The following is a 69671-nucleotide window of genomic DNA, read 5'->3' as shown; positions in this document are numbered from 1 at the left end:
CAGCAGGGCTGACGAACGTTTTCTCTACAGGGCCAGATGGTTTTCAGCTTTGCTAGCCATACAGTCTGTTGCTACCATTCAACTCTACCACTGGAGCATGAGAGCAGCCTGAGATGTGTACATAGATGTGTGTGCCTGTGTTACAATAAATAAATAAAACTTTATTTACAAAGACAGGCAGTGGGCCAGATTTGGCTCATGGGTCATAGTTTGCTGCCACTGTTCTAGAGTGTTCATGTAAGCTCATGAAGTCTCTGACTTAATGCTTAGTGCAGAAGCAGCCTGGAATGTCTCTCGGAACAGTGCTTAGCAGGAGTGCTTTACTAAGAACTTTCCCCAGACAGTGTAAGTGCCACTCACAGAGCACCCTCACCCATGTGCAATGAGAGCTTTGAGGAAGGATGGGTGGCGGGTGGCGAATGAGTACCTGAGTGAATGGATGACTATCCTTCAGTGAAGAACAGCCGAGGACACAGGGCAGGGGGAACTGGGGGGCTTGCAAAGGCTGTTCCACCAGGACATCACTTCCTCTCCCTCTTCCTCTGTCTCGAGGAGTAACACCATCAAACCCCCTGCTGCTCCAGCAGGATAAGAGCTAGCTAACCTGTCACCCTCCTCCTCCTGGAGCCCCACATCCGGGTGATCCCATCTCAGAGGATGTCTCTACCTGGGTTCTCTCCATCCTCACCGCCATTCTCCCAAGCCAGGCTCTTATCCTGTCCCACCTGGACATCAGCCTGGCTTCCGGTCTCCAGCCTCTTGTCCGATTCTCTATAGCATCCTCTGGGGTAATCTTTCCTGAAGGCAAACAGCATCGTCAGTTCTCTGCTCAAAAGCCTTCAATGGCTCTCAGCTGTTTCTAGATTAAGTCTCCACTTAGAGGAAGAAGGAAGAAAATAAGGCAAGAAGGAGGGAGAGGAGGAAGGAAGGGAGGGAGGGAGGACAAGCGTTCAGGAGAGCCCATCCTGGGGCAGCACTGCGCCAGCAGCATCCCTGAATTGTCTCACTCTCCCCTCACCCCTCACGCCTGCCCCCATGACACACAAAGCCCTCACAGCCCTGCCTCTCCCAGCCAGGTGTGCCCTTCACCTGCCCTCTTTTTTTTTTTTAACATCTTTATTGGAGTACAATTGCTTTACAATGTTGTGTTGGTTTCTGCTGTATAACAAAGTGAATCAGCTATACTTATACCTATATCCCCATATCTCCTCCCTCTTGCGTCTCCCTCCCTCCCACCCTCCCTATCCCACCCCTCTAGGTGGTCACAAAGCACCGAGCGGATCTCCCTGTGCGATGCGGCTGCTTCCCACTAGCTATCTATTTTGCATTTGGGAGTGTATATATGTCCATGCCACTCTCTCACTTCGTCCCAGTTTACCCTTCCCCCTCCCCGTGTCCCTGTGCTCTCTTCACCTGATAGCTTCCTACTCATTGTTTTAGGATTTGCCTCCAATCCAAATTTTTCCAACATAGCCTTCAGGGACAGCTTCAGGCAAGTTCCGTTTCCCCCTGGAGTCAAGAATGCTCCATTCCCATGCCTGGGGCCAGGCCCAGAGTGGACACCTAGCCAACAGAGTGTAATAGATCAATGCAATCAGCTTCTACTTTGGAGAACTGATACTGATCAGGGTTTAATGGTAATTATTTGTTTGTTTGCTTGACCCTTCAAAATTAACCCTTGAGTAAGCCCATCCCTACCTAATGCCCAGTGAAGAGACTGAAAGTGAAACAGCACCTCACCATGCCATTTAGTAACCTGACTTCCAGGTTTCCTGCTCACTTCCCAACAGAGAAAAGCGACCTTTGAATACCTCTCTGTGCAAGTGCTTTCAGTGTTGTCTCATTTACCCTGATGACACAGCAGCACTGTCATTCCCATGTTATGGCTGAGCGACCTGACTCAGAGAAGTCAAGTAACTTGTCTTAGGTCACACAGCCAGGAATTGGACTGATTGCCCTCAATCTTTCCCCACACCAGGCTGCTCCCAGATCCAAGCCGTTGTGGTGCTCTCTCTCCATCAATGTGGTAACACTACAGAGCCACACTTCCCTCTGAATTTTATAGGAGCAGGGGACAGGGGAGGTCTCCTAAACCAGCTGCTGCCTGTTGGCTTTCTGGCCTTTTAGAGGGTCTTGTGCTGGAAGAATCTGGAGAGGAAGAACATGATGTCCAGCATCAGAAACCCTGAGATGGATTGGTTTGGAGTCTCCTGAAAGCATTGTGAGCAAGAGGCTTCTTGATGTACAGTATCCGGTGGCCGCTGATCTAGCCACAGACAAATCTCAGTTCAGTATGGCCTTTACAGCGGCTAAATAGATTTCAGGTCGTCCTACCTTTGTGGCTTGAGTGGGAGGGAGCTGAAGTCCCTCCTCGAAGACAGGGCTTAGGAGTGAAACCCTGACTTCATGGCATCATGGACCCAGGTTTTCGACACAGACCCCTTGTGTCCTATAGCATTGAAGCACCACCTACGATGATGATCTCTCCCTTTGGGGGTTGGGGGTGTCAGCCCCTCAGATCCTCTGCTTCTCACTGTGACTATTAGTTGTTGGCTTTCCAACATCCTAAGAGAAGATGGGAAAGGTCTGTAAGGTTGTGGTTTGTGGCTTGTTAAATGTGGGGAAAATGGCGATTTTGGAGTAGCTCCTTTACGGGAATCATCCTATCAGAATGGAGGACTGTGAAACAATGGAAGATGTGTATATGGCTTCAGTGGAAACAGATCAGGGAGTCAAGGAACAGGTACATCTTTACAACACCAGGGGCCTACAGGAAGGTGTGGAGCTGCCAAAGCATTATTTTTCATTTGCCGGTGGCTTCGTTTTTGTGTACAGTGTGAATAACTTTGAATCCTTTCAAAGAGTGGAGCTTCTGAAGAAAGAAATTGATCGGTTCAAAGACAAAAAAGAGGTGGCAATTGTTGTGTTAGGAAACAAAACTGACCTTTCTGAGCAGAAACAAGTGGACGCCGAAGTGGCACAGCAGTGGGCCAGGAGCGAGAAGGTGCCTCTGTGGGAGGTGACGGTCACAGACCTCAAGACCCTGATCGAGCCCTTAACCCTGCTAGCCCGCAAACTCTCCCAGCCCCAGAACAAAGCGAGCTTCCCTCTGCCTGGGAGGAGAAGCAAAGGCAACTACAGCTCTGAGAACTAAACCCTAGGGTGCACAACTGTCGCTTGAAATAGTGACTGCCTGGAGGTGTCCATGAACTCATGTAAAACAGGCCATTTCTATCTAGCTTTGGTCCTTAGAAAACCCCTAGGGAAGTAAATTAATGCACTTTTAGTTATAATTCAGTTACTATTGCCTGACATGAAGTAATATATTTGCATTCTCCTTGTTTCAAACTTGTCCCTGAAATTAGCACCTTTGTTATCTATATTATGTTGGATTTATCAAGAGAATAAAATAAAGTTTGGGTGGTATGCACATGTAAAAAAAAAAAAAAGCACCAAGGCAAAAATCAACAGATCCACTTCTTCCAGCCCTGGTATTAGGTGAAATGCCCACCAGGGCTTTTATTAGAATAGAAAATCAGACTAACTGTTCCAAATACAGGCCTTCTCTTTTCTTGGCTCCCAAGGAAGCCATAAAAGAGAAAGAGAAACCCAGCCGATGCAGGCTGATGGGAAAGGGGGGCATCCCAGAAGACTGTAGAGTTTTCAGATGTATGAATAATTTGAATAAAAATCGTTAGCAACATGCCATTTCTTCTGTGCCAAGAACAGAGTTCTCCCTTTATAAATCTCCTCAGGGGAGCGACTGTGATGGATAGATGCTGGGGTTTGCAAAGGTGGATCCATTTTATCAGTGGGTGCCAAGGCGCTTGATAAATAAACCGACGATTATAAACCATCCCTTAAAAAGTCAGGAAGGAAACACAGGAAAACATTCACAGTAGTTTCCAGGAATGTGCTAGTTTTGTTTCCTTCTCCCGTTCTTTTTTTTTTTTAATTTTTGTAATCATGAAAACACGTTAAAGTGAGAATTAAACTTTATTTTAAAATAAGTGCTTACAATGACTTGCAGCTTTTGAGTTGCCTCCCAATGTGATGCGAAGCAGCCTATACGATTTGCCAGGCAATCCTCTGGAGACCATACCGTAGTGTCATTCGATGTCACGCGTTCCGATCCGCTCTGCTAATATGTAATTTGAAATACTTTTATTTAATTAAATACTTTAAATACTTTTCCATACTAAGTAATCAAATCAGCTTATTTTAAAAATAGATACACCCTTTTATAAGATAGTTATCCAAAAAGACAAACTCAGCTCAGCCTCTGGGCAGGAGTATCACAGAGTCCTGGTGGGGAGGTTTGAATGGAGAAAGCTCAGTGTCAGCACTGTGACATGCTTTCACGTTTCAGTAATTATTAACACACCCCGTGTTGCTGGCTCCCAGAATGGTATTTACTCTATGGCTCAGAAGACTTGAGCTCGTGGCTTCCATTTCATTTGCCTTTTGACCTACTTCAAATAGGGAAAGGTTGATATCTCAGAATCTTCCAGTTCAAAGTGGTTCCACCCCGAACCTGCCTCGTGACCCCCATCTGATTTTCCTGTCAGCCCAGCACAAGCAAGTGACCCATCCAGGGTAGGGAGCAGTAACTTCCATGATTTTTTTCTTTTAACCATATGTTTTCGTGCATCCTATTATTTAATATTCGGAGCAACATGGTGAGCTATTAAGTTCAGGATTTATGCTTTTATGAGTTGAATTGTGTCTGCCCAGAAAGATATATTGAAGTCCTAAGCCCTGGTTACCTATGAATGTGACCTTAATTGAAAATAAATTCTTTGCGTACGTAATCAGGTTAAGATAAGGTCATTAAGTGGCCCTAAACCAAGATGGCAGGTGTCCTTATGAGAAGAGACAGACACACACAGGGAGAAGGCATGTGACAAAAGAGATGGAGATGAAAGTGATGCAGCTGCAAGTCAATGTCAAGGATCTACAGCCACCACCAGCAGCTGAAGAGGCAAGGAAGGATTCTATCCAGAGTCTCTATCCATAGGGAATGTGTCCCTGCCAACAACTTGATCTCAGACTCTAGCCTCCAGAGCTGTGAGAGAATAAATTTCTGTTGTTTGTGGCGCTTTGTTACAGCAGCCCTGGGATACCATCCAATCCCCTTTCAGCTTGTTCTATTTATGACAATCACGGTCCACTGGTCACTTCATCTCTTCTCTAGTCCACCAGACCTTCTCTTCTTCACAGTCTCCTCATCTAAGTCAGATTCCAGATTTTAACTTAATAGCACAATGATATTCTAAACTCTTCCTTCCTTCTTCACAGTTTTGGGCCAGCATGGCCAGTGGATCCCATCACCAACACATGGCGTCATATGCAAACGGGGGGCCATGCTGCCAGCATCTCACAGTCCACACAGTGTTTTTCAAGCATCCTTTGTCTTCCTGAGTCCTCTCACCACCCCATCTACCCCTCACTCCCAGGAGCTGGCTGCGCTGGATGCATTGATGTCCCACCTGTAGCCCCTTCATTAGCCTGTGCGCCCATCCTCCAGCTGCTGTCAATGTTGCTGATAAAATCCCACCACTGCTCCTTTCTCTGAAGAACTTTCCTCAGCCAGCAGGAGCACCCTGTTTGTTGGCCACCAACCGCAGACCCACCGATGACTGTCTGATCCAGGGGTACAAACAGCAGGTCCCCTTGCCTTAAGGCAGAACAGCAGGTAGATATGCTCATTTAATCCCCCAAAGATTTTGTGGCCATTTAGTCAAGTAACCATACCCTGAGCGGAAATAACAATAGACATTTCAAGGGCTGTTTGATACAGGGTCAAGATTGACGCCAATATCCAAGGACCCAAAGCATCACCATGCCACCCCCCTCCCCACCATTGGCAAAGGCCATACAAGAATCATATAGTCACTATTTACAATAGCCAGGACATGGAAGCAACCTAAATGCCCATCGACAGACCAATGGATAAAGAAGATGTGGCACATAGATACGATGGAATATTACTCAGCCATAAAAAGGAATGAAATTGAGTCATTTGTAGAGACGTGGATGGATCTAGAGACTGTCATACAGAGTGAAGTGAGTCAGAAAGAGAAAAACAAATACCGTATATTAACACATATATGTGGAACCTAGAAAAATGGTACAAGTGAACTGGTTTTCAGGGCAGAAATTGAGACACAGATGTAGAGAACAAACGTATGGACACCAAGGGGGGAAAGTGGCCGGGGTGGTGGTGGTGGTATGAATTGGAAGAGTGGGATTGACATGTATACACTAATATGTATAAAATGGATAACTACTAAGAACGTCCTGTAGAAAAAAAATACACAAAATAAAATTCAAAAATTCAAAAAAAAGAATCGGGCTTCCCTGGTGGAGCAGTGGTTGGGGGTCTGCCTGTCGATGTAGGGGACGTGGGTTCGTGCCCCAGTCCGGGAGGATCCCGCGTGCCACGGAGCGGCTGGGCCTGTGAGCCATGGCCGCTGAGCCTGCACATGCGGAGCCTGTGCTCCGCAACGGGAGAGGCCACAACAGTGAGAGGCCCGCGTACTGCAAAAAAAACCAAACAACAACAACAACAACAAAAATAGAATCGTATAGTCAATATAGTTCTGGCCCAGGTATGCTGCACGGTGGGTGCAGTGAATCAACAGACCCACCCGTGGTAATTTCCTTGGCCCTCAATATTTTTAGGAGAGATACACTGAACCACTGGACAAAATCTCACGTTGGTTTCTTGACCTGTAAAGTGACAGTTGTTACATAAGAAATGCCAACTGGCAGGCCTAGAACTTTCACCCCCTGACAGGACAGCAAATGAGAAACAATATTGCATCCAGGGAGAATGACAGAGGGGAGTGCCACCCTCTGTGTCTTGAAACATCCAGGAGAGGTGGTCCCTGTCATGTCCCCTACACAAACTGTATGGGTCACAGCAGAACTTGGAACCTTAGAAACGTAAAAAAACAGTAGTTCCAATTGCAGTTTTGCCCGACGTGGCATCACATCAGGTTAATGCAGCCTTGGGTATGCTGAGTGCAGCTATTGATGGGAAACGGGAGCCCCAGGGAGGATGGGCAGGGGAGATCGCCTCATCAGCCCATCTGGTTCATGTCTGACAATCATTCATTAAAGATGTCTCCCCGTCCCAGTCCACCAGTCCAACTGTCCTCCCACGATGTTTCACAATCACTCCTTTTCTTGTTTTGTTTTTTTTTCTTTCGGTGGTGGGGCAAGGCAGGAACACAGAGAAACAAAGAAATAAAATTTTAGAGCCTTCCCCTCTTTTATCTGGCGTTATTTTCTTTCAATTTCAAATTTTGACATTTCATTTAAAAATTCATTTTGATCTTCTAGGAATCAAGTTAAAAAAGAGTGTGGCTTTATTATGAAAAATAACAGCATAGACTGAAACCCATGTGGGAGACTTTGCCAAGTGACATCATCAGTTTTCCTTCCTGTTTTTGGAAAGAAGAAATAAGGAAACTGAGGCAAGGAAGTCCGTTTCATTGTGTGTGGTCATAGGGGAAGATCTGGTCCAAGCCCAACTGGACTCAGACCCCTATGTCCCTGGGTCCACAGAGGGAGGGGAGATCCAGCTACTCACCTGAGCTCATCTCACCGAGTCCCCAGCCAGCCTGCAGGGCACCACTGAGATCCCCATCTGAGCAAGGGGAGCTTGAGCAATCCACCAGGGTCACATGGTGAGGACAGAGATGAGGTGAGGCTGGAACTCAGATCTGTCCAGTAACACAGCCTAGGGGTCTCCCCTGTGCCTTTCCTTCCTGCAATCCAAGCATCCAGATTCTCGTGTTTGCTTTACCTGCGAGGCTCCTGGATGGATTCCCAGGCACACATCAGCCGATTGAGCTCACTTTGTCCTTTTGCCGAGGGCCTGGATCTCAGTCCACCCTCCTGTTCTTTTCTCTTCAAATGCAGTCACCCGCCAGCATCCACTCCCTCGGGCTCCTCTGGCCACCCCAAAGGGCCCATGCACCAACCATAGCATCCCAGGTTCACCCACTCCTGCTTGAGGGCAAGAGGTCCCTCACATGAGAGGTCCCTCGTGTTCTGGGGCATTTAGCACTGATCCCTAGAGGGAATAGATGTACATTTCAATGATTATGAAATTTTAATGACTAACTTATTGATTATTTTGCAGATATTATGCCTCACAACAACCTTAGGAGGGGAATGCTATTTTTACTCACATTTTATAATGAGAAAACCGAGGCCAAGAATGGTTGAACGATTCATCCAAAATGCAGTTATCAGGGAGCCAAACCAGGCTAGCAGCCCCGGGTCACTGCACAGCCTCCCAGACAAAGTTCAGGTGGCTAGAAGTGTGGCGCCCAGATTCAGGCAGCCTGGGTTTATAGCCCGGCTGTGTGACCTTGGGCAAGTTACTGAACCTCTCTGGTTTTGTAAAGTGGAGACGATAAACATCCCACCTGCTTCACGGGGTCACCATGAGGATGCACTGACACACACATGTAAAGTCCTTAGAACAGAGCCTGGTACGTGGGCTTAATATATGTTAGTCGTTATTTTTCTTTTAAGAATTTTTGTTACTTGAAGCATCATAGGAGGTTGGGTAAGAATCTTAACTGAAGTCAGAATTCTAGGAGGTCAAAGTGACTCCTTCACCCTAACTTCCAGCAGAGCTCTTTTTCTACAATGCCTATGTTTTCTCTTGCTTTTATCTAGAAAGGAAGAAGGAAAGGATACAAGATGGAAGGAACAGCAATGGTGACGGGAAAGAAGGATTTTCAGTTCCACCTCTTATTTCTTGTCGGGAAGGGGGTGGTCTAGTGGACAAATATACTGATTTAGGGGTCTGACAGAATTGGAATTGGAACCTCAGTATGACCTGACCAGGTTACTTAATCTCACAACCTTCAGTCCATTCATCTGTAAAACGGGGAAAATAGTACCAGTTTCCCTGGACTGATGGGAAATTAATGACATATATAAAGCATTACCCAAGGGATGGAGACCCAGATGGCCTTCAGCTCTTCCAGCACAGCAGCCAGGGTTCACATACGTGTCCTCTCATGGACCTGTGTGAGTTTGTCCTAGATAATGAGTGTACTTAATTTGAGAACGTTTGCACCAGAAGTTTCCCCCAGCCACATCCCCACCTCCAGTGGGGTTGGTCCCCAGGCCTGCACCCGCACCAACATGGGGCATCACCTGCTGAATTGTCATTGCCACAAGAGCTGGGACAACTCTACCCCAAACACCTAGAGCCGTGCTTCATGCACGAGAGCCTCCACTTGGTGAGTGAATCACCAGCTCTCTGGATGCAGCCCATCTAACAGGCATGTTGGTTTCACGGGCGAGCCTCTGGAAATCAGCGTCACTGGAATCTCTCCAAAGACTTGCTCAGGCTTCCCATTTCTGCATTTGCGATTTGCTGGTTAATATCCTTCGCCATAGGTCCATTGACTTCTTGGTGATTTTCAGAACTCCCTTTGCATCCTAGATTTAATCCCATGTCAGGTTTTTTTGGTGTGTGTGTGATACGCGGGCCTCTCACTGTTGTGGCCTCTCCCGTTGCAGAGCACAGGCTCCCGACGCGCAGGCTCAGCGGCCATGGCTCACGGGCCCAGCCGCTCCGTGGCATGTGGGATCTTCCCGGACCGGGGCACGAACCCGTGTCCCCTGCATCGGCAGGCGGACTCTCAACCACTGCGCCACCAGGGAAGCCCCCATGTCAGTTTTAGACATTACAAGCACTTTCTTCCGATCTGTCATCCATGAATTTGCCCTGCATGTCCTTTCATTCAAAAGACATCCTCCATTTTGACGTGATCAAATTTATCAGATCACTGAATGGATTACAGCTCCTCTGAGTGAGTTTCAGCTTTTCAGGTTGCCTCTCATCAGAGAAGCCCTCGGAATGGAACAAAACATTCCACATGTGGTCTGAGAGAATCTGTGGACTGATTCTAAAATCTAAATGCATGGACTTCCCTGGTGATTCAGCAGTTAACAATCCACCTTCCAGACCTCCCTGTGGCCCAATGGTTAAGAATCCGCCTGCCAATGCAGGGGACACAGGCTTGATCCCTGGTCCGGGAAGATCCCACATGCTGTGGAGCAACTAAGCCCATGCACCACAACTACTGAGCCTGCGCTCTAGAGCCCTCGAGCCACAACTACTGAGCCCGCATGCCACAACTACTAATGGCCTTGCGCCTAGAGCCTGTGCTCCACAACAAGAGAAGCCACTGAAATGAGAAGCTCGCACACCACAAGAAGATTAGCCCCTGCGCGCTGCAACTAGATAAAGCCCGCACGCAGCAACGAAGACCCAATGCAGCCAAAAGTAAAGAAAGAAAGAAAGAAAGAAAGAAAGAAAGAAAGAAAGAAAGAAAGAAAGAAAGAAAGAAAGAAAGAAAGAAAGAAAGAAAGAAATAATCCACCTTCCAATGCAGAGGACGCAGGTTCCCTGGTCGGGGAACTAAGATCCCACATGCCTGGGAGCAACTAAGCCCGTGTGCCACAACTAGAGAGAAGCCTATGTGCCTCAATGAAAGATCCCGCGTGCCGCAGCTAAGACCTGACACAGCCAAAAATAATAGATAAATAAATAAATATAAAATCTAAATGCAGAACTGCTTTGCCACTGATTCTCGTTATACACTGACTTGTTAGTTTCCATCCACAATTTCAGACGGTTGGGATCATGTTGAAATTGGATCCTAAAACTGCATGGCATTGCACCACCCCCAAAACAATTAAAAATCATACATGCTGTGTTTTGGTGAACATTTTTGATAGGTCTTGGTAATGATAGGCATATTCCATTCTGTATCTTGTAGAAATTGTACAGTGTACCATGACGTATCCCTTACTTGCTCTGTGACCCTGAGCTAGTAATTCAGCTTCTGGAGGCTCCTCTGCAACAACAGCAGCATCTCGGTCATCAGGCTGCTGTGAGGGGCAAATGAGTTGATACCTGGGAAGCTGTTAGAATAGGGCCTTCCGTGGTAAAACTCGGTGTAAGCGTTTGCTATGATTGTTAGTGTTAAAGCAGCATTACCACTACCTTTTAAGAGATATTAAAATGGAGTCTCAAGCAGTTTAAATAACTTGTCCCAATTGCACTGCTAGTGACAGCAGAGTCAGGGCTGTGTGCTCGTCCCTCGGATCCTACAGCTTGTACCACGTCCGTGATGAGATGTCCAGGTGAGCTGAAATCTGCTTCTCTAGCTGTCCTTCACTGGGCTTGGTCTTTGGCACCTAAGGGCATAGAGAATCAAGGCAACCTCTAATCCCCATGACAGGCATTCAAGCGTTTGAAGAGAGCGCTATGAACCCCTGACCCAAAGGACTTCTTCACCCAGCTAACTAGACCCTTCCTTTAAGGAGGCCTTGTGGCCAAAAAACAAGTCATTAGTTTTTCTCACCCCAGACCCGTTCTCCTTCCAGCCTCACCATCAATCACAGTCAGTGGTGCATACAGACACCCAGTGGCTCAGGCCAAAAGTCTAACCCTCTTGATCCCTTGTTAACGCTCTCACCTGACACCTGATCTATCCTACACGCTCTACTATGAAAACAGACCCCACAGCTGCCTGTTTTCATCACTCCACCCCCGGCCGGCCATCGCCACCTCTGGCCCGCATCTCTGCAATATCTCCCCAGCAGCTCTCTGTGCCTCACCCTTCCTCCTCTGCAATCCAGTTGCACTTAACAATAAGATTGATCATTGTAAATGTCAATCAGAGCGTGCTGTTACTCTTCCTAAAAGCCTCCGGTGGTTTCCCATTTTCCTTAGAATTAAACCCAGACATCTACAATGTTCCAATGATGCGACCCCTGCCACTGTCATCACCCTAATCTTCCTCTGCTCTTCCCATTTCTGTCTTGCTCCAGCAGCACCGCTGGCTTCTCCCAATTCCTAGAACGTGCCTCAGGGCTTTGGCATCTGCTTTTCCCTCTGCCTGAAACTTGGCCCCAGATTGGAGCTTCCTCCTCAACACTCAGGTCTTCAGATGTTTCCTTTTCAGAGAAGCTCTCTGTGACATGCCAGTGGAAACTGTGGCACTATGCTCATTAATTCTCCATCCCTGGGCCACACTATGTTTTCTTTACCACTTACTGCTACTGGCATGTATTACTACTTTTTTTATATCTGTCTTCCTCTCTAGGATGTACACTGCCTATGAAGAAAGAGAACATCTCTGATTTATCCCAGTTTTACTTAGCAGAGTACCAAGCCCAGCATAGCAACTTGTGGGACGCACCATAATTCTCTCCCCACCAGTGATATCCACTTGTGAATCCCGGGAATCTGGGACTATGTTAGGTCACGTGGCGCAGGGGATTTAAGGTTGCAGATGGAATTAAGGTTGCTAATAAACTGACCTTAAAATAAGAAGAGGGCTTCCCTGGTGGCGCAGTTGTTGAAAGTCTGACTGCCCATGCAGGGGACACTGGTTCGAGCCCTGGTCCAGGAAGATCCCACATGCTGCAGAGAAACTAAGCCTGTGCACCGCAACTACTGAGCCTGCGCTCTAGAGCCCGTGCTCCACAACAAGAGAAGCCACTGCAATGAGAAGCCCGCGCATCGCAACAAAGAGAAGCCCCTGCTCACCGCAACTAGAGAAAAACCGGCATGCAGCAACAAAGACCCAACACGGCCAAAAATAAATAAATAAAAATAAATAAGTTAAAAAAGAATCAGTTGGTGTTTAAGCCACTGAGTTCATGGTAATTTGTTACAGCAGCCAGAGGAAATAGAGAACTCATAGCTATTTGCTGAATGAGTTAATGAAGAAATGAATAAGTGAACAGGATCAGAAGTCCCTCTACTGAGACGGGTCCCTGTAATTTCTCTGGGTCTGTTTTAGGATTGGGTGCCCAGGGCTGACCCAGATCCACCAACGCTGTCTGATGGAACAGAGCAGCTCTCACCCTCTCTTCTGTGTCCTCCTCTATTCATATACTCAGGGGATTCATGTGTTTGATTAAAGGTAGCCGCGTGGCACTTGCCTTGTGGGGAACTGGGCGTAAATTCAAATGCTTAACTGGATATTCACATGCCCTTAACCATGCTTCTATGTCTTCAGTCACATGTGTGTTTCTTTCCCTGAGGTTAATATACATTCATCTCAGTGCAGCCCTACCTTTCTGTTTTTCTTTGTTTTTCAACGTCATCCTGGAAACATCCTCTGGGATGTAACACACACAAGAGAGTAGAACATCTGGAGTTTTTAAAGGACACTTAACCTTTTGCAATGACGTTACCGTGTCATCCATGTTACTGGATTCCCACAGCTACCTTCAATGTTTTAACATCCCCGTTTTATAGATGAGGGAACCAAAATGCCATTTATTCGTTACCACCTCATTCGCTTTTTCCACTTATTCATGAGCTCTTTATAAGCCCTTACGGAGGGCTGACTGCGTTTGGCGTTGTGTCGAGCGTCACACACAGCTGCTGCCACCTGGATGTATTCCAAGTTCTGAGAAGTTAAAATATGAGGTCATGCGCATCTTCGAGTCAATACAAAAGGTCATTCTTGGCAGAGAGAAGACCAGAAGTCTGGCATCCTAGCTCTCCCCACTGAGCTCCCCCAGAAAGTGTGTCAGGTTGCTTCTGATACTTAGAACAGCAACAGCAGTTACAAAGACAGCTACTCACCACCTCTAGTCTCGCGCTTAGACCCGGTTCCAGAACTCCCCAAAATGAGACCTGAGTTCACGGCCACTTAGGAACATAATTCAAGCCACACATCATGCCCAGGAAGTTCCCCCTGGCTGGCCTCTCCATCCTACCTCCCAGGTAGAGCTGACCTTTTCAGAATTGCCCTGATGTGCTGTAGGCTTTTCAGTAATAATTCCCCCAGCCTGTTTTTCCAGTCTGTCAATCAGATTAGGGCTCCTTCCTGATTTGAGTGCAACCCTCCTCCTTCCACAGGGTGAAAAGTGAATCTCCTTAATGACTAAGTGTTTCGCCATTCTAACCCAGGGTTTCTCAACCTTGGTGCCATTGTCTTTCAGGCTGGATAATCCTGTGCATTGTAGGATGTTTAGCAGTATCCCTGTCCCTCTGCTCACTCGATGCCAATAGCAACCTTGCACCCCCATCTCCAATCCCTCACTCCCACCCCACTGTGACCACCAAAAATGTCTTCAGACAATCCTAAATGTCTCTTGAGGAACAAAACCACCCCAGGGCTATTTCCATCTCTGTGCCTCTATTTCAGTTGGACCAAGCAATCTGTATTATTCTCCCTTAGACTGAAAATCCTGTGCTTCCATAACACTCATTCTCTAGTCATGGTTTTACAAAGAAGAGTGGGAATGGGGTACTTTATTTATGATTGTGTTGAACAGGAGGCCAGTTTTCATTATGGCAGTGTATCAGCGTTCTCCAGTAAAACAGAACCATTAGGATGTGTGTGTCTATAGCAGGACCTGACCCATGTAATTCATGGAGGTGTAAGTCCAAATCCAAAGGGCAGGCTGGAGACCCGGGCAGATTTGCAGTCTAAGTCCAAAGGCAGTCTGCTTCAGAATTCCCTCTGGCTCAGAGGAGGTCAGTCTTTTTTTTCTTAAGGTCCACTCACATTATAGAGAGTAATGCTTTACTTGAAGTCCAGTGATTTAAATGTTAGTCTCACCCAAAAAAGCACCTTCACAGAAACATCCAGAATGATGTTTGACCAAATACCTGGGCACTGTGGTCCAGCCAAGTTGACACCTAAAATTAATCATAACAGGCATCAGTGGACGAATTAATTCACAGCGAAGCGGGGGAGGATGCACTAAAGTGCACCTGGAATTTGGGGCCAGGCTTCCATGATTACCTCCTGAAAGGTCAATGTTATAGATGCCATACTGGGGCCATCAGTGGTTTTCAGACCTGGCCATTACAGTCACCTGCCGAGCCTTGAAAAATGCCGATGTCAGAGCTACCCTTGGAAAGTCCAATGCACTTGGTCTGAGACGGGGCTCAGGCGTTCATGTGTTGTTAGAGATGCTTAGATATTCCTAGTGTGCAGCCAGGGCTGGGAGCCTCTGGGCTGAATGTACATTTGATCCCCCACCTCACCCCCTGCTGGATCGCCCGGTGGAGATGAGCACGGGCTTTGCAGCAAAGTGTGTTGAGTTTGAGTTCCGCTTCCTTTCAAGGGAGTTACGAGCCGCTGGGATGGTCGTTTTACCTGAGGCTGTTGGTTAAGAAGATGCTTGGAAAGCACGTCGCTCAGTCCCTGGAGACATAACATCTGCCATATGTCAATATATGTCTGCTCCACCACCAAGCTTGGGATTAACAACCGGGGTGTCCCCTCCCTGTCATTTTAATGTTCCTGTTACAATATAATAATAATCACACTTTGTCTAACATGTATCAAGCTTTGAGACAGATGCTGTGCTACAAGTAAGCATTATGAATCTTCACAATAGTCCTATGAAGAAGATTCTTATAAATGAGAAAAAGTGAGGTACAGAGAGGTTAGGCAGCTTCTCCAGCGCAGGAGCAAACCATCTGAGAGTTATCTGACTCAGAAGGTTAAAGTTTTAAGGAACTCGCTTCAGGAGATGTAAATCAGGGTTACGGCCTCAGGGAAGAAGGAAACAAAAAATGGCATCGTTCCTACATGTCACCATTGTGTACCTAGAAAATCTAAGAAAATAGAAATAAAAATTCTTAGAATTCATATGGGAGTTTAGCAAAAACTTGGTGCATATCCAAAACCCAGATACGTTCCTGGTGATTGTCAACATTCGGTGGAAATCATATGTGAAAATAAAGAGCTCATTCAGACACAGCCACCTAAGCAGTGAGATGCTTTTTGCCTGACTGTGCCTGGGCACACTCGGATCCAAACTAATTTATTTTAAAAAAGCTGCTTCAGAGTTAAAAAAAAAATTTTAATTGTGAAACAAAGGTTTAATTGTGAAAAAATCTCATATACATATTTATATATATCTTATGTATAATATATACATACACACACGCGCACACATATATATATATACACAATGGTATCTATATACATACAATTTTAAAAATAATTGAATGAACACCCATATGACCACCTGGGCAGACACACTCTTAAGGAATCCCCATGATCTGGCTTTCGTGTGCTTATGGGACTCCTTCCCTTGAGCGTGGATAGAACCTGTGACCTGCTTCTAAACATATGGAATATGGCAAAATATAAAACAGACTAAGAAATTCATATCTGGAAAAACAAAAATAATAAATAGATTAAAAATGATCAGCTTCACAGAGGCCAGTTGAATTGCGGTGCCGTATTGGCCATGTTGGTTTTGGAGTTAGGCTGAGTTATGATACCCAAAGTTGGCCAGCACAGAATAACACAGGCCCTTGCTCACTGTGGAGAGGAACACAAATGAGTAGAACGTTGCCGGAGAGTAGTTTGGCAAAATAGTTCCCGTGTCTTAAAAGTGTGCATAGTCTTTGTTTTAGTTATTCATTTTTAACATCTTTTTAAAAAAATTTTTTTGTGGTACGCAAGCCTCTCACTGTTATGGCCTCTCCCGTTGCGGAGCACAGGCTCTGGTCACGCAGGCTCAGCGGCCGTGGCTCACGGACCCAGCTGCTCCGTGGCATGTGGGATCCTCCCGGACCGGGGCACGAACCTGTGTCCCCTGCATCGGCAGGCAGACTCTCAACCACTGCGCCACCAGGGAAGCCCTAGTTATTTGTTTTTAATAATCTATCCAAAGGCAACAATCCTCAATGCAATGACTGATGTGAACACACATTGATCAAGACATTTGCTCTGGCAAAAAATGGGAATCTGAAACCAGCCCCAAATGTGGAGGGCAGGGAAAGACCCAAGAACAAAGCAGACCACTCAGATTGGTAGGTGTCAGGCTTGATGACCGAGAAAACTTACCAGGATTGTCTCGGGCAGCTGCAAGACCAGTAGATTTCTGCACCCACCAGCCAGAATCTTACAAGTTTACAAAGATGCCTTAACTGGAGTCAGTCACATACCCAGTTAGGGTAGCCTCAACTCCACATTTCTATTTCAAGGCTGTAGCCTTAGAGCACTTTTGGGAGCAGGGAAGGCAAGTGAAACACACATTCCAAGGACGGGAGAAGGGCGCAGTGGTGGGGGACAGCCTCCAAGTGCCTGGGTCCTGCTCACGGGTCAGCTGGTGGTCATGTCTTCTTGATGACCTTATCCAACAAATATTAGTGGAATGATTACATATATTGTGCTCTAACCATCCACTTGTTGGATAATGTGCAGATATTAAGATGACGTTTGCTTATAACTTTTAATGACAAGGATAAATTCTTATGGCTGAAAGTTAAAACAAACTAAAACAAGACAGGAATCCTTAGTAGACTCTTCCCACCAAAGCAACAGCAATTTTTCAGTGGGGTTGGACAGATCAGGGTCAAATCCCAGCTGTACCACCTATTTGCCGTGTACTTCTAGGGCGTTGCTGGATCCTTTCAAGCCTTGGGTGTGCTCCTAGGTTTGTTTTAGGGATCCAATGACATCACATTAAGCAAAATAGCCTTACGTATTCTAGACACTTGGCGAATGTCACCCACCTGTTTTTGTTAATTATGCTGAACATGGGGATTATGACACATGGAGAGAAGAGGACAGAATCAAAAATCATACACAGACTGATTATGCGTTTAAAATACATATGTGCCCACTCAGAAGTAGAAGGATGGAAACAGCTGGGGGTTTTTTTAAATTAATTTATTTATGGTTGTGTTGGGTCTTTGTTTCTGTGCGAGGGCTTTCTCTAGTTGTGGCGAGCGGGGGCCACTCTTCGTTGCGGTGCGCGGGCCTCTCACTATCGCGGCCTCCCTTGTTGTGGAGCACAGGCTCCAGATGCGCAGGCTCAGTAATTGTGGCTCACGGGCCTAGTTGGTACGCAGCATGTGGGATCTTCCCAGACCAGGGCTCGAACCCGTGTCCCCTGCATTGGCAGGCAGATTCTCAACCACTGCGCCACCAGTTGAGCCCCAAAACAGCTGGTTTTAATTGTTAATTTTAAAAAAAAGCAGAGAAGAGTTCCTAGTCTGTATTTCCCTGAGAGTGTGGCTTCTGCCTGGGGTACAGACCGTGACACTCTTGTTCACAGGATCCTAGTACCCGACCTTAAGAAGGGAGAAATCTCATGCCAACCTTATTCCCTAGTGAGAGCAGAAGTCTTGTAATATTCCAAGCCAGATGGGAAATGGAGTGTGGTGTGCTCTGGGGGACAAAGCACCATCTGTGGACCATCTATACAGCCCACATCACTGGCAGTCAACCTTCAATGGGCATTCACACCACCAGGGATACAAAATGCAGATTCCCACGTACCCATACTGAGAGATTCTGATTTGGTAAGTCTGGAATGAGGCTGGAAGTGTGTGTGTGTGTGTGTGTGTGTGTGTGTGTGTGTGTGTGTGTGTGAAACATGTAGTAAAGTTTGTAAATCTTAAGCATAGGGCTCGATTCTATGTACATACCTATGAATGTATGGTATGTACATAACCGTAGTATACCATAGGTAAATTCCATATAGGTATCTATCTACCGATCGACTGATTGATTGATCGATCAATCTATCTACCTATACATAGGTATATACCTGTATAATCACTATTCAGATCAAGATACAGGACAGTTTCAACACCCCAGATGCCCTTACCCACCTCCGCAGAAGGTAACCATTATTCTAACTTCTGTCAACTCAGATTCGCCTGTGTTTGAACTTCCTATAAAGGGAACCACGTAGGACTCCCTCTTCTGTGTCTAGGTTATCCTGTTCAACATCATGTTTATGAGTCTGTATCGGTAGTTTGTTGAATTTTATTGCTGAATATGGATAAGCCACAATTTATTCTCTGTTGTCCTGTTGGTGGGCATCTGGGTAGATCTCAGTTTGGGGCTCTTTTGAACAGCACCGCTCAAATGTTCCTATTCATTCTTTTGTTAAACATACACGTTCCATTCTCTTGTATGTACTTAGGAGTGGGATTGATGGGCTACAGGGTGGGTATGTGTTTAATTTTGGTAGACACTGCCACACAGTGTAATCCACATTTGTATAAGGAATTTCTGATGCAGCTGGTCTTGGACCACACTGAAAAACACTACTTCATTGAGAGCCCTATTTTGTGAGCAAACATATTCCTTTTATCTCACCTTTCCTTGGGGTATAAGTGCGGACAAACGTGCTTACATTGAGATACCAGCTAGGTGATTTGGAGAAGGGGAGAGAATGAGAAATTAATACCAGCCCTTAGCACTGCCTGGGGACAAATATTTGCAATTTACTCTTTTGCCCAAGAGAAAGAGGCTGAGAACAGGGATGTTTGATGGGGTTGGGAAGGTGAGAAGTCAGGTCACTTTGCCTCGTCAACTGAGCCCCCTCCCACCCCAGCCATGAGCTAGAATCAGGTCCGTTCATTTGCTGGTGAAAAGGTATCTGCTTGGGACCTTGGGTTATCCCTGTGGGGAGCGACTGTCTCTTTTGCTCATTTTAAACAACTGCAAAGGGGTTTCCTCTGTTCTGATAGCCAGCCCATGGCTCTTAACCAAAGAATAGCTTGCAGGAGATGAAAGAGATGGTATTCCTCCTGCTGCGCCCAGCGTGTTGGATCTGACAACAAAGGCCAACTGTCCTTTTCGGATGACACAGACCCAGCCAGCTCCTCTGAGGTCAGGAGACCAAAAACCAGGGCTTCCTGCTGGCAGAGGCCGAAGAAGGACTGTCCTGGAGTGTTGACTATGCGTGGCTTCCTTGGTCCCTCCGCCAGGAGCCAGTTTTCCTTCCCTGTTTCAGTGCCTCCAGCAGGTCGGCCCCGCCTCCGAGATGTGATCTCAAGCTGCTCTCTGCTGTTCTTAGCCAAACACTACAACCAGGGTCTCAGAGACCTGAGACAGCAGGGCTCCCGAGATTGGAGAAGGCTGGGATGTGGTGGGAAAGGAACCAGGCTCTGTACATCCAGGATCTCATAAAACTGGAGGGGTGGGCTAGAATCTCCACCCACCCCAGGCTGGATCTCACATCCCTTATTTAGACACCCATGGCACTCTGAGCATCCCCTACCACAACCCTCCTGCCCTGGATTCATTTGTCTAAACTCTCCCCTGCACACTCTGTAAATGGAGAGAAACAAGACAAACCACGTCGGTCTGATCTCAAGGCTGAGTGTGTTGCCTGGTACCTAACAGATGATTGATGAATAGTCAGTCAAATAAATGAGCAAATAAAAGGTTGAGTGGACTTTGAATGAATGAATGAAAAAGCCGAATACCTGATTCATGTTCTTTTTAAGGGAATTAAGCTATTAGGATCGTGGAGTTGTAAGCACTTCTACGTAACAACAAAACCCTAGCTCTTTCAAAATAAAAAGGGACCCTCAACAAGTGAAAGGCACGTACTATATTGTTGCCAACTCTTTAACTTACATCATTACCTAAAAAGATTTTCTAAGCTCCGCACCCCTAAGCATCTTGTCTTTCAATAAACCTATGAAAACAACTCCTTATCTTCCCTCAGATTCTGCTTCCTGGTGGCTGCTAACTGGATGCCAATGGCCCCTGATTTTAGACAGGATTATGATAGCTAGGGGTATCTCAGAAAACAGCAGACTCACGGAAACCTAGGACTTAAGGAAACAATAGAAAAAAAACCCCAGGGATTTTAATAGTAAAGAATATGAAGCTTATGCAGACGATGTGACCGACAAGGGATTAATTTCCAAAATATACAAACAGCTCATCCTACTCGATATCAAAAAAACAAACAACCCAATCAAAAGTTGGCCAGAAAATCTAAGTAGACATTTCTCCAGAGAAGACATACAGATGGTCAACAGACACATGAAAAGATGCTCAACATAGCTAATTATTAGAGAAATGTAAATCAAAACCACAATGAGGTATCACCTCACACCAGTCAGAATGGCCATCATCAAAAAGTCTACAAATAATAAATGCTAGAGAGGGTGTGGAGAAAAGGGAACCCTCCTACACTGTTGGTGGGAATGTAAATTGGTACAGCCACTATGGAGAACAGTATGGGGGTTCCTTAAAAAACTAAAAATAGAGCTACCGTATGATCCAGCAGTCTCACTCCTGGGCATATATGTGGAAAAAACTATAATTCAAAAAGGTACATGCACCCCAGTATTCATTACAGCACTATTTACAATAGCCAAGACATGGAAACAACCTAAATGTCCATCGGCTGTTGAATGGATAAAGAAGATGTGGTGGGATGAATTGGGAGACTGGGATTGATGTAAATACACTAATATGTATAAAATAAATAACTAATAAGAACCTGCTGTATAAAACTAAATTAAATTAAAATTTAAAAAAAGACTATGTGGTATATATACACAATGGAATACTACTCAGCCATAAAAAAGAATGAAATGTCATTTACAGCAGCATGGATGGACCTAGAGATTGTCAAACTAAGTGAAGTGAGTCAGACAGAGAAAGACAAACATCATATGATATCACTTAGATGTGGAATTTAAAAAAATGATACAAATGAACTTATTTACAAAACAGAAGTAGACTCACATAGAAAAGAAATTTAAGAGGAAACCAAAGAGGAAAGGGGTAGGGAGAGGGATAAATTAGGAGTTTGGGATTAAAATATGCACACTACTATATATAAAATAGATAACCAACAAAGACCTACTGTATAGCATAGGGAATTATTGGGTGGGCCAAAAAGTGCCTTCTGTTTTTTAGTAAAGATAAAGGACACATTTTTCATGAAGAACTTTATTGAACAACGTATTCACCCTTTTGTTCCACTACCTTCTGCCATTTTTCAGGCAACTTCATAATTCCATCTTCCCAAAACTTCTTATCTTTTTGAGCAAAGAACTGTTCCAGATGCCTTTTACAGTCTTGCAGGGAATTGAAATTTTTTCCATTAAGAGAATTTTGTAAAGACCGAAATAAATGGAAATCCAAAGGTGCAATGTCTGGGGAAGATGGTGGATGAATCAGAACTTCCCAGCCAAACTGTAACAGTTTTTGCTTGGTCATCAAAGAAACATGTGGTCTTACGTTATCCTGATGGACGATTATGCGTTTTCTGTTGACTAATTCTGGACGCTTTCCATCGAGTGCTGCTATCAGTTGGTCTAATTGAGAGCAGTACTTGTTGGAATTAATCATTTGGTTTTCTGGAAGGAGCTCATAATGGAGGATTCCCTTCCAATGCCACCATATACAAAACATCACCTTCTCTGGATGAAGACCGGCCTTTGGTGTGGTTGCTGGTGGTTCATTTTGCTTGCCCCATGATCTCTTCCATTCCTCATTGTTGTACAGTATCCACTTTTCATTGCCCATCACAATTTGTTTTAAAAACAGAACATTTTCATTACGTCTCAGTAGAGAATCGCATGCGGAAATACGGTCAAGAAAGTTTTTGTCTCTTAACTAACGTGGAACCCAAACATCAAAGCGATTCACATAACCAAGCTGGTGCAAGTGATTTTCAACACTTGATTTGGATATTTTGAGTATGTCGGCTCTCTCCCATGTGGTATAACGTTGATTGTTCTCAGTTAATGTCTCGATTTGATCACTATCATCTTCAACTGGTTGGAGCATCGTCCAGCGAGAAATCTCTGGCACGAAACATCGCAAACCACTTCTGACACGTTCAATCAGCCACAGCACCTTCTCCACACACTGCGCAAATCTTATTGTGCGTTTCAGTTGCGTTTTTACCTTTCTTGAAATAATAAAGCATAATATGCCGAAAATGTTGCTTTTTTCTTCCATCTTCAATATTAAAATGGTTACACAAAAATTCACCAATTTTGATGTTTTTTTTTAAATGCCTGCTGATACGACAGCTGTCACACACAATCTAACAAAATTGTTTCAAATGAAGTTAAAGACAACCAAGCACTCCTAGAACCATCTTATGGAAAAAACAAACGAAACTTTTGGCCCACCCAATATATTCAATATTTTGTAATAAACTATAATTGAAAAGAATTATATATATATATTTATGTATAACTGAATCACTTTGTTGTACACCTGAAACTAACACAACATTGTAAATCAACTATGTTTCAATAAAAATTAAAAAAAAAAAAAGACTGTGAAGTTTATAATAGCTTACCTCCATAGACAGAGGAAAGAATGAATCCAAGGAAGAACATTCGATGATATTAAACCCCGCCTTGGATATTTTCCAGGAATGTCACATCCTGAGTCTTGTTGGGCTTTCTGAAAGCATCCTCCACAGCCTCAAGGGACCACATGCTCCAGGAAGCCCACCCTGATTTTCCTCCTCGAATTCCCCCTGGACTTCACGTGGGCTCCTCCTGGGGCACAGGTCACTATGTGTTGTATATTATCATTAATTGGATATTAATTTTGTGTCCTGCATTCACAACAATAAGTACCATTTATAGTTTGCTAACTGCCTTCTGTACCTACAACAATGTCTCATATTTATTGCGTTTACTGTGGGCTAAGCACTGACTTAGGGCTTTCCCTGGAGTAGCTCATGAGTAGCCCTATGAGATGTGTACCATTAGTATCCCCATTTTACTGATGTGGAAACTGACTCACAGTGTCATAGACACTGCTAATAGCCCCAATATGCATCCCATTCTTTTTTCTTTCTGAGAAGTCAGCTTAGGATAAACTGTGCTGTGGTAACAAAAAATGACATCTTAGTGGGTGGAATAAAAGTTTACTTCTTGTTCACACCACAGTCTGCTGCAAGTCTGGTGGTCTTCCACCATCTAAGACAAGCCTTTCTGGAATATGTGGCTGCCAAGGTCAGTGCGGGGAAATAGAGATGGAGGATGAACACTGAACGGTCTCTGCCTGAAGTGCCCACACTCCCCCTCCTGGCCACAGGACCCCAAATGAACTGCAAGGAGACTGGAAATGTAGGGACCAACCCATATTTGGTGAAGCACAAAATGGCTCTGTCAGTTTTGTTCAGGGCGACCAAGTGTCCCAATAAGACACACGTTCCCCAGCTTTCCTTACACGGAGCAGTGGCCCAATTCTGGTTCATGAGACCCAACTGGAAGGCAACCGTCATTCTAGGAAGTCTTGCTTCCCTGATACAAGGACAACCTCTTCCTCCTCCATCTTTCTTCTTTAGCATCCTTCCTGGAATGCAGATATGACATTGGAGGGAGAGCTGCCTAAAAGAATATGAGGCAACAGCATGACAATGAAAGACAAAATTTAAAGATGGCAGAGCCAATGGGTGGGAGCTGGGACAGTGATGGTTTCCTGGAGGCATACACAGGACTGCCCCCTGTTACTCCCTGATTGCTCTGTCCTATCTAAGCATCTGAAAGCTGTTGTTAAGGGGGACAGTCACAGAGCCGGGGAGGGGAGGAACCATGCCCTCTGGCTCCTGTTGGGTTTAGCCAATGGGCGGCACCAAGAATACCCCACTCCCATTCTTGACTGCCGCTCTCTTTGTGAACTGGTACTAGTGCCTCCCCATGTGCCCTCAGGCCCAGCGTCCTGCTGAGTGAGTTCCTGGGTGCTTCACCACCCCTTCACGATCTCCTTAACCCCACTCACACCTCTCCAAATAGCCCTTCATTCAAGTATCTTCAATTAACCCTTTGAGCTGCCGTCCATTTCCAGCACACAAACAGGAACAGGCAGCTCACTGCTTCGAAGGCAGCCCATCCCACTGTAGACCCGCAGTTAGTCTCCCTGTGTCTTCTATTCTTTGGTCTTGACTCTGCACTCTCACATATTAAAGAACTTCCAGGCAGATCCAATTTCAAGTCTGTATTCTCCTCTCTGCAGGAGTTCAATCATTTGCCCCAAATTACCCAGCTGATAATTCTCAGTTGCAGCATCTGTTATGTGGGGATAACACCCACACACCACATAGGACTATTGTGAGAATTAAGCAAAATAACAACATACGTAGCAAAAAAGTACAGGATGTCCAGTTACATTTAAATTTCAGATCGACAATGAATACTTTTTTAGTGTAAGTATGTCCACACAATATTTGGGATATACTTGTATTAAAAAATGATTTGTTGCTTATCTGAGATTCAGTTGTAACTGGGTCTTCTGTATTTTATCTGGTGCATAGCACATTGCCTGCCCTTTTCATGATCCCCAATAAATAGTAGTAGTTGATATTCTTCTTCTTAATCCTTTTCTTCCCCCAGTCCCTAACACAGTACCAGACACAATGCTCAAAAAACATCAACTTTATTTGAATAAAGAAATGAATGAGCAAATGGAGAAACTGAGAGCCAGGGAGGTGATTTGTTTGAGGTGAAAGTTGCCCAGCTGATACGTGAGAGAAAGGTGTGGAATTTGGGCATCCTTACTTCTGGTCCAGCACTCCTTCCTCCAAATCACGTAGTGGGACACAGTGAAGGAAACTGCCCAGCAGGGAGGAGATCCAGGGATGGCACTGAGCGGCTGGGCACGGGGTGCTACATTTCCCAGCCCCTACCCCCTACTCCAGCCATCCCGGTCCCTGCAGGTAGGTGTAGTCAGATGACTGTGTCCCCCTAAAATGGGAGTAGAAATTATGGGTGTGCAGGCCCTAAAGACCACCTGTGTGCCTCTTCCTATTGGAAGGTGAGACCAAAACGCAGAAGCCACTCGACCTCAACCAAGACAACAAGACAGGAGATTATGGGAGGACCCCAGGGAACAGACATACCCAAGGACCTAGGTTATTCATTTGGAATTCTTAAGTTCCGTGAGCCGGACAGCTTCCTTCCCAATAGTTAATGATGTTTCTGATGAGGTTGGTGATGAGCTGAACAAATGTGATTTTTTGATATTGTACAAAATGTGTTAACACTGGAAAGCTCTGCATAAGTCATGGACCAGTATTTTTCAAATAGTTAAAGAATGTTACAAAATTATGCATGAATCAAAGATGCATTCAGGGTGGATTTTAACATAACAAAGTACAAAAAGTTCATTGACAATGGTTTCAGATTCCACCCTGAAGATGACCTTTAAGAAATTTCCACTTGTCGAGTTTTGGTATGGTGTCAAAGAGGAATATCTGCAATTTTCTGAAAACGCTATTCAAATACTTGTCCCTTTTCCAACTGTGTATCAGTGCAAGGCCACGTTTTCTTCATAGACTTCAACTAAAAGATGTATTTTGTAGATTGGAGAAGCCAGAACTTAAAGACATTTTCCAAAATAAAAAACAATGTCATTCTTCTACTGTTTTTATTTTTAGGTTTTGGAAAACATAATTATTTTTCTTAAAGTTGTGCTAACATGGAATGGGTTTATAATTGTTAATTTTAGATACATACATTCTTAACTATTTTTTTTCCTTGGTGTTCAATTTCTAGTCCAGTATATATCGACACATATAATCCACTTAATCAAAAGCTCTTTGGCGTCTCTAATAATTTTCAAGACTGTCAAGAGACCATAGGTCACTGCACTGGTTTATATCACAAGGCGGGGGGGTACCCAGGCCTCAGAGGTCCAGGTAGGTGACGTGAAGCTGTAACAGGCTTAGGGTCTCACACACACACTGGGCACAATCATATACAGCAGGACCCAAGACATGCTTTTTCCAGTACAGGAATCACTTGGAGAAGTATTTTCATACCCAACTGTTGGCTGGTTTGGTGATCAGTACAACGACGTTAATGCAGTGACCAGTGGCCAGCAGTAAACATGGAAACAATCTTTTGTAGCAGGGAACTCCATTCTAGCACATCCTCATATTCAGCACAGGGATGCACACAGACGCACTGCTCAAAAATTGACCAAACTGTTCAGATGCATGTTATCTACATGGTTGTTTAAGAAAGGCAGTGCTCCCCAAGAGGCCCATAGGAGTCAACATTCTTCTAGTTGAACTTCATCTCACCAACAAAGAGGAAGGCTTGGAGAGGATGGTGACTTGCCCCGAGGTCACACCATAAAGTGGCAGAGCTGGGACAGAATCCTAGATCGCTGACTTAGTTCAGCTTTCTCCCCACATTGCCTCGCTAGGGCAAGTACAAGTCTGTGCTCAGCCCTGAGCTGGCAAACTGAGCAGGATAGATGTGTGCCGCCCCCTCCAAGTGTGGGTCCTTGCCAGGCATTGCTGATCGATTTCAGATCAAGCACGGTTCCAGGCAGCCTGGCAAGGTCCTGGGATCCTGGTAACTCTCCCAGACTACCAGAGCTGGCCTGCACCAGTGAGGAAATGACACTGGTGCACAAAGCTATCACCCCTGCCTTGTGTGGAGGGCAGGTCCCAGCTGGGTCACCCCGGTGGGTGCAGCTTTCCTGCCCCCCACTCCCCAAACAAGGAATGTGAGCTGGGGCTTGGGCTGTGAGCACAGATCACCGGCAAACTGTTAGCTCACAAAGGCTACGTTCTCTCTCCAAAGATAGAGGGAAGTGGCTTCTTTGTTTCCACATTGTTTTCTTGTTAAGGTTTTTGAGTATAAATGCCTCCCTCCTTGAAATGAATGGCGTGTTGGGTGTACTCAAGCTCTTCTGTAAAAAACTCTAGTCTATGAGTGAAGGGACTGAGGGAGGGAGGCAGCCCTAGGGCTGGCTGGTGAGCACCCTCCTCACCCCTCCCATGGGCCTTTGACACCCAACACTGTTTTTTTTTGTTTTTTTTTTTGCGGTATGCGGGCCTCTCACTGCTGTGGCCTCTCCGGTGCGGAGCACAGGCTCCAGACGCGCAGGCTCAGCGGCCATGGCTCACGGGCCCAGCCGCTCCGCGCACGTGGGATCTTCCTGGACCGGGGAACGAACCTGTGTCCCCTGCATCGGCAGGCGGACTCCCAACCACTGTGCCACCAGGGAAGCCCCCAACACTGTTAAATTCTGATCCTAGTGTCTTTTTCATAACTGTGGTCAGTCTATATGCATTATCCTGAGTTTCTGGTCATATATTTGGAAAATTTTCCCATGGTAAATATGTAATTCCCATTTTAAAAATTACACCAAGCATCAAACATACTTACGTATCTTCTTGTCTGGCACGTGTTGAAGGTATTGGTATCATTTGCCATATTTTAACATTTTATGGTGTTTTTTTTTTTTCTTCCTTCAATGTAGATTTAAAGTCAGGGACTTCCCTGGTGGTACAGTGGTTAAGAATCCACCTGCCAACGCAGGGGACACGGGTTCGATCCCTGGTCCGGGAAGATCCCACACGCCGCGGAGCAACTAAGCCCATGCGCCACAACTACTGAGCCTGCGCTCTAGAGCCCGTGCTCCGCAACAAGAGAAGCCACTGCAATGAGAAGCCTGTGCACAGCAATGAAGAGTAGCCCCGCTTGCTGCAACTAGAGAAAGCCTGCACGCAGCAATGAAGACCCAATGCAGCCAAAAATAAATTAATTAAAAAAAAAAAGTCAAATATACCAATATGTTCTCCTTGACCATTTTTGTCATTTTTAGAAACACTCAGGTTTGTGTGACTATACAAGGTTGCATGTTTTCTTCCAGCACTCTTAAACTCCATGATTTAAATTTCAAAACTTGGATCTACTTTTAGTCTTGCATCTGGTGTAAGGACAAAACAAGTAATCCTACTTTTTCAGATTGTTAACCAGTTTTCTCCAGTTTACTGAATAGCTATTTACCCACTGATGTGAAAGGTACCTGGCCCCAGTCCAAACACACACAGGACACAAAGCAGAGTCCTGTACTTTGTGTCCTGTGGTGGCCCCAACTTCTTTTCCATTTTTAGCTTCTTTTTATATATGAACTGTAGAGGCAATAAGAGAACAGAAGGGGGAAAATTTTTATCGGGACTGCAAATTTATAGACATCTTTATGATGTTATCTTTCTAGCCAAGAATAAGATAGTCTTACTTTTTTTTTTTTTTTTTGGTGGTACGCAGGCCTCTCACTATTGTGGCCTCTCCCGTTGCGGAGCACAGGCTCCGGACACACAGGCTCAGCGGCAATGGCTCATGGGCCCAGCCGCTCCGTGGCATGTGGGATCTTCCCAGACTGGGGCATGAACCCGTTTTCCCTGCATCGGCAGGCGGACTCTCAACCACTGCGCCACCAGGGAAGCCCAGTCTTAACATTATTAATTTGAATGCTTGGGAATTTAGTTTTTTTCAACATCGGAATGCATACTGTTCCTTATTTTCGAAGGCAGTACCAGAAAAGTCCCTAACTGCCACAGGACTTGAGAATCAGGCAGGATGGATCAATCTCACCTGGTCCAGTGCTTTCAGTTCACAAATCTAGGCGCAGAGAAGTGTGATGGCCCAGGTCACACAGTGATTGGGGAGTCAGGATGGGAGGGGATCCCTAGGTCCCATGCCTTCCCGAACCATCCCCTGAGGCTGCAGGCTGGTGAGATACCCAAGCCATGGGCTTCCAAGCAGCTTCCCAGTCCCCTGCCCCCACGTGTCCCTGTCACACAAAGTCAGCGACCCACAATGAAGAGAAAAGGTATTTAATTATTTCTCCATCTAAACTCTTAAAGCGCTCAAAGTGTTTTCACAAGTGCCAGCATTTTACCAGTGATTCCGACATTCGCAAAGAAACTCCAAATCACCGTGCTTTATACTTATTTTAATTTCTGCACTGGAAAAGAAAAGGAAGGTGTAAATGAGGACAGGTTAGTTTACAGTGACTCCATCTTTGCCTTTAAATTAATCTTTGCTCTTGGGAACAGAGGGGGATAGAAAGACAGGAAAACATCAAAGCACGAGAGTGAACCGGTGACCAGGATGCCTCCCCGTCCTGCTAACTAGGGATCTAAAAGCCTAGAGGCAGCGCCGTAAACACTGAGAGACATCAGTTAAGATACATTAAAAAAAAAAAAATCCCCACGATTCCATTCTCAAAATCAAGCACAGAAACTGACAGTGAAACACGGGTTCCATGTGCGCCCATTGGCCCTGAACGAGCACCACTTGCTCTACAGCATCCGCCCTGCCGGCCAGGAAGGACCCGCAGGTGGGCAGTGGGAGGGGATGCAACCCCCCCGGAGCCACAGGCGGGTCTGTGTGCTTTGGAGGCTCTGCCTCTGGAATGTTCTGCGCGGGCAGGCGGTGGGTTTGAGTCACGCGCCACACGTGGTTGAAGTGCTCACTTTATTTTCCATGTGCAAACTGTCACCGTCTAAAGCTTTCAGGACTTGTACAGACAGCATCACCCTGCGAGCGGGGCAGGCGGGCAGGCGGGGAGGAGGCAGGGTCCTCCCAGGGGGCGGGGCCGAGGGCGGGCACGAGGTGAGGCCCCTCCCCCAGGGGCAGGGTGGGGGCCGGGCAAGGGCGGGACACAGAAGTGACTGTGGAGCTGCGTTCAACCCAAGTCCCTGATTCCGTTGGTCCCGAGGAGGGCTCCTCAGTAGGCGATTGTCCACTCTTTGACAGAGGCGTCGTGGGAGGTCGTGACCAGCGTGTGCTCGTCCAGCCAGGCCAGGCTGCTCACGTGGTGGAGCCGGTGCGCATCTGGGGAGAAAGAACATGCGTTCTGAGCCAAACCCAGGAGCTCTGCTCCCACAGGTACCTCAGACCAGAAGATGGGAAACCCGGGCCGAGATCACCCACAGGGCCACCGAGAAACCCAGCAGGATCCTGGTCAACCAGACCCCTTTCCTCTTCTCAGTGGGGAGCGTCTGGGTAATGGGAGGGGAAGCAGGTGTTCTCAGCCCCCCACCACTGACACTCCCTGACCAGCAGCGATCCTGGCTGCAGCTCCCAGCGCCAGCACAGTCCTGACAACCACAAACGCCCCTTGGAGGCAAAACTGCCCCTCCCCACAGGGGGTGAACAAGTCTTTCTATGCATAAAGCAACAATGTACAGACAATACACAAACAGTGCACAGTATATCTGTGGTGTTAAAATGGGGAGATGAGGAATAAAACGTTGAGAAACACAAGGCTGGGGTACCTGTGCACACAACAGTTCGACCTCAGGCCAATGCACGTCCAGGGACCTGTGACCCCACGGCCCAGACAAGGACCGGACTTTCCACCCGCTACCCTGCGAGCTCTTGCTGCCTCTTGAACTTGCTCGAGTCTGAGTCTTACTACAAAACTGCTGCTTTCTGTGGAGACCAGGATGGCCCATCTGAGTCTGCTCTGTCCCCTCCTCCATCCTGGACCAACCGCCTTCCCACCCACTTGGGGTCAGCTTGCTGGTCCCCTCCCTCCCCCTGCTGGGAATGGTAAAAAGCTCTGTGGGGTTGAAACAGAACAATTTTTGAATAGGAAAGGATCCCACTTACGTTCAAGACAAAAGGCTGCCTGCCAGGTAAAGAATGGATGGAAAGGGACCAGAGCCCATGTGAGATGGTGACACGGGAACAGATCTGAGATCCACCCTGGATGGGTAGGGTCCCCACCAGGGCCATGAGCCAGATGTGACTACAGTGCCCCTGAAGTGAGCTACTGCCACATGTGGAAATATGTTGGGTTAAATAAAACTTACTATTAGTAATTTCACCTGTTTCTGTTTTAAATGTGGCTGCTAGGAAGATGTCAAGTCCACGTGTGGTTCTCGTTATACTTCTATTGGACACTACTGTCCTAGAGTGAGAACCCAGTTATGAGTTTATACTGAAGGGGGGTGGGGTGGGTGGGAGAAAGCAGGTATTACAGTCTGAATGTTTGTGTCCCCCCAGAATTCCTAAATTAGAAATCTAATGTCCAAGGTGACGGTGTAGGAGGTGGGGCCTTTGGGAGGAGCCTACCTAGGTCACAAGTGGGATGAGCGCTCTTATACAAGAGGCCCCTTCCACCACGTGAGGACACTTGACGAGAAGTCTGTGACCTGGAAGAGGACCCTTTCCCGGCCAAGCTGACACCGAATCCTCGACTTCAGCCTCCGCAACCGTGAGCAGTAGACTTCTGTGCTTTAGGGGCTGCCTAGTCTGGGGTATTTTGTGACGGAGGCCCGAACAGACTAAGACAAAGGAGATGCCAGGAAAACCCTTTTACTCAGTGTGTGTCCCAGAAACCGAGACCACCTGCTTTCACGCTGGGCACACGGGCGTCCTCTGCCCAGACCAGCAGCGCTGATGTTTGCTGGAGCGCCAGGCTTCCGTGAGGCCACCTCCCTGAAGCACAGAAGGGACCCTCGAGCCCTGGGGACACCTCTCCGGAGCTGCCTGGGGAGCCGAGGAGGGCGCGTGAATCACCTTGGATCTTGACCCTGGTCTCGGGGTCACTCAGGGTCCACACGTACACCATCATGTCCATGCCGCCCGAGGCGAAGTGCTCGTTGTCTGGAGACCAGGCCAGGCAGACAATCTTCGCGTGGTGTCCATAGAAAACGTTGTTCTCCTGGGTGCAGATTAAAAACAGGTGGCGGGTCAGGGTTCAGGCCAGAGTGAGTGGGCAGCAGGTCACCTAACCTTCACGAGGGCCAGTGCTCATGAAATGCTTTCTCTGTGCCTGGCTTCTGAAACTCTCACCAACTCACTGACTCCTTGTAACAACCCCAGGGTGCCCACTGCTTGAAGGCACAGAAAGGGGCAGCCCAAGATCAAACAGTAGCCACCGTGCCCCCCAGGACCCAGGACTCCAGGGCTGCCCTTGTAGCATCTATCACATGGGCCAGATGTGCCCATTCGCCTGCACAGAGCTCTCAGCCTAGGGAGGGGGCAAATGAAATTGCTTCAAGTGTGATAAACGCAGAATCTGATAAATGTGATACTGAGGTGGAAGGAACCTCCTGGGACGTGACGTGTTCTTTATGTTAATGGAGGTGTGGGCGTACGTGCAGGTGCAGGCATATGCACAGCGCTGGTGTATACTTATGTTCCCACTCATCCTTCATTATATGTAAATTTTACAGCCAAAGATAAAACTACTAAACTCTAGTTAATAATATGTAGGCTGATATATTATACAGATGCCTGTAATTTACTTTAAATGCACTAAAATATTAGGTTACTAGATGGATAACGTGACATAGTAAAATGGTAATGGTAGAATCTAGGTGATAAATTCTCTTGACTCCGCTGTAGATTTCAAAACTGTTCTAAGTGTTGGAGGTTGGGGGGAGGGGGCCAGGCTGACTCCATGGGAAGGACTGGAGGACGCTCCATCTGCCCCACGCCCTGTGGTCCAGTCACACCCAGCGGGTGACCGAATCCCTCCAGAGTGGTCTTGTTTGTGAAATGCGACTAACACTGCCCAACAGGGTTGGCTGGTAACACATGGGCACTCTCACACCTCACACGACAGTGTCCTTGGCTGTCCTGCTCAGAGTGGGATGAGCTTCCAGGGCCTTGGCAACCGGGTCCTCTCTCTCACCCATCCACCGCTAGGGAACCCCCCCGCCCCTGAGTGCAAGGCCACATCCGGACGACCAGCACTCACACTTTATAGGGCTTGAAGCAGCAGTGAGATTCAAGGGAAAAAATAATAATCTAGCCTAAGCCTTTTGACAGAAGAGAAAAATAAGGCTCCAGAAGTCACTGAACCAGGCCGCCAGGTGAGCCAACCAGCCCGATTCCACAGCAGCCATGCTGCCGCCCAGGTGAGCCAACCAGCCCGATTCCACAGCAGCCTTGCTGCCGTCAGGTGAGCCAACCAGCCCGATTCCACAGCAGCCCTGCTGCCGTCAGGTGAGCCAACCAGCCCGATTCCACAGCAGCTTTGCTGCCGCCAGGTGAGCCAACCAGCCCGATTCCACAGCAGCCTTGCTGCCGTCAGGTGAGCCAACCAGCCCGATTCCACAGCAGCCTTGCTGCCGCCCAGGTAAGCCAACCAGCCCGATTCCACAGCAGCCTTGCTGCCGCCCAGGCCCCTAACCTTTTGACAGCTGTTCTGTCCCGGGCCCACAAACTGCTGGACTGCAGGGTAAGTCTCCTTTTCCCACGTCATTCACGCTCTAGGAGCAACGAAGCTGCGTGTCCTGGGCACCCGCCCGGTTGGTGACGACAGGGGAGAGATGCCAGGGCCCCCTCCAGCCGTCTGCGCTGCCCAGTGTGGAGACAGGGAGGGGACCTGCCCACTCACCGAGTAGCCGTCAGCAGTGCTGAAGACCGTGACCACTTTGCTGGCGTCGCACACAGCGAGGAAGGCGCCGTCATGGGAATAGGCCAGGTCCGTCACAGGGCCCTTGGCCTCCAGGAGCTTGCCCTCCTCCTTCAGCGTGCTGCCCAGGATGGAGTATAGGCGGACGTTCCCATCCTGTGGGAGGACAGAGGGGCAGTGGGTCACTCCTGACACGCACGCACGCACGCACACACACACACACACACAAACACACGCTCCCCCGACGTCCTTCTTTTTGGAGGGAGGCACCAGGGTATCAATAAGAGGCAGCGCCTTTCTTCCTAACCACTGCCCTGGCTCGGCCACCTGCCCACGTGCTGGCTCCTGTGCCAGGAGAGCTGCTCCTTTGTCCCCCTGGCACCACAGGGCAACTCCTACAGCCCTGCGGCAGCTCTCGTGGTTGCACAGGCACAGTGGGCAGAGTTACATTAAGATAAGTTTAATTATTACATTAAAATTTCATTAAAACGCAGAACCCCCCAATTGTGATTCTGCGTGTTTGGGGGCTCACGAGTCTGCTTTTTCCACAAAAACTCCAGTAAGTTCCAGCGCAGGCGTCCACAGGCCAAGCTCTGAGAAACACCTGTACACGAGTTACCTCTCCAACAAGGGCCCCTCATCTGCCCTGACTGTCCTCGGCCGGAGCCATCTGCCCGTGCCCTGTACCCCACACCCGGCAGGTGCCCTCAGGCACCAGGCTCCTCTCCCTGCTCTGTCGAGCCTGGCTCCTAGCAAACGCCCCATCCTCGTAGGGTCCAGGCACCTCTCCTCGGGGGCTAGGAAATGAGGGGAAAGAGCAGGGGACAGAGGAGCGGCCAGGATGCGGGCAACAGGAAGTCAGACTCAAGGGGAACTGAAACCCTCAGGCTGGCACTCCACTTCACGGGTGTGAAGAATCTCCTGCCGCCTCCCTGAGCCCAGCGAGCCCGGCTCGGGACGCAACTCCTTTTACACGTGCTCCATCCACGAGCTCCCCAGGCCAAGGCATCCCTGCCCTGTACCCGTACCCCAGCAGAGCCCGCCTCACTGCCCAGGACCCTTGGTCTCCCGGGAGGCTGCCGTGTCACCTGGGGCTGGCAGCCTGGGGGGAGGGTGGCCTCGCAGGGCAGCCCAGGGAGGCTCTCACTTGGGCGGCAGGAGGCACCCCAGCTGGTTCCCGCCGCCATCCCTCCTGCCCTGAGGCAGCCGGCACTCACACAGCTCACAGCGCCCCCAGCCCGGCCACATACCCCAGGGCGGAGGGTGTGGGGACAGGGCCTTACCGCACCCCCGATGGCCACCGTCTCGCCACCCGGGTGCACAGCCACCACCTCGGGCTCATAGCCGGGGCTGTCGATGCTGAAGCACTTCCTCTGATCCTTCAGCAGGACGATCTGGGAAACACACAGGCAGCCGTTAGAGAGAGGCCCCAGGACCGACGGCCCAGGCCCGGGCTGGGCTCCATCTTCAACCTTTTGGGGGCCAGGCTGGGGCTCCAGCCACACTAAGTGGGACTGGCCCCGGCCCTGTGGTGTTTCTCCCTCATCTGTCAATATGAATGGTGCTGTTATCGCCACCCGCACGGGCTTCGTCAAAAGCCATCGGACGCCTGAACTTTGGTTCCTCCAACTCTACGTCGAATGTAATAAATGATCTTTGCAGAGCCGAGTTCTCACGGGTTCAAGAGGACGCAGCCCTCGGAAGTGGTGAAGCTATAAGCTGACACGGGAAATGAACAGGACAGGCTAGACTTCCAAGTTCTGGCTTCTCGGGTCCAAAAAACACCCTTTGCAACCTTGACCCGTGGTGTGTGAAAAAACTGATGATGTCAGTGCGTGAGTCCCCACAGCCCAGGGACACAGGGCTGGCACCCCACCTGCTGGGAGGGAACCCAGGTGCTGACTACAGCAGGTAAGCAACAGCGCCGCGAGGCTCTCCGCTAGCCCTCAGCCCCGGAAGGGAAGGGAGGACAGGACAGACGGCTCACGGTGAAGTGGCCTGGAGGCACCCAGCGCACTACCCCCTTGCCCTGTCCCAGCCAGCACCTGCCTTGGCTCCCTCCTACTTGGCAGGGCAGCACACGGTCCACGGACAGGGCTGAGCGCCCGGGTGTGCAGGCCCCACTGAAGCACCCTGATGGCCCGGCTCAGCCCCCTCCTGCTGGGGGTTGGCGGGGTGGAGGGGATGGGATGGGTCACACACACCGGTTCATGAACTGAACTGAGCCTTGGCCTCCTAGGGGTAAGAACCCAGCAGTGCCTAGACATCACGGAGACGGAATGCAGGGCTCAGAATAAACACTGGGCCTAGCAAAGGCAAACAAAAACAGCAGCTACAGCCCACCGTGTGGGAGCCACGCGCCTAACGAAGCGCGGTGTGTCTGTCCCTGGCATGGCAGGGTCACCTCCCGGTGCATAGGAGCAAATGAGATGCAAGCCCCGCAGCTCTCAGGGCCATGGGGTCCCAAAGCCCCGCCCTGGCAGCCACAGTGCGCCTTTGCCCTCTGGCGCACAGCCCAAGGCCGCCTGGCATGGTGACCTTCCACGTCCTCACCCCCTCTCGCTCCTCGCTACACCCTCCTGGTTCTAATTCACTGGACCGTCCCCAACAGGGTAGCCTCTCTCTGTGACAGCTCTGGCTTCACCCCATCACATCCCTGCTCAAACCACCAGCTGTCCCAAGGGCAAGCAGGCCCCTCCCCGCCCTCGGGGTGCGTTGCGGGCTGTGCTGTCAGGTAGGGGAGGCAAAGAAGCACCAGGCGGATGGGCGGCAGCACCCTCCCTAAAATTTGCTACAGAAAACGCACCTTGAGAAACATTCACCTGCATCACCTGCCCGACTCCGGAAGCGCACTTACCCACCTACACCTGACAGGGGAAGCCTGAGGGCACTGGCCCAAACCTGCCTCAGAGGCAACACTTGAACGTGGCTGTCCCCTGACCTAAAATCGCGGGCCCCTCCAGGACATTGTGCGGACCCTATGCCCAGCCATGGGGAGTTCGGGTCAGGACGCCCTAGGGAACCAGGGCAGAGACAGTACATCACAGGACAATGGTCACACCTGACCCCGTGGGCCCTGGACTCCTTGGAACCTGGGGGTTGGACCCTGCACTCGCCAGCCCCTCCCGCGCAGAGCCCCAGGCGGCTCTTCCCTGAACTTCCCCACGTGAGCCCAGCGTGAGCCTCAGAGGCCACAGCCTGTCCCGACCGCAGCTCCAGACGGGAATCTGAGGCCAGTGCGGGAGGCCGGGCAAGGCCGCAGAGCCCAAGGTCTCACCTCTCACCTACAGGCCAGGTGCTCAGACACGAGGCTGGGGGAGCCCCCTCCATGGAGCGGCAGCCTTCCCGCCCGTCCTTCTAGAAGGTCCTCGTCCAGTCTTTCCCCCACTTGCTAAGGCGCTCACGGCCCTTGATTCCTCTTGCGCCCCTGCTGACTGCCCAGGCTGTCTGCAATAACTGCTTGACAGGAGGTTCGTGTTATCTAGGACACACAGGAATCCACTCTCCCCAAAGCACTGAAGCTCCCAGAATGGAGGAGGGGTGGCGGATCTGAATGACAGCTTTCGGCGGTGGGTCTGCCACTTGTGCCAGTGGGCGGGGGCTCCGTCACACCTGCCTCCTCTGATCTGCACGCTGGGATGCCCAGCCCGCTGACAGATGGCGTCTGCTGCAGAGCAGGATCCTGGATAAAGTGGGTCAGGCTTGGGTCTCAGTCAAGGGTGCTTCGTTCCAGAAATTCCAGGAGACGGCGTGTAGAGACCTTACCGCCTTGAATAGAACCCAGGCTGCGGGGCTGAACGCCAGACCCCACTGTGCCGAGGAGCGGCCCTCTACGCCACCCGCCCATCACGTGGCCTCAGGGAGTCACGGTCACTATCAGCCTCCTCGCTCATGGAGATGGTACAAGGAGCCCGACACACACTTCCTCATAATCCTCCCCGTGAGCTGCGAGGGATGAGAAAACTAAAGCTCAGAGAGGGTGAGGAAAATGCCCGAAGCCACACCACCCCAATGCTACAGGGCTGGGATTCGAATGTGAATGGACACAGCTGCCTGGGCCGTGCCTCTCGTGGGCCTCATGGGCGAGGGATGTGCAGGGTGCGTGACCCTTGAGCGCAGGCTCTCACCAGGCTGCCCGGGTTCAAATCCCAGCTCGGCCCTTTGCTAGACGCAGACTTTGGGCAACTTACTCTATGTGCCTTGGTTTCCTCACCTGTAAGGTGGGGATGACGCCATGCCTGACTGATAGGACTCCAGAGGATTCAGTGAACACGTGGGAAGCCCTCAGCACACGCAAACTGGGCTCAGTAGAAACGGGGTTGAATGCGCCCGAGAGGGGATGTGGGGACCAGACACTGCGCAGCGTCAGCCTGAACTGAACCCGGGCGGGAGCCATACCTGACCGATGCACACGACCACAGTGTAGCCCCCGGGGCCGACAGCCACGCACTTCGGCTGGATGTCCAGTTTCACGACTCCCTGTCCGCTGTGGAGAGGAGGAAGTCGTTATTTCAGTCTCCAGGGGCACAGGGTGGGTGTAAATACACACTCACTGCAGGACCACAGCACTCGGGTGACTCAAGGAAATTCCACCTTGATCTCTACTGCATGAGCCTTTGCTAAAACACAGGAGGGGGTAAGGGAAGACTCAGTCTCTGGGAGAGAGATGCGGAGTCATGATGGGGGCTGGGACGAGGGGAAGGGGGTGGCGAGAGGAAGTGAAGGGATCACTCCCTGTTCCTACGCATCTGTGCCAAGTGCCGCCCCCACAGCTGCCCTGTCCTGGCTTCTGCCCACGTCCACCAGTTAGAGACCCCGGAACTCCCCGGGTACAGACAAAACTGAGCTCTGACCCCACCCGCCCGCAGTCATAACCAGTCTCCTCTGCAGGGCAATTAAAATTTAAAAAACCTGGTACTTCTAATTGGTGAACATTGTGTTACCTTTACTTTTGGTTAAAACTATGAAAACACAAACTAAAAAAGTTGCACATGCAAAGAACTTCTTGAAAAATTCCACGTAACTGGCAAGTGTGGCATCCCCAAGGCTCAGTGAATGGGCCCCTGCGACCGGGTGACCAGGCCGTGGCTCTGCCCCGGGTCCTCTCATGAGCCGAGGCTCAGGGCAGCGGCCCGGCCCCTCAGAGGGCTTCACCAGGGACGTGCTCAGGGAGGGGCACGGACTGGCCCCAGGCAGCTCTCACCTGTAGTCCCGCAGCGTGAGGTTGGTGTACCGCACCGTATCGTCCATGCTGCAGCTCACCAGCTGCCCGCACTCGTCCACGGTCATCCTGGACACCTGGTTCGTGTGGCCCTTCCCGGCGAAGGAGTCGTTCTCCCCCGTCTCTGAATCCCAGTAATGTGGAGCAGCGGTTAAGGAAGAGCCTGACGTCCAGGGCGTGGCACGAGCCCTCCAGGGAGGCTGCAGCCAGGCCCTTGTCCCGGGCCTGGGGGACTCCTTGTGCATGTCCAACTCCAAATTTCAGGCAGCAGACGTTCTGGGGAGAGGGCCAGTAGGCCATTTACAACCCCACACACCCAGTTAGACACAGTCCGCCCGTCTTCAGAACAGGAACCGGGCAGTTCACGGGACTGCGCTGCCCTGTAACAATGCAACAGCACAGCGCCTCCCTCTGAGAGCGGGCTCAGAAGGAAGATACCTTTCCCTGGGACCCTGCGTAACTGGGCTAAAACACAGCCCCCCTCCCCCGGCTCTTTCTAGCCTGCTGTCCAGCCCACGGTCCTCAGCAGGAGGCTGGCTGTGCCCCGTGGCTCAGCCGATGGCCACCTAGGTGCCACCGGGTAAATGGGCCTGGGGCTGACCCACCTGGGCAGGGCCAGCGTGTGGACTCTCAGCTCGAGGGGCTCAGGTGTGAGGTGTTTTAAGTTACAAGGTTCTCTTTTTACATCAACAAATGAGTGTCATTTGCACCGAAGACTGTTCCCTTAGGAAGCTGCATGTATATTCCACTCCTGACATGGTCTTGTGAAGGGGCCGCCAGCCATCGATACCGTAGGAGGTTAACGTATGAGTGGGGAGGAAGGAGCGGCTCCAGGAGGGAGAACGCTGGGCAAGACCCTCCGCTGTACCATCTCCTTACGTACGATGGGGTGGAGGGTGACTTCTCTGCCCTCCTCCCTCGGGGCTGAGGGAGACCTTCCCAGGGAGGAAACCCTACAGACCAGGCAGGTCTGCGGAGGTGGGAGAAGCAGGGGGTCTGGAACAGCCCCTCCAGGAGGCAGGGCAGCCACGGACCAGGAGCCAGGCTGCACGAGGGCAGGCCTCTCTCGCAGCCACGACAGACGCACTGAGGCGGGCCCCTCACACGACCCCTCCCACGCTCGCCATCCTGGGAGGAGGAGGTTGGAAGGGCTGCCGGGAACATCTCAGAGGGACTGCAAAGCCCCTCAGCGGGGAGCGGGGGTTCGGTTCCCGCCCAGCTCAGCCGTCGCCAAGCGGTGCAACGTTGGGGAAGGCACTTGAGGCATCTGAGCTACACTTTCCCCATTTTTAAAATAAAGGGACTCTCCCAAAAGGCTCTAAGTCCTTTGGGATTCTAACACACGTCGACTCTGCTGCTGCTCGTGAGAGGGAAGAGGCCGACACCAGGTCACAGACGGGGAGAAGCAGCTCAAGTTCAGGGAGGTCCAGCAACCATTCAAGGCCGCACTACGTGACCCACCAGGTCAAGGCCGCGGCCTGGAGCTGGAGGCCCCGAGTACGGACACGGCACCTCCCGGCAGCCAAGACCGGTCAGAGGAGCCCTGTGGCTGCCAGCCGGCTGGCCTCGCCTCCGGCACCGTGGGAACAGGAAACTCCCGACTCTCCTGCCAGGGGCCCCAGAGCCAGCGCTGTGAGTCAAAGGATATTAATGTGTCCGTCGTGGCTCCCAGAGTAGATGTAAGACTTGCCGCCGTTTTTATGCACCGTCAGGCACTGGATGGATTTGCTGTGGCCCTGCGGAGGAGACAGGCGGGGGGGTGACTCAGGACATGCCATCCTGCCTGTGCTTGTCAAATGCTCTCCACCCCTGGGAGAGGAGGCAGAGCCCTCAATGCCACAGCCCCGGTGGGCCCGAAACAGCCCCAAGCTGAGCGACCACCTGACAAACCCTTCAAACCCTCGACATTCGGGCCTCCCCACCGAGGCACTCAACCCGACCTGGGTGGAGGATGGGGGTCTAGTGGAAGCCCCAACAGCGCGCCCGGTCTGTGCAGACGGACCCAGCTACCCTCCCTCCCCACACAAGGAGGAAACGGCCACAGAGGGTGAGCCCCTACCGGAGGGGAAGCAGCAGTAGTGGGGAGTAGTCTTGGGAGGGACCAACCCTTGCAGAAGCAGGCAGGGGGACCCCCAGGCCACTTGGAGGCCCAGGAGGTCCCGGGTGCTGCTAACGGTTCGTCCTCTACCCAGGAGCACAGCTCGCGGCTCCGGCTCCAGCCCCTGGCTCGTGAGGTTTCTTCTTTCCCAGCTCTCCCCTTCCCCCGGAGGCTGTCCCAGGGCTGGGGCCCCACAATTTCCCCGACCGGCAACATGGTGGGCCCAGATCACTCATTTAGAACCAGTTCTCTGCTTCAAGAAAGGCACTTAACCTCCCCCGTAACTGCTCCTCGGATGGAAACAACCCGGAGGTTTGGTCTAACCATAGTTCTTTCCCCTCACCAGAGGCAGGCGGGTCCCTCTGAGCTTTGCTGACTGTTGCCACAGTGTGGTGTGTATCTTCAGAGAAAGGCACACACCGTTCTCAGAGACGAGAGAACCAGTGAACAGACCCCGAGTCCTTTCCACAGGGCAGCAACCCACTGGCCCCGCTACGTAAAAGCGTGGTTCTCAGACCAGTGCTGGCCTCACCGGGAGTGTCGCCCCATGCAGCCTGGAGACTGAGAACCTGCGCTCAACAAGATGCCTGGCGACTTGTGCACGCCCCCCGCCTAGGGCAGCAGCCTCGCCGGGAACTTGTGAGGAATGGAGCTCTCCCGTGTCCCACAGATGAACCCTCTGAGCGCCGGGGTGTCGCCCACCTACCGTGTTCTAACAAGCAGCCTGGCTCAGGTGATTGATGCCCCTTCAAGCTTGAGCCGCAGGGTCACCTGGGTGCATCTTAAAAGTACCGGTACCTAAGAGCCATCCCTACGGTCTTGGCCTCTGACCGCACCCCACTGGGCCCGTACAGAGGCATCAAGCCCTTTGCGGAAGCTCCCAGGTGATCTCAACGTGCGCCGGGGCTGAGAACCGCTATTCTAACTATGTTCTTCTAACTCCAGCTTGTTCCTGGGCTCACTCACAGCCCGACGTTAGCACCAAACACTGCTCGGGACTCACACATGTGCGGCAGGAGGGCTGGGATGTTTTCTCTGACAACTGTAAACGCCCATGAGGTTCCTGAGCTGACCTGGGGGTGGGGGACAGGAGCCTGGCTAGTAGCGCCTATGCTGTCGGCGACAGTGACATCAGCGAGAGCAGTCAGGCCCAGGCCTCCATCACTCCCAGGGCGCCAGCAGACATGGGGCGATGCCTGGGACAGCCACCCGAGCCCAGCATCAGGGCGGCTCACGGGGAGCTGCTCTTCTGGGCAGAGGAAGCAGGTGGACAGTAACGCCTGACTCTCTCCAGCAATTTCTCCCCATCGCATGGAGGCCCAGAGAAGTGACTGCGCCGGGGACCCCTCCCAGCTCCCCTGGGCTCTGTGCCAGGATGTATACACCTTCACTTTACACTCATCACACTGGGCTGGAAGCCTGTGGAGCAAGTGGCCCCAATGGCCCCATCCTCAGGGCCAAGTCAGATAAACCTTTGTGGAAGCAGAGGGTGCAGGGCCAGCACTGAGGGCCGAAGCAGCTGTCGCTCTGGATCAGCCCTTCCCGTCAGCAACGCCCCACCTGAATGGGATGTAGCAGGCACCGAGCCCACCTGGGCCTCACGAGCTAGTCACACAGGGTTAAGGGGGCAGACAGCCCGGCTCGGCCCCTTCCTCTGGGCAAGGTCATCTGCACACCGAGTCCACAAGGGCCGCGACCTCAGAGACTGTGGGATGGGATGTACAAAGCAGTGCAGGGCCGGGCAGCTGGCCCTCACTGGGCCTGAGGGGAACAGTCCCAGGCTGGCCAACCCCAAGCCCGCAGGGCCCAGCCGTCTCCCAGAGCCTGTCTGCAGAGCCCTGAGGCAGCTGAGCGAGCAGGCTGTGAGGAAGCACTGGGGCTTGGCCCCAGGAGCTTCAGCTGCCAGGACGGGGTGCAGCGTGGAGCTGGGCTATGGAAACCCCTCCCTTGAGGGCACAGCTCGTCCAGGGTGACAGAGCAGGCGAGGCCGACCCCGAGTTCCCACCGCAGCCCACCCTCCAGCAGAAGCAGGTCTGCAAAGGGCAGTGCCCAAGCAGGGCCCCAGGACACAGGAGCTTCTAGTCTGGCTGCAATTTCCCGAGAGGCCAAAAATTCCAGGGCTGACGGAGCGGCAAGGAACAGTCCCCACTGGAGGGGACACTCAGGGCAGACCCTGGTGATCAGCCAACCTTGAGTGAGCCTTTCTGGGAGACGAGGACGGGAGGCAGGCCCTCCAATCACTCCCTGCTGCCCAAACCTCACGCCTCGGCACCTTGGGCTCCGACTTGTCCATTTCCTCCCACTCCCCAACACCCCCTCATGCCTGCCCTGCTCTAACCACAGAGGACAAGTGCCTGCCCACACCCGTTCCCACGTTCAAACCCCGCACACTGTCAAGGCCCAGCTCCAAGGCCTGCTGGCCACCCACGTCTGCGGTGATGCCCCATGACGTGCCCTGTCTTGGGCTTCAGCATCTTCCTGGTCCTGCCTCACGAGCGGACACAGCCAGTGGCCTCCTAACTGGGGGAGGCTGATCCCCCCTGACAGCAGGGGCACGCGCTGCTGCCCTGAACCCCAGGCCCCGAGCATCCAGCTTCACGGTAGCTCAAAGGGGAACGTGGCATCTGGCCTCCCGCCTCTGCTAAACTCACATCCCCAAAGCAACCAGCATCCTGCCATTCCACTGGGCCTCACCTCACCTCAGTTGCCCTGCGTCTGGCCGGGCGCCCACCTCCCCTCCAGCCAGCCCCTGCACACACAGCAGCTCCAGAGCCCGGCCATACCTTGATGACCCGCAGAGGTTTGCTGGGGTTGTTTTTGTCCAGGTAATTGATGTAGCCGGACAGGGAGATGCTGAGGAGGTGGTCCTTCTGCCACAAGCAGCCCAGCTGCTGGTCCAGAACGTTGGAGCCCATGGTAAACGTGTTGACAACAGAGTTCACATTGACGTCCCAAATCTTAGACGTTTTGTCTCCGGAAGCAGAAAGCAAGTGGGTGCTATCGGGACTCCAGCTGACCTACTCAAACAAACGTGGTCATGGGTCAAGCATTCCAGAGGCGGAAGAGACTCAGACAGCAGCTTGTCCACAGCCCCCATTTCTGAGCAGGGAGGATGGCCCAGAAGGTGGTGGGACACACCAGGGCAAGGACAGGATGAGCATCCTGGCCACGGGCCTCTCCAGGCCACGCCACCGTGTCCCACGTGACCCTGAAGGTCTCTGCCACTGCCCCTACTTCTAACCCCCCATCTCAAGCTTCCAACTTTAACACGTGTGTACAGATGACAATAAACGCAGACACGGCCCGACCACGATCACAGACCACGTTGTGAACACGGACCCATACTTACAGCATAAATGCCGCCGTCGTGAGCCTTGCTTCCTCCCAGGGCACACAATTTCTCCCCCGTCTTCCCGTCATAGATGTAGATCTTTCAGGAAACACAAACAGATGCAGATCAGGCGTGCGCGTGTGGAGGCCCAGCATGCTGGCACGCTAGATGAGCTCCTCGTTCCTGCTCCACCATCAAGAGGGAGGCATCAAGACTGTGGCTCTTACAACAAAGAATCTAGAGACAGATGAGTTTCGAGCTCCTTTAAAAGGAGACAGATGGAGAGACGGGTCTACCATGCTTTGAGGACAGAGCCCCTTAACTGAGCTGCATCCCAGGAGGGGGAAGGAGGGAACTGTACATCGACACCAGCTTTACTAAGTCTGCCTGTTCTGAACCATCGCAGAGGACCAAGAGACGACCCCCTCCCTCCAGGACCCGCAGCCCTTACCTGACCGTCGGCCCCGGCTGTGGCAAATCTGTTCCCATCAGGAGAGAACCGCACACAGTTGACGAAGCGGCTGTGGTCCTGCAGGAAGTGGGACAGTTATCCGGTGACAGGCAGTTCAGGAAAGCTCTCTATGCACCACGCGGTCCACAACCACCACGCGTGTGGATGCCAGTCCACGGAAGATTTTAGAGCTCAGCGTGAGTCCCAGCCCGCCCGCCGTGGCCGGGTGCATCTCTGCCTGGAAGGCCTCCCTCCGCTGTGACGTGCTCCCTGAGCTCCGTAGACAGTAACGCCCCCCACCCGCCCTCCAGCCCCGGAAGGGGGCTCAAGGCCGGAACCCTTAGGCTTATGAGGCCGGGACCGTGAGGCCTCATCCCCGAGTCCCCAGGGCCTGGCCCAGGCCCGGCACACGGCAGGTGCTCAGCGGGCATTTGCTGAACAAACTGAGGTTTTCAAGAAATTAAACAGTGGTGATGACCTTTGTGGGAACAAGAGTCTGAGTGACTGAGGAGATGTGATCTCCAGGGGCGATTCTGTTACCTGAATAAGTAAATGAACTCATTCTTTCCTCAATCAAGAAGGGTCTGCATCAGAGAATGATCCTCTGAAAACCCCACCAGCCACCCATGCAGAGCCTGGCTGCTCTCCCACCCCACCTGCAAGCACGCAGGAAGCGTTAGCCATCAACTCTCCTGAAGGTGCGTGGGGTGAACTGCCCCTGCAGCCATGGACGCCCAACCTGCAGGAAAAGCAATTCAACTCAAAGTGCATCACCTGCACCCATCAAGGTAAACCACCAACAATTTTAAAACAGGAGCTGCTGGGGTGGTAGGAACCGCATGTGTTTGACTGTGTAACGTTATGGGTTGACTTGTGTCCTGAAAAGGTAGGTTGACATCCCAGGACCCGTCAATGTAACCTTACTGGAAACAGAGTCTTTAAAGGTGTACTCAAGGTGAGATGAGGGCCTTAGCGTGAGCCCTGATCCAACACCACTGGTGTCCCTGTGGGAAGAGGGAGATTCGGACTCGGTGCAGGCACAGGGAGACCACGTGAAGATGGAGGCAGAGCCTGGGTTATCCCCCCACAGCCAAGGCCTGTTTCGCCTTCTTGGTTTCTCGGGTACATCTATCCTGCTTCCACGGCCGAGCTTTCCTGCTCTAGGGTTTGTGTTCTGAGCTGGAGGACGGCCATTTCCCAGGAGGCGCACAACGCAACAAAAGCAATGATCTTTCCAAACTGGGATCTCTCAGGCCCTCTGACTGTTCTTCCCCCATGACTGTCACTCACCCATCATCCTACCACCTCGAGGAGCCCCGGGGAGCCTCGGGCGGCCCTGGGGAGCCTCGGGCACTCTTCCTTCTACAGGAGACAGGAGCCTGGAGAGGCTGGGTTCTGAGAGCCCAGTCTACGGTTTCTCGTCCAGAGCTCTCTACGCGAGCAAGCCGGCCCCGGGCCCTGGCCAGGAGGCAGGCAAGCCGGGCGGGGAGCCAGCTGCACAGCCAGGGCCCGGGGCCCTCTGTCCCTCGGGTGGTTCAGAGCCCGCGGTGGGAGGGCTGCTGAGACAAAGCCCCCAGGCCTCTCCCAATCCCCCCAGGACCACTCTGTGGGACGGGGAGGATGGACAGGCAGACACAGCTCCTCCTGGAGGAGGTCGAAGGCAAAGCTCTTAAGTGACAAAACCTCCCACACAACTGCCCAAACGTCTGGTCCTCTTGTCCTGACATCTACTGGCTGACCCGGCCCTGCTGCTCCGGGGGAGGAGGCTGGGGCCGGCTCCCTGGGACGGACGGAGCCCCGGCCAGACCCCCCGAGGACCAGGGTGCCGAGAGCTCCCCTGGGTGGAGCAGACCATGGGGCTGAAGGGGGGCTGCGGTGGGCGGCGTGAGGAACACGCCGTGAACCAGAGGGACCCTCGGCTACACTGCAGTTCCAACTCGTCAAACTCCAGGCACAGTGGTTCCCTGAGAGAACAGGACCGGCCCCCCCACCCACCCAGCTCAGGGGTCAGGGTGCCACAGCGGGGCCAGCACAGACACCAGGCCAGAGCCACCCTGCTTACGCCACTGCCCCCGCTCCCCTGACCACCTGCCCCCCTCTGTGCCCCTGGTGCTACAGGGGACGTCACGCATGTGGACGTGTCTGTCGTCTGTCTCCCCGCCAGGGGCAGGGTGCCCTTCCCCAGGCCCAGAACAACACGGGCTCCCGGGGTTCAGACTGGACAGGGAAGACGCCCACCCTGGGGACCAGGCGCTGTGGCTTTAGAAAGTTCTCCCTGTCAGGTTTTCTTGCAACTTGAGCCAAGAGGCCAAATGAGCAGGAGACTGATGTCTGCTCCTGAAATAGCCCATTTAAAGGGAGGAACAGTGAACAGCCCATTAACCAAAAAAATGAGGGCTAAAAATAGCCCGGTCCACAGGGAGGGGAGGCCGGAGGACCAGGAAGGAACGGGCTCGGGGAAATATCATGGGGGGGCGGTTCAGAGGAGTGAGCTGGGCTCCTGGCCCCCGTCCCTGCTAACCGTCCTGGAGGGGCAGCACCACTCCAGGCGGCCACCTCCGGGGGTGGGGCTGTCCCGCCCGGCCTCAGTCACAACCAAGCGGAGCTCTGGCTGGAACCTCCCCACCGTAATCACCCCCAACCCTGTTATCACCTGTCCCCTCATCATTACCTCCCTCACCCTGTCATTACCCCTCCCCCTCAGCACTGAGAAACCCGAGATGGGAGCAATTAGCAATCATTAGGTAATGCACCCAAGCCCACGTCACTGACAGGGACGCAGCACCACCGGGCGCCACGGCGTGACCAGCCCGTCAGCTCAGGTGTCCCTGGGAGCCCTCCCGGCTCCACCAGCCTCAGCTGTGCCCTGCAGCAGGACTCCTGCCCTCACGCTGAAATGCCCTGTGCCCACCTGCCGTGCTCCCTCGTCACAGGCTTGTGGAGGGACAAGCAGTTCAGATGCCCGTGCCCAGCACCCCGCTGCCTTACCGAGAGCAGCATGTGCCTCCATGGTCCGCACTCCAAAAGTGGGCGTCCACCCCGACCTGGAACGCTGCCTCGCCCTCCTTCAGGCCACCGCACCCTCCTAAACCGGGCTCCCTGTTCTCTCTGCGAGGTCCTCCCTTAAAGTGCCTGGAAGGGCAGCACCGCATCCCTCGCCCTGCCTTTCCCGTCACCCAACACAGATCTGCCTGCCCAGTTACCACTTTCCCCTGGAGAAAGAGGACCTGATGAAGGCATGAAAGGCTCCTTCTAATCCTCTTTGGGCCACTGACCACCCACGGAGCTTTGCCGGGTCACTCCCTGCCATCGGCTCAGGAGTTCACCGGGAAGGAGACCGACCCTGCTGACCTCCCGGCACAACAACCACAGACGCACACACAGCGTGTGTGTGTGTGTGGGGGGGGGGGGCCAGTGCAAGGCAGGCACCTGATACACACTTCAACTCAAACTTCCGTTTTCTGCCCTGTTGTAAGGACACAGGGAACAGGAAAAAAACAACCAGAAAACCTTGCATTTTAGAGCTCAAATTTTACTTGTCTAGGAAGGTGATACTTGTAATAACAGCAGAGACAGAGATTCCTAGAAGGAAGTGTAACTCCCCATCAGGTAACGTGTGAGACACACAGGTGACAGGTTGTGCAGCCCACCCGCGCGGAGGAGGGAAGGCCAGGCGTCCCCTTCTCCGCCAGGTGCGGTTGGGTGACCTGTTCTCAGAGGCTTGGGCAGATGCGGCAGGTAGTTTCCAGTCCAGATCACACGGTCACAGACTGACAAGCAGGCCCAGGGCAAATAAGAGTCCTGACACTTGTTGCTCTGAGCAATCATTTCATCAGACACACGCTATCCCACATACTGTGGACACAGCCCTCAGAGGTGCCCCCTCCCTCTAGGAGTGTCTGCGGTCACCTGGGCAGCCAACCTGCTCACCTGACAGAGGAAGACGCAGAGGCTGGAGAGGCACAGAAACTCGCCCAAGGCCACAGCGGGCCAGGTGCACAGACACACGGGTGAGCTAGAGACGCTTAGTGGGGCCTGTTACTACACATCCAGACGTGTCTATCACAGGAATGCACTCAGCAGGAAGAAGGCTCCACGGGAGAGGCAAGGTCCACCTGCCCACTTCTTTTCAGGCCACCCTTAGGGCCTCAAAGGGGAACCTAAACCCCTACGCACAGGACACCAGAGGTGGACACCGTGCTGTCCATGGCCTCTGTCCCACAGCCGGTCCCCTGTGACCCTGGAGTCACTGCCCCAGGTGGACTGGGGCTAATTCCAGGGGAAAGCGTCTTCCACCTGGTGTTCCTACAGCCTCTCAGCCCGTTTCAGGTTCAGGTAAACAAGGACAGAGGACCAGGCGGGAACCAGGGCAGTCTGGCTAAAGTTGGGCCATGAATCAGCTTCGTCTTCACTCTCACTCTGCCACCATGAGAAGCTGGTTTAAGCTAACGAACTCATGAACAAGAAGGAAAAGCAACTGGACCCCTGCACTCAGGCCAGCAGGGAGGACAGGTGGCCTGACTTGCTCCACACGGCCGCCCCACGTGTCTGCAACACTGCTTTCCTTCCATGCGGGGCTGAGCCTCCTTGGAGTTGTTCTGGCCTGTACTGAAATTCGGAACACCACTTATTCCTTTTTGAGGCAGCAATTTGAACTCGACCCCTCTGTGCTCCTAACATAATCACCCCTTACCCCACGGTCCTGAACAAGGTCAAGAGGAAGGTGGCAGGAGCTGGAACGGGACGGAAGGGCAGCCCTGCATGCTACAGCTTTACTCTGCGGCCCTGAGGGCCTAGGGCGGTTACACGGAAAAGTCACAGGCTGATCTCAAGTTGTCAGCGTCTTACAAGGCTTTTCAGGTGGGTGTGGGGACCCGAGTGTCCTCCTGTCCTTCCTGCTTGAGGCCAAATGAGCCTGTTAGTCCTTTCCAGCAGAAAGAAACCCAACAATTCCTGACGGACACTGAGACGTCCACCAGCATCTCTCCTGTCGTCCCCACAGCTCTGCGGGGCCACTGGAGGAGGGTCATCTTCACCCCGTTTCCCGGGGGCCCAGAGGCACGGCCAGCTGGAGGGCCGCAGAGCCACCACCTGCAGCACTGGGCTGCCACCCCATGTCCCCCATTCTTGGTCCACAGCCCCTTCTGATCTCTCACTAGGTCCTTACGCAGGAAGACCTGGAGACAAGCTGTGTGCCCACCCTGGAGACAGGTGCCTGCCAGGGCCACAGGGTGAGGGCAGCGCTCTCAAGTTAGAAAGGAAGGGCTTCCCCGGTGGTGCAGTGGTTTGAGAGTCCGCCTGCCGATGCAGGGGACGCGGGTTCGTGCCCCGGTCCGGGAAGATCCCACATGCCGCGGAGCGGCTGGGCCCGTGAGCCATGGCCGCTAAGCCTGAGCATCCGGAGCCTGTGCTCCGCAACGGGAGAGGCCACAACAGTGAGAGGCCCGCATACCGCAAAAAAAAAAAAAAAAAAAAAAAAAAAATCTATGAAAGAAAGGAAAACGGAAAAAGGAAGAACCTTTGGGTAAGTCCCCAAGTGAGCACACGGGAAAGCCTGGCAGGGTGGTGAGGGGCACAGATTCGGGACAACTCTGGACTCGAATCCTGGCTCCAGTCACCCACCACCGAACCGCTCCGTGCAGGGTTTAACCCACATCTGCAAGGAAGAAATGAATCCTTCTGGGGGGGTGGGGACAGGGAAAGGAGCCCCGCCCACCCACAGCCCAGATTATGGCCACGTGAAGCCAAACAGAACACGTGTGGCGGGCGTGGGGAGCAGGGCTACTTCACGGGTACGAGCTGGGATGGCCTCTCGCTGCCAAGGAAACCTCCCCTCCCTCCTCCCCTGGGCGCCGAGCAGGAAGCCCAAGTACTTGACTCAGCCTGACTCACCGGTGTCCCAGGGTACTTTATCCCACTAAAAACACATCGACCTTGAACCATGGCCTCCAACATAGTACCACCACCTCCCTATGAGCAGCAGCCCCGGAGTCAGCCTCTGGGAGATGCGGGGTGTCGGGAGGGACTCCAGGCTGCCCGCCCTGCAGGGCGCAGAAGCCAGCCAGGCCCCACTCGGTGGCCCCGGGATGAATCCAACCCCATTTTACTACAAACAGGTAACCTGGAGAGCCCCTCTGCAACTGAGCCGAGACCTACCTGTGTCTGGACATGCTGCCCACGGCCCAAGTCTTGTCCCCAGGGACCACCCCTGGGGACCCACTGAGGACCATCACCGCCTTCCCGGCCACACCCTGCCTGCTCTTTGGGCTTTACTGCATTGTCATCAAAGTTAACAGGACTCCTCAGCCAGCCAGTAACATTCGAGACACGCCCCCAGACCTCGGCCAACCCCAGCCCAGCCGCCTCCAGAGGAAAGAGCTGGCCGTAAAGCACCGTGCATCCTCCGCGCTGCGGCTCAGCGCGGTCACTTCCACCTCCACCTCTGGTGCTGGCTGCCTTTCAAGTGTTTTCACAAGACAAACTGGGAGGGCAGGTTCAGAACCATGGCTGCCATGACACCGGCCTGAGGGCCATCCCCTGCCAGGCGCCCTTCCTCTGTGCTCCAGCCTCAGACCCCGGGTCAGGAAACAAGCATCGTGGGCCGCTCTGGGCCTGCGGGCCCTATGCACAGATCAAATCCATGGTTAAAATGCTCTCATGTCCATGTCTCCATGCCCATCTTGCAGATGGGAACGGTGAGGCTTCGAGGGTACAGGCACTTGCCTCAGTCAGGAAGCACGTACAGAGCTGGGACTGAGGCCCCGAGCCATTTATACCCAAAACCTGCGTCACTCCACTGGGGCGTTTAGAGCACATACCCACAGGCAAAGCACCTAACTCTGCTCACCCTGTGTCACTTTACCGGTGTGACCCTGCCCATATCATCTCTCCCGGGGAGGTGCAGGAGGGAACAAAACCAGACATCCCTGGAAGCCCACCTCCTCTGCCACTCTGGTGGCTCAGTGGATCTCAAGCTGGTGCAACTAGAGGGCAGGCTGCCGCTGGGCCTGGGCTCCCCTTTCTAACAAGGCACCTCCGGGCCAGGATGCTCGCCTGGTCTCACAGCATCAGAGTTGTGCTTACCCCCACCCAGAAATACACCCATCATCCCAGGGCGACCCCCGCCCCATCCTGGCATTAATGCTGGGCGCCCGTGACCTTCTGCCATCAGCTTCTGACAGGTCTAGACTCCACTGGCTTCACATACAAACCATAAAGTTCACCGGAAAACCACCCTCCGGAGAAGCCCACTCACGCCAATTGTGAACTTGAACTTGAATGGTGGCCCCTCAAAGAATGCAGCGCAGTTGTCATCACTGCCGGTCACCAGGCGGTATGGCCGGCTCTGCTTGATGTCCACGCTGTTGATGACTTTGTTGTGTCCCGTGATCTCGCCCACAGAAGAGCCACTGTCCCACAGGAAGACGGCTCCGAACCTTTACCCAGGAGGGGAGTCACAGGAGAGAAAAGTCAGTCCTGGGAAGGTCACCACGGGCAGTTGTGTCCCCAGCAGTCAGAGGGCAGTGGTGCTGGCAGGGCAGCCCTGCTCACAACTGTGCTTCATACACGCTCCCCAAAAGAGCCAACATTGACAGCACCCAGGATTTGTCTGAAGGATAGGAGAACAAGCAGAAGCAGTCCCAAGTGCCTCTGGGAAGGGACTGCACGTCTGTGTCTTATGGCCCAGACCCAAGGAGCCTCCCACATGAAGGTGCCTTAAAAGCACCTGCCAGGGAACAGCTCGAGGCTTCATCAGTTTCACAGCAGTTTTAATAAGGGGTGGGGGGCAGGGGAGTGGATGGGGGGCGTTGGGGCTGGGCTGGGGACCAGGAAGCACATTGGTTACCATCCCCTGCTAGAACGGAGATGCTGCCTTGCTGTCAGCCAGCAGTCTACAGTCAACAAAAATGTATTGTTTGGGTTACCATTTGTGACCAACAGGAATGACCTGAAGAAAAGCTATGGAAGAATGAACACCTATCAGAACACACATTACGAGGAGCCTCCAGGAAAGGGAAACAAAGATATGTGTCTGACAAGTTCAAGTGATTGAGGGCGGCAGAGGTGCCGGGGAGGGAACCCTGACTGCCCTCAGAATAAGACACCTGGGTTGCGGTACTGACCCTGCTGGTCACCGGCTCCGTGAGTGCAGCAGCCCCCCAGGGCCGCCCACCCAGTGTCCTGTCGCCCCCTCCTCCCTCCTCAGTAAGGTGGCCATGGGGTGTGCCCAACTAGGGAACACATCCGGCCTCACTCTCGGCAGGTGTGGTCGTGGCGTTGCTGCTGGGAGGGACCCGATAACACTCTTAGGAGCTGCATCGCTTTCACCTGCTCCCTTTCCTGCTTCCTGCTGCCTGAATCGTGGGCAGGACAGCTGGGGTTCTGGGAGGTGAAGGGCCAAGGACATCAGATCAGAGAAGGTGCCTGGGCCTGGACACAAACCCTGGGGGTTCCCGTGGTTACGTGTGGTTTTCCCTTGTGTGTTGCCGAAGTCCACCCTGAAGGAAGCCCAGCACCCACAGGACTCAGCACACACCAGTCCAAGCTGCACCGACGTCAACGCACCCCTCCCACCGGGGGCGTGCGGGAAAGAAAGCAAAGCAAGGGACACAGGCAGGAGGGGTCGAGGCCAGACTCACTTCTCCCTTCCTTCCCCGACCACTGCGATCCTCTTACTGTCTTCCGTCCAAGCAATGTCCTTGATCTTCCCAGCGAAAGGCTGATACTCATACTTCAAGAGGTGCTCCTTCTGCGTGGTATCCCAGACCCTCAGTTTCCCAGATACATCTGCGGACACAACAGGGCGGCGAGAGCCACGTTCACCACTGTGCCGGGGCCACGTGGGCACAAGGCATGGCCACCCAGCACCACCCAGGGTTTTGGAGCTGCCCGGGCGTAGCTGGGAGAAGGCGTGTGTGTTCATCAGATAAACAACACCCAGCCACCGTCAATCAGAGCCTGCTGCCTCCATGACGACCAACAGGGGGTCTCTGCATTTCTCTAGGCATCACAGGGGTCTAAAGCCCCGCATGGGTGTCAGGAAGCCCAGGGACGCACGGTGGCAACCCCCCACTCCTCCCCGCCGCCCAGGAAGCAGCTTGGGATATGACTGTATTCCTTTCCTTGGAGGGTTCCCTAACTGGCATACGGGCCCCGGGACACTCAGGAACTAAAGATCTTCATTTGTAAAACATGACAGTACTAGTGACACTGCATCTCCCGTGCAGGGGCTGCAGTCACCACTACAAACGAGGGCACTGCTGTGTGTGCAGCTGGGCAGCCTGGGGCATGCTGGGCCCCGCACGGGGGCCCCACCTGGGTCTGCAGGCCCCATTCCCCTCCCAGCTCCTTCCCCGCCTCGGGCAATCGGCAGCCCCTACTCGGTAGAGCAAGGCACCATCCCACCACTCATGGCTGAGCCATGAGTGAGACCCTCTTGTGAGACACGCAGGTGGCTGCTGGAAGGAGTCTCGCTACAGGCAGAACTTGACGCCAGGCCTGTTCTCACTGCAGCATTTGCAGCAGATCGGTGATAAAGTATCACCCCCTTCTCTCACCATCCCATCACCAAGTTCCCAGCACCAACCCCGACACATCCCCTTCCCAACTGAGCACTGACATCCCAAATAAGGAGGAAAAGTGGAGCATTTTAAACTAACTCTTGAGGCTAAGACCTCAGCCCCGCGTAGGTCTGGGCCAATTCCCCCCAGCATGTAAGCTCGAGTTGTATCCAGGACCCCTGGCCACTTTAGCACTGAACGCAAGGTCTACAGACTGTTCCAGTGGGAACAGCTTTCAACTTCTGTTCGGGTCCAGTCGAGGGTGGGCGTCGGCTGCAGACATGGCCCTTGCCCCACACGGCTCTGTAGGCCTAAAACACCACCTACAACTGCATCCACAAGAGGGGGGATAACATGCCACCAGAGGGCTGCTGTGACGATAAAATGAGTCAACACGTATAAAGCCTTAGACTAGCCCCCAGGACACCGCAGACACTTGTAACGAGTTAGAGTTAGTTCTAACTGTCAGTGAATTAACTAAGGCTCTGCAGAAGCCACTGGAGACCCCTCCCCGTGGGCAAACACGTGGGGCTCACGTCCGCCGTGGCACAGATGAGACGCTAGCCTCCCTGTGAACAGCACTCACGAGGGGGTCCCGGGGGCCCTGGTCTCCGGATGAGGTGCAGCCAGACTGCCTGGCACGCGGCCCGAGGCGAGCTCCAAGGCTGACCCGAGCCAGGTAAGTCCCTTGGCTGAACAAATGGGCCAACGGGGAAAGAAAAGGAAGGGGCAGAGGCCGGAGCCAGAAAAGGAGCACTGTGTGTGCAGGAAGGAAACACACACTCACGCGTGTGCTCACATTCACGCACACGCCGGGCTGTGTGGTCCCCGTGCTCAGGTCAGCCCAGGGCGCTACATGGAGTCATGGAGAACACAGTGTCTGCAGGCACAAGGCCGAGCCCGTTCCCCTCCCCACCCCTAGACAGCAGGGAGCCGCTCTCCACCCCTTGAACTCAACTGGCAACCCGCTTGTACCTCCCTCAGCTCAGCCCGCCTCCAGGCCAGGCATCCTAGTCATTCTCCCACTGTCTCCCTGCCCGGACCATCAGCCTCTTCTGATGGGCCCAACTCATGCATTTGATTCTTTTCAGAAGCAGCTGGGGCTGGAAACAGACAGTGGGGCTTGGAGACCAGGCACTCAGGCCCCATCCGATGAGGGCGGCCCTGACAAGGTGCACCTGGGTACCAGGCCCTGTGCCAGGTGCTGGGGGCGCAGCACAGACCAGGCATCTGCTGGCAGACACACACACACACACACACACACACACACACACACACACACACACACACACACACACACACACACACACACACACACACACACACACACACACACACACACACACACACACGTCCACGCACTTACAGGACTACGGAGAAAAGCACCGCAGTGCAAGGGGACAGACGGTGACAGCGGGGAAGGAGCTCCTTCCCTCCAACAAGGCCTCCTTGCACCACTGGGAACAGGTCTCCTCCCGGACAATAAGCTGCATCCGGTAATGGCCGTTCGTGCTGAGCCTGCCCCCCACCCCGCCTTGGTGTGGAACACACACCAGCATTGCTGGGGCAGCAGCGGCGGGGGCGGCCTCTGCTCACACCTGCTCTGGCTCTGCAGCCTGGTCTCTCCTCCCACGTGCCTCACCTGAGCAACCCTCACATCCTTCTCAGGGCACGGAGAACCCTATCCACGAGAGCCTCTACCCCGCAGCCTGGGAAGATCCCCTAGAAAGGGAAATCGGGCCCCGGAATGGCTCCGCCCTGAGAACATCACACAGGACCCAGGGTTCCCCAGGGCACAGACTGCCGTCTCATTCAGAGCTGGGGGTCCAGCCCCTGGCATGGGCTCCTCCCACGGGCCTTCCAGAAGGTTCGATCCTTTTGCAGAACGTGGACCAGCCAGACTTACAGGGATCTAAAGATTCGCAGATCTGAGGTTGGAAACCGGTCTGGGAGTGACTGCAGGGTTCCCGAGGTACGGGGACCCCTGCCCTCAGGGACCCCAGCCCCACCCCAGGCACACCGGGTGCCAGGTAACCCACTTAGCCAGAGGGCACAGCACCTCATCTCCAAACCCTACACACCACACTACTTTTATGTTTAGCCCAGAGCCCTAATCTCTGCAGTAAATGTTTTGTAGTCTTTGTTCCATTCAAAGGGCCAGCTCGCTAGAAACATAAAATACACCGCCCACGCCTGCCTGCAGCCCAACCTCCCTCACTTCCCCCACCAAGTCAGGGCGCTTGTACGAGAGGAAAACGTCAGATGGAGCCTTTACTTCTGTGGACTGTCCTTTGCAGCGGTCTCTGCACCAGCATTTGAAGACCGTGATTCCTGTCTGGTTAAACTACCTGCCTGGGGACCGGAGGGCAGGCCTGGGCTCGTGAGTGACTCAGCAGCCGGGCCACAGCTCAGAGAGCAGCCAGGGAAGCTGTGCCAAGCACACTTCTCTCCTGAGAAGACACGGTTTTAGGAGGCACCAGGCCCAAATCACGGCGCTTTAAACGAAGGGGAGTTCTGCTGGCAGGCAGGGGTGGGGGGCGGGGAAATCACAGGGCTAGAGTAAATCATAGCATATAAATTAGAGCAAGTTTTACAGATGGAGTCAGAGTAGGTCTAAACATAAAAATCATTAAGTGACCACTTTGTGCCAGCTCCTGGCCGAACCCTTCACACACAACCCCGGGCGGCCAGCATTAGACGTCAGCCTGCACGCCTGTCAGCCTGGTGCGTCCGGGCATTCAGTGACAGACACCACGGTCCCCTGTGGTGCCCACCAGCGCCAGGGCTGCCCCAGGCATTGTACATGCATTGCTGCACCGGGTTCTTCCCAAACCGATCTGGTAGGAACTAACAGTCCCAGTTTACAGAAGAGAAAATTAAGGCCCACAAAGGTAAGTTATTTAAGGAAGGCTGCACAGCTAGGAAGGGGCGGCCCCTTCCGGGACAGGTCTGCATTGCCTGCCATGCAGGGAGTGAGGGCACTGTAGACAACAGGTCAGCGGGGTGTATGATCCCGGCCCTCCCCCACCGGCTGTTAGTTCTTTCAGCAATTTGCTCATTTCTGTCACTCTCCAGGGAGGCTGACGAGGCCCACATCAGCTCATCCACCTGGCTCTTCATGGGGCCTGAGACCAGGCTGGACACAGACAAGACAGCCAACATCTGCTGAGTGTATGAATGAACGAATGAACGAATGGGAGACTCGTGGTAAGCCACGCTAACTTGTGTGCCTCCCTTTCTCATCTGTAAATAGTAAAAGACCAGCCTCGAGGAATCGGGTGAATAGAGCATCCTACAATGTGATGAGCTATGTCCCTCCTCTTGCCCAGCCCGGCTGGATGGAGCCAAGGCCCTGACCACCAATGGAACAAGTGCTTGCCTGAGGCTGGCGGTGTGCTCGGTACAGGGAACGGAACAGCAAAAGGTGACATGAGACAAAGCTGCAAGTCAGAAACACACACACACACCCACAAAATGGGCTCCGATACATCACGGTACAGCTGCCCGCAGAGGCCTCCAGCCAACCTCACGTGAGCATCTCCACTGACCTCCGAGCTGGAACCAGCTGGAACACGGACAGCTAGAGTTCTGGAAAGGGGCTTTTTGCTGGCTTACCCTTTCCTTGTCAGCCCCAACTGAAACTCATCACGTTCGCCCCACCTGCCATCCCCAACCTGGAGGGTCTTCCCTCTTCCTCCCTGCCTCCTCCACCCCCCACCCTCCCAAGCCAGGCGCCCAGCTTGGCCCCAGGACTGGGGGGAGGGGGGCGGCACACCACATGGACCAAGGAGCCATGCGCGAGGACAGACGGGTACCTCCAGAGGCGATGTAGAATCCGCTGGGCGCGTACTTGGCCACCACCACCTGGTGGGCGTGCTCCGTGTAGATGTCAGCAATGGCCGGGTTCTGCAGGGAGGAGACCAGAATGAACACAGGGAACCAAGAAGCAGGCAAACTGCTTTCCGCTCTCTGGATTAATGGATTTGGGTGGGAAAATAACACACACACACACACAAATACTGAAGTCAAAACCTCCATAAAAAAATCCCAGAAGTATACTTACCTGCCTGGGTGATAGAATTCTAGGTAGTTGTTAACTCTTTTATAAAATTCGAGGTGATTTTCTTGCCTTTGTCTGCTTTTCCTTCCTTGCCAGAGTACAAGCAAATATGTACTTGTGAAATATATACAGGAAATACAAGTTTCATTAGAAACTTAGAAAAAATTAGAAAAAAACCTATGACTCTCATTTTCTCCCACTTTGGGGAGCTGCCGGCTGCTGCTGCCTTCTCTGAGTCCAGTTCCCCCAAAGCAGGTCTCCCTGTTCAGAACCAACTCTATCACAGGCTGCCAGGCAGTGTCTGACCCGAACCAGAGCCTCTGGCCTGGAGATGCGGCAACAGAGGGGGGCAGGCAGCCAGGAGCCTCTCCTCGTCCAAATCCCTTGTTTGGGAAACTGCCTTTTGTGGCACAAATCCAAGGCTGGCTGGACTCTGCAGCAAGAACAGGGCCAGCATCTGGGACCAGGAGCATCTCTGCTACTCAGCAGTAAGGTTTCAACGTAGAATCTACTCTAAGTAGATCACGGCACTCCCTCCACCCCTGCACACACAACCAACGGTTCTCAGCAAACCTGGAGCATGTGCTGTGAGATGCTCTCCATCTGTCTCCACAGCCGAGCCTTCTCCCAGGAGGGAAGAAAGACGGAGCCATCTAATCCCTGATACCCATTGACAGCTTTCCGCGAGCCAAGTGCCCGTGGAAAAGAGGCAGCTTCCCACAGGCTGGGGACACATCGGGTCCCAGGGAGGCTGCTGCAGGTACACCTAACTTGACCCCCAACTGACCCCACCTCTACGACCACCCCGTTGTCTCCCCCCTCACCCCCTCCTTATGCCCCTCGGCAAGGTCAGAGGCCTGGACTCTACTCAGCCTCCCGGCCACTGGATCCCGCCCCCCATCCCACCAGAGTAAGCCCGGAGAAGCGCCCCCTAAGATCTAGCCCCGGCAACCACACTCCTGCCTTTCCTGTAAGCCCCCTGTCTCCATAAACGCCGTGCCCTCGCCAGCAACGCCTCTCCCTGACTGCTAACACCCACTTATCAGGCCTAACTGAGGGGAAATCTGCGCGAAGCCTCCTGTGCTTCTCTCTCCTGTGCTTGCAAAGCAGTTCACACGTCCCTAAGGCAGTTATGACATACCAGTCCCTGGCCTTCTTGCCCCTCTCCTCCAACTTTTCTTTGACCTGCTTCATGTGCATTTATCTCTTTAGCCATCACAGCAGTTGGCAAATAACAGATGCTCAATAAGTGTTTTTTTTGGGAAAAAAGTTTACATAGTCCTTTTCCCCCTAGGACTTAACACTCAGCATCATACGATACAGTATGTATGTGGTTCATAAATTAATCCATTGCAGAATAAGCATTTGTTTAATGAAATTAGAAATATATCAGGCATCCAAAGATATTCTGAATGGCAAACAGGCACATGAAAAAGCGCTCAATGTCGTTAGCCTTCTGGGAAATGCAAATCAGAACTACAATGAGAAACCATGACATACTCACTAGAGCCAATAAATTAAGACTGATGTCACCAACACTGGCAAGGATGGGTGGGGTACAGTCTGGAATGCTTATATATTGCTGGTGGGAATGCAAAATGATACAGCCAGAAAATAGTCCAGCGTGTTATCTATGAAGATTCACTTATACAAAAACGCAGCGACCGCACTCCTAGGTATTTGTCCAAGAGAAAAGCGCATGTCCGCAAGAAGACACACATGGTTGAAGGTTCATGACAGCCCCCAAGTGGAAACAACCCAAACATCCACCCACAGGTGCCTGGAGAAGCAAACCGCAATGTTCATCCAGCGGAACACGACTCGGCCAACAGAGAGCAACAAACTGCTAAACACCCTCACCCACAGGAAGGAGCCTCGAAAGCCTACGCTAAGTGACAAAGCCAGACGCAAAAGAGAACACACTGCGTGGTTCCTTTCTGATCAAAGTCTAGGAAAGGTAAGCCCACAGTGACAGAAAGCAGGTCGGGGCTGCCAGGGTCTGGGGGGAGGGTGGAGAGGCCGACAGAGTGCAAGGGGCAAGAGGGCGCTTTTGGGAGTAACTGGAACGTTCTGTACCATGATCATGGCAGTGGTGATGGGACAGTATCAGTTTGTCAAAACTCAAGTTGTGCGCTTAAAACAGATGGATTTTATTGTACCTAAATTACGCCTCAATAAAATGATGACCCCCAGGATCCATTAAACGTCCGTCTAACCCAACCTGTCCCTGCCCAGGTTAGTCCTTTGTACCCGAACATTCTAACGGAGACAACTTCCCTCACAGAGAAGCTGGCAAAAGCGGTCTGTGGCCAGGCCACCACAAGGGCTCTTGTTCAGTTGTCCATTTCGAGGCTGACCGAGGACTCTCACACCCACATGTGGGCACTACGGATGGGAAAGCCATCCCCCCGAGGGCAATGCCCATGCTGGACGTACAGCCTGGCATTGCCCTCAGAGGGTGAGTGGGTGGCTGGTGGAAGATGAGTAAGCAGCTGCCCTGGGAGGAAGTTCTGCCCCTAAAAGGTCAGGGTGAGTGAAACCCCAGGGTCATCCCCAGCAGGCTCGGCCTTCTAGCAGGCTCTGGGCTGGATGAGACAGCACCTCGTCTGTATTCCCAATACAACTGGGGGCAAGTTCTCCAGGCTGAACATAAAGAACATAATACATCCGGCCAGCAGCAACCCCTCCCTGCTGCTCCGCACACAGGGAGGCCGGCTGCTTGAGCCAAAGATGATGCCTCCCTGTGCCCAACGTGTCCACTGCAGGCCAGGCTCATCACAGACCAGCAGGGTCAGGACTCAGACACTCAGGGTGGGCAGCAGTTCTTCCCCTCCCCCCTCCACGGTCTCCAGGCAGAACAGGATTTGGGGTGTGCAGTTTATCTGGGGAAGCACTCGGGAACGGGGAATGAGACAGGAAGGGAAGGAAGCCAACTCCAGGAGCCGCGGGGAGACCTTCAGAGCGGGGCTGGGTTTTCTGCCCTGCCAGAGGGTGCGAGGCTGGCGTGCCCCTCCCCTGGGACTTCCTTCCTGCCCTGCCCCCATCAGGGGACAAGGGACTTCAGGCAGAAACCAGGAGGAAGCCCTGGCATTTGAGGTCCGTGGGTCCCTAGCAGATATGGGCAGAGGCAGGCAGAGCCCGTGAAAACCTCCTGTCATCTCACCGAGACCCCAGGCTCACCTCAGCCTTGCCCCTCACCCTCTACCCTGGGACTGTCCCTGCCCTGCCCCCCCACCTGTGACCCCCCAACCCCGCAGGCCTGCCCCAGCCCTGTCCCATCTTCTGCAACAGCTCTCAACCCCACCTTGTCTTTCTGCCCCAGCCAGACTCCATCCAGTTCTTCCTGCCCCTCCTGGGACCGGGACAATATCCTGACAATGTCGTTCGAACTGAGCCCTCTGCCTTCCATTGATCCGCCAGGCTCTAAGTCCCAACTCTGATCGCATCATTGCAGAGGGCTGTTTCAGGGCCCAGCAGTGCAGGTGCCTTGGAGGAGGAGGCCACGCCCACTTCCCACCTGTGCGCGGAGCCCCCGCCCAGCAGCAAGTTAAGCAATCTCCCCCCACACCTTTCCACAACACAGGGGGGAAGTCAGTAAAAGAGCCCCTCAAGGCTCTCTCACGTTCCTTTGTCCTGAGGCTCAGGTGCTGAGGTCAGAGATCACCACCGCACTTTACAGGTAAGGTTAAGGGGTGGCTCCGGCCACAGCGCATGGCGGCTTGCCATGGCACACCTGGCCCCCTGTGAACCCAATGGACATATCACGGATCGGGAAGGCCGCCCAACCACTGAAGCTGCGGGACACGGCACTGCGGAGGCCTCCAGAGAAGGACCTGGGCCTCCTCCAAACCAGGCAAAGTGAGCACGACCTTCAGGAGGATTAAGTTTCCAGAGCACTGGCTTTCTAAACACAGCCAGTTCCTAAAAGCAGGCGCTGGTGGTGGGACCTGTGCAGCAAACACAACTTGCAGGGCCCTCTGCTCACTGGCGACGAGGGCTCAACTCGAATGACTACAGAGCGACCCGGCTGCCAGGCAGCTCCACAAACCTCTGCGCTTCCAGACCTGCAGGTCCGAATCCAGAGGCTCAGCCTGATCACAGTGCCTCAGAGGGTGGTGAGAACACACCAAGCATTGTACATTCACTCCTCCAAAGAACTCCCCGCACCTGCACCTCCTCTGGGCTGGCCCAGGGTCCAGCAGTGAACCAGTGACTTCATACACAGTGCGATCAGCCTGCCCTGCTCAACCTTCAAGGCTCCCTCTCACCCAGAGGAACGCAGCCATACATCTGGACCTACGGTCCAAAGTCCGTTTCCCATTCCGCCCTCGTCTCTCCTCTATCAGATCACTAGCTGTGGCTCTTCCCTTTATCTGCCTCAGTCTGGAATATCTTCCCTACTTCCCGGTCCCAGCCAGATAACCTTCTCCTAATTATCTTTTAACCTCAAGCAAAGGTTACCTCCTCCAAGAAGCCTTCTCTGATGCTCCAAGCTGGAAATATCTCTCCCAGCCCAGAAAGCTCACACTACCTTCCCTAACCTCCCTCCCCACTGCCCTTAGTACTTTCTTCCTTGGACTACATGTCATTCTTATATCCACAAAGCTTCCCACAGAGGGCAGGGCCCAGGTCTGATTCACCACTTCTTCCAATCTCCATGCACTTGTACTCCCTGTCTAGACTCCCCCCATCTCTGCTGTCTCAATGCCCTTCCTGGAGAACTCTTACTCACCCTCCAAAACCCAACTCAAAAGTGCCCTTTCTCCAGAAGCCTTCCCTGCGGCTCTGTGGCACAGCTGGTCCTTCCCTCTTGCTCCCAAAGCACTCAGGACACACTTCTTTTAAAGTGCTAACCTGGTGCGTTAGAATGTTACCTACTGGGGTTCTTCAATCACCCCTGCTGACACTTCGGGCTGCAGGACAGCCCTGTGCATTGTGGGATGTTTGGCAACACCCTGGCCTCTACCCACTAGATACCAGTAGCACAAAAATGTCTTCAGACATTGCCAAGCATCCCTTAGCAGGGTGGAAGCGGGGGCGAAACCACTTCACTGAGAACCACTGACTTAATCTTGGGCACTGTGGCTGCGGGCAGGGCTCGGCAAGATGGAATGTGCGTGGGCAACACCAAGACCGAGGATCGGATGAACCAGCTGATGATGCCTTAATCTTAGAGCAGCTTCCTAACCGGTCTCCCTTCCGCCTCCGTTAGATACAGAACCAGTCCTCTACCGCACTGCTTATCTGCTGAAACTTTTCAAGGTTCTGGTGGCCTCTGGTCAGGGCCGGGCTGTCTCAGAGCCGCCCGGCCCACTGCACCAGAGCCCCGCACCCTCTCCTGCCTGCCTGTCGCTCCCCCCAACCCCAGTACTCCAGCCACAAAACTCCACAACCTGTGTGGGGCCCTCTCGCCACCCCCTCTCCACTGACTGGTCCCTTCCTGGGCCCCCAGCTGCTCAGAAGTCCTCACGGCACGTCTCCTCCTCTCAGCATCAGTCCTGTCTGGGTGTCGGTTTCCCTGGGAGACTGCAAGCTCCGTGAGGACAGGCTTTTGCTGGGGTGTCTCCAGAACTAGGCATGGGCGTCACTACAAAGCAGGTGCTCATAAATACTTGTACCAGGATTAACTCGGGCTCAAGTAAAGGAGGTGGAGGGGGAAGGGTGGAGGAGAGAGAAATGGAAGTGCCCACCCGGAGCCAGCGGACACGTGGGGGGCCGCACCACGACTGGCAATGGGCGGGGGAGGGGGTGACACTGATGTCACCTCCAAAGCACCTGAGGGCCACTGGCCTGGGAGCCAGGGAGGCACGTCCCCACCACTCGGGCTCCACTCGGCTCCGGGGCCTTCTCGGAGCCCGTTTCCTCAGTGCTCTCCTTGCCCTGGATCCACACGTGTGCTGCCTGCTGCTGGCTTTCTGTCCAGGCGGTAATCAAACACGCCACTTCCTCCTGTCACCCGGGGGCCCGTTTCACTCCCACCCGAGGCAGCGAGCTCCGCGCAGGCGGGCCTTCTGTGTCTGCGCTCCCCGCGGGGCGGCGGCCATCCCGGGCACGCGGCAGGGACTCGGAGGCACGTGCAATGGGACAGAAGGGACGAGGTCAGTCCTTCTCCCCCACCTGAAGGGGACGCACAAGGGGCCCTTCTGCACATGACTGGCAGCAGATCATTTTGCGTGAAACTCAGAACTCAAGTTCAACACCTCCCAACCTGGTCTATACTCTGTTCAAGGAGATGAGTCCACTGATCCTGTGACTGGAAGCAGAGCAACGTCAAACTGCTACAAACACTGTGCTCCCTGGAGTTTAACTTTATATAAATCATTTTTTCCAAATATATATACACACACACATATGTGTATGTATACACATATGTGTGTGTATGTGTGTGTGTGTGTGTGTATAATATATATATATTAGTTCTGGAATTTAGGGACTGAGTATTTTAAAAAGCAAGCCCCAAACTTGCCCTTGTAGCAAATCTGCTGGCTGCTTCTGGCAGTGGAGGGGCCTCTGCCGGGAGGCTCACTTGCCAAAGCTGTTTTACAGGGAAGTGATCCTGGGCGGTTCAGAATATGAACAGGCTCCTTCATAGCCACTGGGAGGAACCTTCCCAGACTACATCTAGGTGATGCAAGCCTAGAGTTAAGAATGTATCAGGTTCCCTCCTTCTGGAATACTCCCTTCTGAACGGCCACATCACTGCATGCTTTTAACTGTGGAGAATTTCCTCTCCAAGGTGTGGCAATCGGATGTGTTGAAAGAAAATAGATAAGAAACACTCTTTTCTACCAGCTTAAGAAGTGCCATTATGCTGGGTTCACAAAACAACTTTTAAGGAAATAAAGTGAATGACAGCCGTGGCTCCAAGTGGAAGGTCAGCAAGGGTCTGATACCTGCTTGGTGTTAATGAAGGTAGATGCCACACAATTTAGGTCCAGCAGCCTGAACCAGGCTAAGCCTTTCTTACTTCCACGCAGTAAAACCTTTAGTGGCTGCCTATTATCTCCACGACACAGCCTGGCTTTCAAGGCCTTTCAATCAATAAATGACTTACTGAGCACCCACTACATGCCAGGTACTGTGCTAAGCCAGGACACAGCAGGTTAGGGTGGCTGCTCGCTGGCTGGCTCCCAATGCACCATTAGCACCAAAGGGCAGAGAAGGCCAGGATGGGAGCGCTATTTAGGAGGGGCCCCTGCCACATGGCAACATCTAAACAGAAACATAAAGCAAGACAGGGAGCGAGCCATGCAGCTATTTGAAGAAAGAACATCCAGACAAAGGGCACAGCAATGCCCGTGTCCTGAGACCCATCTGGAGCGTGCTCCAGGGAGAGCACAGAAGCCGGGGTGCCTGGAGCCCGCGGGAGAAGGTGAGCAGTGAGGTGAGATCAAAGGTGCAAGGCTGGACAGCAAGGCCCTATCAGCCTCGGTGGGTCAGGGAGAGCAAAGGAGCAACTTGATCTCATAGTTTAATACAACTGGCCCAGCCGTGGTGCTGAGAGCAGACTAGAGGAGGGCCAGGGTGGAAGACCAGTTTGGCCTTTTGTTTTTGCAATCCAGGCGAGAGAGCATGGTAGCTTGGATGAGTAGTTCTGTCAGATTCTTAAGTCTTTGAATGTAGAGTCAATAGGATTCACTGAAGAACTAAATACGGCACTGAAGGGGGAACTAAAGAGAAGTCCAAGGTTGGGGCCTGACCAGCTGGGGAGTGGCATCGCTGTTCTGGGGACAGACACATGGGAAACCCAAATATGGTTTGGGCACATTAAGTATGAGCTGCCAATCAGACATCTGTTGGACATTCCACGATCTGGTCCCCTCCTCCCTTTCATGTCTCTTCTCTACTCTGAGCCTGTATTCCAACCAGATCACCTTCCTTCCTATTTCCGGAATGTTCATTAGATTCATGTCTTTCTCCCAGGGGTACTCTGCCCTAATTAAAAATGTACCCACCTTTACTCAAGTACCAGTGGCCCACCCCCATTGAACAAAAGCCTAAATGCCTGATGTATGTCCAGAACAGAGAGGAAGGAACACATCGGCATCCCAGTGGTGGCCCTGTAGAAACTTACAAATAGATGGGAAAGGAAAGCAGATGCACCCTCAAAAGAGAATGGTAAACTCTGGAGTACTGGTAAGAATAGAAAGCTCAGAAGAACAAGCAGAATGGGTTCCACAAGTCAGGGAATGCTTCCTGCAAAGAGGGTGCTTGTCTGTGGCTGTAAACAGCGTCTCCGCTGGAAGCAGCTCCCGTTACTGGCTACCTTCACCTCGCGGAGCCTGACCCCAGTTCTGAGCAATGGGTCTACTGCAGGCGGGGCAGGGTATAAAGGAGATGCTGAAGGTTAAGAACCTTTCATGGTACCAGACACACAGTAGGTCTTCATGTGAGGTCTCCCATCTGGAAGTGAGTGGAGCCTGCCACGATGTGTGTGTGACTTGTTAGGGACAAACCCAAGCATTCATTCCACTGCACTGTACCCCTGAGAATGCTTTCGCCCATTTTATTTGACAAACTACAGGTGAGTATCTATCTACTAAGGGCCATCTCAACTTTTATTTTCTCAATATCTCAGGACCTCTCTGGAGACCTCCAGATCTTTATGATCTAAGTCCTTGGTGATGTTTCCCCCAGTTCTGAGCAAGGCGGGATACACCTTCTAGGAATCCGTATCTAGAAGAGGAGCTGTTAGCACCTTCAAGGCACATTCACACCCACCCACCCCTCTTCTGTGAGGTGCTCAGCCATCCTGGGCAAGGGAGAACTGCCAAATGGAGCTCTGTCTCCCAGCAGACTGCTGGCTTGACCAGAGAGATGGGGGCAGAGCCAGAAGTACCTCATTCCACACAGGGGCCTCTCCTCTCACAGACAAGGAAACCAAGGCCCACAGAACCCCTTCATTCCCTCAGCCAGCCCTGAGGTTCCTGAGAACACGGGCATCTCAAAAGCGACAGTTCCAACCCCCCAAGGGTAATCATGCACAACACATGCGAATTTAAGTTGACACCCCCTGGGGGCATCGCCAATCAAAATCACCCACCTACAAACTGTGCACAAGGCCCCACCCCAAGCTCAAGAGAATCCCCCCCATACACCCCCAAATGGTCATGTTGGTACCTCTGGCTTCCATACCCCACCCCACCACTCAGCTGAGGCAGGCAGAAGAAAGATTTCTGCGTGCCGTCCTAGCAGCCGGGAGACTGACCGGCAGACTGGGTCATTTCAATGATTACAGAGCAGTAATGGAAAATTTCCAGGATTTCCCAAGGAGTGGGCTCTAGAAAAATTCTCAGCCTGGGTACAGGATGCCCATGCAGATGATGCATGGGAAAACACTGGTTCCTGATTTTGCACCGGGGCTCAGATTTGTAGGTGGAAGATCAGGCTGAAATGCAGAGGCCTGGCTGTGAGTCCGGGCTCTGCCACACTGGGGGGACCCTGGATGTGAAATGATTACACACGAGTGCCATTTAACCAGTGCTGGGTGTCTGCCAGGCATGCTGGGCTGGAGGGATGTAGCATCTCACTCAGGGGGCCCAGGCAGACGGGGGAAGTGGAGGGGAGCCTCATCTCGTCACCTCCATTTTACAGATGAGAAAACTGGGACTCAGCGAGGCCAAGTCACCAACCACCCCAAGGTCAAGGTCCCACCCCTCGAACCCAGAGCCCTTCTTCTCTTGAACTGAACTAATCTGAGCCTCAGCTTCCCCACGAAGAAAGAGAATGGGGCCTGTATAAATTTGAAGGTGTCTTCCTGGGCTTCCTAGGTGTCTTCCCAAGGTTGAGGGGGCGTGGCGTCCTCTCCCCAGGCCGCTGAGCAGCCGGTGAGGTGGTGGAACGGGAAGAATTCACCCAGGAGCTGCGCTCAGGGAAGAAACTAGCGCCTGGTAGGGGAAGCGGATAGGTACTCACGTCGATGTTCCTTAGGATGACGCACTTTCCATTGGTGTAAAGAAAATTGTTGCCCCTGGGGTCGCCGCCGATGATTTTGGAGACACCCCTCTCCACCTGGGGGAGGCTGGCGAACACCTTCTCTGCAGAGACACAAACGCAGCAGGGCACATGAGGGGCAGCCCCTGCCTCGGCCCCCCGCCGGGCTGAGGACAGAGAGCAGGGGAGGGGGAAAAGGAGAGGGGCCCTGGGCCGGTCTCAGCCGGTCACCTGTTGCCTCTACCCGGAGGGGCGGTCGCCACTTTGAAGGAGCGCAGGGGACGGCGCGACTTCCTGGTCCGCGCTCTCCACCAGGCCCTTCAGGGATGCGGGGGCTCCGCGGGGCTCCGACCGCATCGCCAACTTTGGGGCGTCCCCCTGGCCGGGGATCGCCGCGCGGTGCCCCTGAGGGTGGCGGGTCGCTCACCGGCTTGCGCCCGCACCCCTCCCCCGCGCCCCGGGGACCCCTCCAAGCCGCCCGCTCCTCGCGCCCCGCCGATGGCCGAGGGGTCCAGGCAGGGCCGGAGCCCATCCCGGGGGCACCGGGCCGCGGCACTTACTGATCTCGTACGGCATCCTTGCCCACTTGTTACCGCGCAGCGCTCGCCGAGAGCCTCCGGGGCCGCGCGCGCCGAGAATCAGACGGGGCCGAGGCCGAACCGGGGACAGGGGCCGAAAGGCGGCGCCGGGGGTGCGGTGCGCGGAGGGGGCGGTCCGAGGCCGGGTCTCCGAGGCCGGCTCGCGCCCTGCCCTGCGCGCTGCCGCTGAGGACGCGCCGAACCCGGAAGCGCGGCCCCGCGCGCGGCTCGCCCCCAGCTTTGACCATATATAGTCAAGCGCTCAGCTCGGAGGCTGCGGCCCCGGCGAGCCTGCGCGGACCTGGCCGCGCCCCTCCCCCCGCGCGGGCCCCGCCCAGGGCAACCCGCCTCCCGGAAGTGACGTCACTCGAGGCCCTGTGAAAGGGCGGGGCCAGCCGCACTGGGTGTCAGAATGCTCTTGGGAACTGGTGGGCGAGGTTTGTGAGGGTGGGGGTCGCTGGGGAAGGGTGGGCGGAAGGTTGGGGTACTCGAGGTTGC

At 52.8% G+C, this 69671-nt stretch overlaps 1 protein-coding gene and 1 pseudogene across 2 annotated transcripts; one reads left to right on the top strand and one right to left on the bottom strand.

Annotated features, from left to right (window-relative positions):
* Positions 1–2575: 2575 nt before the first annotated feature.
* LOC132519427 (NF-kappa-B inhibitor-interacting Ras-like protein 1) lies at positions 2576–3176 on the top strand (annotated as a pseudogene).
* A 26328-nt stretch (positions 3177–29504) lies between these two features.
* On the bottom strand, positions 29505–69340 carry WDR1 (WD repeat domain 1). 2 transcript variants are annotated; one of them, XM_060148512.1, is made up of 15 exons: positions 69156–69340; positions 68578–68699; positions 58418–58508; positions 53682–53829; positions 52298–52478; positions 45043–45120; positions 44610–44690; positions 44044–44277; positions 40806–40898; positions 39145–39296; positions 38340–38427; positions 35192–35335; positions 33924–34097; positions 32096–32240; positions 29505–30403 (listed from the first exon to the last, which is right to left on the bottom strand). In XM_060148512.1, the coding sequence occupies exons 1-15, from the start codon at positions 69169–69171 to the stop codon at positions 30297–30299; spliced, it is 1854 nt and encodes a 617-aa protein (XP_060004495.1). In that variant the 5' UTR covers positions 69172–69340; the 3' UTR covers positions 29505–30296. The 2 variants fall into 2 exon arrangements, with proteins under 2 accessions (XP_060004495.1, XP_060004496.1); XM_060148513.1 differs by having other exon boundaries at positions 35225–35335; positions 69156–69337.
* Between the last annotated feature and the right edge of the window lie 331 nt (positions 69341–69671).

The sequence above is a fragment of the Lagenorhynchus albirostris genome, chromosome 4 (assembly GCF_949774975.1).
Source record: "Lagenorhynchus albirostris chromosome 4, mLagAlb1.1, whole genome shotgun sequence".
Classification (NCBI taxonomy): Eukaryota; Metazoa; Chordata; class Mammalia; order Artiodactyla; family Delphinidae; genus Lagenorhynchus; species Lagenorhynchus albirostris.
Note: the sequence above shows the minus strand (reverse complement) of the source record. Positions and strands in the feature narration are given on the sequence as shown.

Bases quoted from the DNA above. Each gene is read 5' to 3' on its own strand.
- WDR1 (XM_060148512.1), bottom strand. The intron at 58,509-68,577 runs GTGAGTACCTAT...TCCTCCCTGCAG, and splicing joins TCATCCTAAGGAACATCGAC to AACCCGGCCATTGCTGACAT. The intron at 32,241-33,923 runs GTGAGTGGGCAG...ATCTGCACCCAG, and splicing joins GCACTGCTGACGGCTACTCG to GAGAACAACGTTTTCTATGG.